Source organism: Carcharhinus amblyrhynchos, unplaced genomic scaffold (assembly GCF_965287045.1).
Source record: "Carcharhinus amblyrhynchos unplaced genomic scaffold, sCarAmb.v2.hapA chromosome_571, whole genome shotgun sequence".
Taxonomy (NCBI): Eukaryota; Metazoa; Chordata; class Chondrichthyes; order Carcharhiniformes; family Carcharhinidae; genus Carcharhinus; species Carcharhinus amblyrhynchos.
Window position 1 is genome coordinate 55,177 of NW_027650311.1, and position 57,867 is coordinate 113,043.

A 57,867-nucleotide genomic window follows, 5' to 3' on the forward strand; every position below is an offset into this window, starting at 1 on the left:
GGGAACACAAAACTATTGTGACTGCCTCTGCATTCACCCCCTCCCCATCTATTCTGTAAATCTGTCTTTCAATCCTCTAATTTACCTGATTTCTGTTTCTTTACCTCTCTCAAATTACTCCCGTTTCTCACTGAATTCTTCCTCCAATCTCTCTCAATTCTCCCAATTTCTTCGATTTGATTCGATTCATTGTATTAACATATCTGTGAAAAGTATTGTTTCTTGTGAGACAGTCAAAGCATACCGTTCATAGAGTGCAAAAGGGAGAAGGAAAAGGAGGGAGTGCAGGATGTAGTGTTACTGTCATAGCGAGGGTGCAGAGAAAGGTCAACTTAATATATGGTCGGTATGTTCAGAAGTCTGATGTCAGCAGGAAGAAGCTGTTCTTGAGTTGGGGTTGGTACGGTGGCACAGTGGTTAGCACTGCTGCCTCACAGAGTCAGGGACCCCGGTTCGATTCCAGTCTACGGTCACCGTGTGGAAGTTTTGCACATTCTCCCCCGTGTCTGCATGGGTTTCTTCCGAGTGCTCCGGTTCCTCCACAGTCCAAAGATGTGCAGGTTAGGTGGATTGGCCATGCTAAATTGCCCCTTAGTGTCCAAAGATGTACAGGTTAGGTGGATTGGCCATGCTAAATTGCCCCTTAGTATCCAAAGATGTGCAGGTTAGATGGATTGGCCATGCTAAATTGCCCCTTAGTGTGCAAAGATGTACAGGTTAGGTGGATTGGCCATGCTAAATTGCCCCTTAGTGTCCAAAGATGTACAGGTTAGGTGATTGGCCATGCTAAATTGCCCCTTAGTATCCAAAGATGTGCAGGTTAGGTGGATTGGCCATGCTAAATTGTCCCTTAGTGTCCAAAGATGTGCAGGTTAGGTGGATTGGCCATGCTAAATTGCCCCTTAGTATCCCAAAGATGTGCAGGTTAGGTGGATTGGCCATGCTAAATTGCCCCTTAGTGTCCAAAGATGTGCAGGTTAGGTGGATTGGCCATGCTAAATTGCCCCTTAGTATCCAAAGATGTGCAGGTTAGGTGGATTGGCCATGCTAAATTGCCCCTTAGTCTCTATGACAGACCTGCGTGGAGTCTGCACGTTCTCTTCGTGTCTGCGTGGGTTTCCTCCGGGTGCTCCGGTTTCCTCCCACAGTCTGAAAGATGTGCGGGTTAGCTGGATTGGCCGTGCTAAATTGCCCCTTAGAGTTAGGGAGATTAAATTGTCCCCTAGTGCCCAAAGATGTGCAGGTTAGGTGGGTTGGCCGTGCTAAATGTCCCAAGTTATGGGCATAATAAAAAGTAATATTTATTTATTGTCACAAGTTAAGGCTTACATTAACACTGCAATGAAGTTACTGTGAAAATCCCCTATCGCCACACTCTTGTTCAGGTAACACTGAGGGAGAATTTAGCTCGGCCAATGCACCCTAACCAGTACGTCTTTCAGACTGTGGGAGGGAACCTGAGCACCTGGGGGAAACCCACGCAGACATGGGAGAACGTGCAGACTCCACACAACGGGATGGGCCTAGGCAAGATGCCCTTTTAGAGGGCCAGTGCAGATTTGATAGGCCGAATGGCCTCCATCTTGCAGTGTAGGGGATGTATGGAAGTTGTCTCTGCCTAAGTGGGGTAGCCCGAGGGGCTGAATGGGCCTCCTCCCCGTGCCCGAGGTTGACTGATGAGTTGCGTTGACGCTCCGTGCGCGACCTCAGAGGTCGGGGGGGGAGGGAGAGGCTCCCCTCCCGTCTTTGGGTAATGACTGGGGGAGATCTGCCTCGCTGCCTTTGGACAGAGAGGTTCCCATAATCCCTCCATCTCCAGGTCGCGGAGGGGAACGGCTGTGACAGACGCACGTCCGATCTCCCAGTGAAAGGCAGCAGATCCCTCGAGGGAGAGGGATCCCTTTCACCCACCCCCCACCCAAGGGTGCTGCTTGAACTTGTCCCCAGTTTGACATCTCGCACCATTTCCCTCAATAACCCACTCAGTGCTCCAGGCACTCGGAGTGCAGGCACCGCCACCTGGTGGACAATAACACACACACTCCCTCCCAAAGTCCGTCAATCCCTCCCGCCCACAGTTTGGGCCTCCTTATCTGAGGAAGGATATCCTTGTTACAGCGGGAATGCAGCAAAGGTTTACCAAGCTGACCCCTCCTCTAAACTCCAGTGAATATCATCCTAACCGACTGAGTCTCTCAAAGAATCATGCAATCCTACAACACAAAAGGAGGCCACTCAGCCCATCCAGGTTGTGCCGACCACATCCAACCCAAGCTCTATTCCCGTAACCTGACCCTTTAACTTTGCTAATCTCCCTAACTCTAAGGGGCAATTTAGCACGGCCAATCCACCTAACCTACACATCTTTGGACACTAAGGGGCAATTTAGCATGGCCAATCCACCTAACCTGCACATCTTTGGACACTAAGGGGCAATTTAGCATGGCCAATCCACCTAACCTGCACATCTTTGGACACTAAGGGGCAATTTAGCATGGCCAATCCCCCTAACCTGCACATCTTTGGACACTAAGGGGCAATTTACCATGACCAATCCACCTAACCTGCACATCTTTAGGCAATAAGAGGTGTTGACTCTCACAGGGGCTGGGTATCAGGTTGGAGGGTTTCAGCAGGGTTGAGGGGTATAGGAGAGCCTGTTTTGGAATTGAATATTCCCCCTCCCTGTTAACCAGTCCAGTGACACAGGCTGCTGTACTCGAGCGAACAAATCCTCCGTGACATTGCGAGCAAACTCACCAATACTCTCCCACGGAAATGTGTTCGGAATGTGGTTGGCATTTGGGGGCGGAATGGCGGCCCAGTGGTTAGCACTGTTTCGTCATAGCGCCTGGGTTCGATTCCGGACTCGGTCACTGTCTGTGTGGAGTCTGCACATTCTCCTCGTGTCTGCGTGGGTTTCCTCCAGGTGCTCCGGTTTCCTCCCACAGTCTGAAAGATGTGCGGGTTAGCTGGATTGGCCGTGCTAAATTGCCCCTTAGTGTTAGGGAGATTAGCAAGGTTAAAGGGTTGGGTTACGGGAATAGAGCCTGGGTTGGATGTGGTCGGCACAGCCTCGATGGGCTGAATGGCCTCCTTTTGTATTGGAGGATTGTATGATTCTTTGAGAGACTCAGTCAATTAGGATTATATTCACTGGACTTTGGAAGAGTGAGAGGGGAATCTCATAGAAACTTATAAAATTCTAACAGGATTAGACAGGGTAGATTCAGAAAGAATGTTCCCGATGGTGGGGGAGTCCAGAACTAGGGGTCAGAGTTTGAGGATAAGGGGGTAAACCTTTCAGGACTGAGGGTGAGGAGAAATTTCATCACCCAGAGGCCGGTGAATGTACTTCCCACAGAAAGCAGTTGAGGCCAAAACGTTGTGTGATTTCAAGAAGAAATTAGATATCGTTCTTGGGGCTAAAGGGATCGAGGGATATTGGGGAGGAAGAGGGGGGTCAGGATATTGAATTTGATGATCAGCCATGATTATAACGAATGGCAGAGCAGGCTCAAAGGGCCAAATGTAGGAGGATCTGATCTGGGAGGACCTGATGTGGGGGGACCTGATGTGGGAGGACCTGATCTGGGAGGAACTGATGTGGGGGGACCTGATGTGGGGGGGACCTGATGTGGGGGGACTTGATGTGGGGGGACCCGATGTGGGGGGACCTGATGTGGGACAGCCTGATGTAGGAGGATGTGAAGTAGGAGGAACTAATGTGACAGGATCTGATGTGGAGGAGTTGATGTGGGGAGGCCTGATCTGGGAGCACCTGATCTGGGAGAACCTGATGTAGGAGGACCTGATCTGAGAGGACCTGATCTGGGAGGACCTGATTTGGGAGGACCTGATGTAGGAGTTCCTGATCTGGGAGGAACTGATCTGAGAGGACTTGATTTGGAAGGACCTGATTTGGGAGGACCTGATCTGGGATGACCGGATGTGGGAGGATCTGATCTGGGAGGACCTGATCTGGGAGGACCTGATATGGGAGGACCTGATATGGGAGGACCTGATCTGGGAGGACCTGATCTGGGAGGACCTGACGTGGGAGGATCTGATGTGGGAGGACCTGGTTTGGCGGCCCAATGTGGACCAACATCCTCTTCAGTACATGGAACCTGTAATAAGCTAAGTTCTGCAATCTTGATCATGCTGTGGGATTGTCTCGGGAATGGTTCCCTTTTCCCTAAATCTCCACAACACAGTTCATTCACATCAGTTAATGATATCTTGCTGGAATCACCTGGAATCGAAAAGCATTGATTTCAGCATTTATTGATCAAGGGAATGTCTGGAAGATCATACATGGAGAATTATTCACACTTATTACTTATCATCTGACACCAGCTCACAGGAAATCAGAGTTCTATACAGTGCAGTGGCTTGGTCCATTGGGATGCTATACAATAACAGTGATTGGGAAAAAGGTTTGATCCATTGGGATTGTGTACAATAGGAGTGAACGGGAAGGGGTTTGGATCCATTGGGATTGTGTACAATGATAGTGAATGGGAAGAGGTTTGATCATTGGGATTGTGTACAATGGGAGTGAATTGGAAGAGGTTTGATCCATTGGGATTGTGTTCAATGGGAGTGAACGGGAAGGGGTTTGGATCCATTGGGATTGTGTTCAATGGGAGTGAACGGGAAGGGGTTTGGATCCATTGGGATTGTGTTCAATGGGAGTGAACGGGAAGGGGTTTGGATCCATTGGGATTGTGTACAATGGGAGTGAATTGGAAGAGGTTTGATCATTGGGATTGTGTACAATGGGAGTGAATTGGAAGAACATAAGAACATAAGAAATAGGAGCAGGAGTAGGCCATCTGGCCCTTCGAGCCTGCCCCGCCATTCAATAAGATCATGGCTGATCTGTCGTGGCTCAGTTCCACTTTCCCGCCCTCTCCCCATAACCCTTAATCCCCTCGCTTATCAAAAACCCATCAACCCGCTTCTTGAAAATACTTAGCGAGGCAGCCTCCACCACTTCAACGGGTAGAGAATTCCAGAGATTCACCACCCTTTGAGTGAAGAAGTTCCTCCTCAACTCCGTTCTAAAACGCCCCCCCTTTATCTTGAGGCTGTGCCCCCTAGTCCTACTGTCTTTTAGGTTTGATCATTGGGATTGTGTACAATGGGAGTGAAAGAGAAGGGGTTTGGGGCTATTGGAATTGTATACGATGAGAGTGAATGGGAAGAAGTTTGGATCCATTGGTTTATGTACAGTGGGAGTAAACAGGTAAAGGTTTGCTCAATTAGCATTGTGTTCAATGGGAGTGAATGGGAAGGGGATTGGATCCATTGGGATTGTGTTCAATGGGAGTCAATGGGAAGGGGTTTGGATCCATTGGGATTGTGTTCAATGGGAGTCAATGGGAAGGGGATTGGATCCATTGGGATTGTGTTCGATGGGAGTGAATGGGAAGGGGATTGGATCCATTGGGATTGTGTTCAATGGGAGTCAATGGGAAGGGGATTGGATCCATTGGGATTGTGTTCAATGGGAATCAATGGGAAGGGGATTGGATCCATTGGGATTGTGTTCGATGGGAGTGAATGGGAAGGGGATTGGATCCATTGGGATTGTGTTCAATGGGAGTCAATGGGAAGGGGTTTGGATCCATTGGGATTGTGCTCAATGAGAGTGGATGGGAAGGGGTTTGGGTCCATTGGGATTGTGTACAATGTGAGTCAATGGGAAGGGAATTGGATCCATTGGGATTGTGTTCAATGGGAGTCAATGGGAAGGGTGTTGGATCCATTGGGATTCTGTGAATGGAGGAAGGGTGTGGGACCCATCTCATTCACTAGCCCTGATTCAGTATAAAATATAACAGCGTAGTTAACATTCTGAAACTTTACACATTAGCAGCTAAGTTCAACGGACCCATACACTGTGGCGAATGTTCGTCATTCTGACAATCGTTACTGTCCACCATCTTTCCCGCATGTGTTCTTCCCTGGAGACCGTTTTTCTTGATGAAGCCAGTTCCTTAAGTTGACATCATAGCAACCCTTGGAAGGAAGATTCCATTGGTTTGGAAAGCAACTGAGAAGGCTGGAGGTAATGTTATACCCACTGACACCTCCCAAGACCAGCAGCAGCATGTCTCACACAAGGGGTCTCAACTATTGCTGTTATAGATGAGAGCACAGCAACTGGAGAGACAGCGATGCAGTGGTCATGTCACTAGACTAATGATCCAGAGACTGTGGGCTAACTCCCGGGGGGCACAGGTTCAAATCTCACCCCGGCAGCTGGTGGAATTTAAATTCAATGAATAAAATCTGGAATTGAAAGCTAGTCTCAGTAACGGTGATCGTAAAACTATCATCGATTGTCGTAAAAACCCATCTCATTCACAAATGCTGTTAAAGTTTATTTATTAGTGTCATAAGTAGGCTTACACTAACACTGCAATGAAATTCCTGCGAAAATCCCCTAGGCGCCACATGCCTGTTCGGTTACACTAAGGAAAAATTTAGCACGGCCAATACACCCTAACCAGCACGTCTTTCAGGCTGTGGGAGGAAACCAAAGCACCCGGAGGAAACCCCTGTAGACACAGGGAGAATGTGCAAAGTCCATACAGATGCTAAATTGCTCCTTAGTATCCAAAGATATGCAGGTTAGGTGGATTGGCCATGCTAAATTGTCCCTTAGTTTCCAAAGATGAGCAGGTTAGGTAGATTGGCCATGCTAAATTGCCCCTTAGTGTCCAAAGATGTGCAGGTTAGATAGATTGGCCATGCTAAATTGCCTCTTAGTGTCCAAAGATATGCAGGTTAGATAGATTGGCCATGCTAAATTGCCCCTTAGTGTCCAAAGATGTGCAGGTTAGGTAGATTGGCCATGCTAAATTGCCCCTTAGTGTCCAAAGATGTACAGGTTAGGTGGATTGGCCATGCTAAATTGCCCCTTAGTGTCCAAAGATGTACAGGTTAGGTGGATTGGCCATGCTGAATTGCCTCTTAGTGTCCAAAGATGTGCAGGTTAGGTAGATTGGCCATGCTAAATTGCCCCTTAGTGTCCAAAGATGTACAGGTTAGGTGGATTGGCCATGCTAAATTGCCCCTTAGTGTCCAAAGATGTACAGGTTAGGTGGATTGGCCATGCTGAATTGCCTCTTAGTGTCCAAAGATGTGCAGGTTAGGTAGATTGGCCATGCTAAATTGCCCCTTAGTGTCCAAAGATGTACAGGTTAGGTGGATTGGCCATGCTAAATTGCCCCTTAGTGTCCAAAGATGTACAGGTTAGGTGGATTGGCCATGCTAAATTGCCCCTTAGTGTCCAAAGATGTGCAGGTTAGGTGGATTGGCCATGCTAAATTGCCCCTTAGTATCCAAAGATGTGTAGGTTAGGTAGATTGGCCATGCTAAATTGCCCCTTAGTATCCAAAGATGTGTAGGTTAGGTGGATTGGCCATGCTAAAGTGCCCCTTAGTATCCAAAGATGTGTAGGTTAGGTGGATTGGACATGCTAAATTGCCCCTTAGTGTCCAAAGATGTGCAGGTTAGGTGGATTGGCCATGCTAAATTGCCCCTTAGTTTCAAAGATGTTTAGCTGGGGGTGGGCATGGGTAAATAAGTGGGGATTGGCCTGGGTAAGATGCTCTGCCGTAGAGTTGGTACACACCCGATGGGCCGAATGGCCTCGGTCTGCACTGGAGGGATTCTACACACCAGTGATACCATGGTCTGCTGGCTACCTAAAGCCCCAGCTGGACAATTCAATGAGGCCTTTCCTTTTTGACTGTTGTATTTGATGCGTGGCATCTCCCCACCAGCTCAGGGGACGTCCCAATCGAGAGTAGGGCTCGAGATGGTAAGCAAAGTGTCTCAGTTGTGAGGGAGCCAGTCCGAGAGAGCAGGGGTTGTTTGGGGGTGGTGGGGGGGGGGCAGAAGTTGGAGTTGGGGTGGGGGGGGACGGCGAAGGGTCAACACGGCCATCCCTACTTCGATTTTGGCAGGGAGATGGGGGGGGGGGGGGTGGGGGGTGGGTTCTCGGATCTCGATTTTGGGGTCTTCAGTCCTGGGCCTCGGGAGGCCGCTTCCGACACGAGGCCTCCGCTGGGAGCGAGGTGGGGGCGGGAGGAGGCCCTCAGTCCCCCCTGCCCGCTTCTTGCCTGTCGCGGGGTAAGCCCACCCCCTGCGCCCCAGCGTCGATCTGGGCCTCAGCTGCTTCCTGTCCGCTGTCCTTCTCCTCCTCCCCTGGGAAAGAGCCGCAAAAAAGGAAATGATGAGTGTTGTCGCCGCGGCAACGCCGCTCCGGGGGAAATCCGGGCCCAGCTCCCGATCCGTGTTGCCAGAGGGAGCGCCAGGGTGGGGGAGAACTTCTGACACCTTGCCCACCCCCCCCCGGGCTGCCTCGATTTTTGAAATCCCAACACCCCCACCCCCCCCAAACCCCGTCCCACCACTTTCTAATTCCCCCCCCCCCCAAAACCCTCCCACCTTTCTTCAGCCGGGGGTTGGGGGTGTGGTGAATCTCTGGAACTCTTTGCCGCAGAGAAGCTCGGGTCATTAAAGTGTCCCTAAGACAGAGATAGACAGGTTCTTGATTAATAAGGGGGGGGCGGGGGGTCAGGGGTCATGGGGGAAAAGGCAGGAGAATGGGGACGGGGAACCATGGTGGAGCAGACTCGATGGGCCGAATGGCCTCCTTCTGCTCCCTCCCCCAAGCTCCCGCTTCCGCCCGGATCCTTCTCCCCTGCCCCTGGGTGGTGGTGGTGGGTGTTGGGTGTGTGGGGGGGGGGGGGGGGGGGGGGGGGTGGGGGGGGGGGGGGTTAAGGCGCTCCCCGATCGCAGAGAAGAATTCTCACCGGAGGTTTCGCCGAGCTCCGGGTTGCTCTTGCTGGGACTGCCCGGCTCGGTGCCGGCCTCGAAGAAAGCGTCCACGTTTTGGCAGCTGCCGGGGGCCTCGGGGGGCCAACGCAGCTCTCCGCTCTCCACCTCCCCCGCGTCCGTCAGCTCCACCACAATGGAAGGCAGGCGGCCCTTAAACCTCCGGCAGCGCTCGTCAGCGCCATCCAGAGGATCTGGGAAGATCTGCGTTGGGGGACGGGGAGAGAGAGACAGAGAGAGAGGGCACCCTCAGACAACTCTTATAGATCAGCACAACGTAGCTGGATATCTGACTGACGGAATCGTACAGTTTTTATAGTCTACTCGTTCATCGCAAGTAGGCTTACATTAACACTGCAATGAAGTTACTGTTAAAAATCCCCTAGTCCCCACACTCCGGCCGTAACTCTTTCCTTTGGCCCGTGGTCATGCTCACTTTTATTTATTTATTAGCATCATAAGAGGTTTACAGCACGGAAACAGGCCCTTCGGCCCAACTTGTCCATGCCATCCCTTTCTTTAAACCCCTAAACTAATCCCAATTGCCCCCATTTGGCCCCTATCCCCCTATACCCATCTCACCCACTAAAAGACAAAATTTGTATCCACCTCTGGCAGCTCGTTCCAGACACTCACCACCCTCTGTGTGAAAAAATTGCCCCTCTGGACACTTACATCTCTCCCCTCTCACCTTTAACCTACGCCCTCTAGTTTTAGAATCCCCCTACCTTTGGGGAAAAGATATTGACTATCTCTCTGATCTGTGCCCCTCATTATTTTATAGACCTCTATAAGATCACCCCTCAGCCTCCTACACCCCAGAGAAAAAAGTCCCAGTCTATCCAGCCTCTCCTTATAACTCAATCCATCAAGTCCCGATAGCATCCTAGTAAATCTTTTCTGCACTCTTTCTAGTTTAATAATATCCTTTCTATAATAGGGTGACCAGGAACTGTACACAGTATTAGCACCAAACTTTACCTGCATGTCCCCCCAAGTTTTCTACAAACCTGCTGAGACCATCGGAGAATGTCATTCCCCAAAACTCGCCTGCCCCCTGGAATGGGAGGGCAGACGTGCCGGTAAAATTCCAGCCTTAGTGTCACAAGTAGGCTTACATTAACACTGCAATGAAGTTACTGTGAAAATCCCCTAGTCGCCACACTCCTGTTCGGGTAACGCCAAGGGAGAATTTAGCACGGCCAATCCACCCTAACCCGCACATCTTTCGGACTGTGGGAGGAAACCGGAACACCCGGAGGAAACCCACGCAGACACGAGGAGAACATGCAGACTCCGAACAGACAGTGACTTGAGACCGGGAATCGAACTCGCGTCCCTGGCACTGTGAGGCAGCACTGTGCCACCGTGTGCCTCGTACAACCAAAAGCGAGATCACGGAGGCACAGTGGTTAGCACTGCTGCCTCACAGCGCCACGGACCTGAGTTCAATTCCCAGCTTGGGTCACTGTCTGTGTGGAGTCTGCACATTCTCCCTGTGCCTACATGGGTTTCCTCTAGTCTCTTCCCACAGTCGAAAGATGTGAGGGTTAGGTGGATTGGCCATGCTAAATTGCTCCTTAGTGTCCAAAAATGTGCAGGTTAGGTGGATTGGCCAGGTTAAATTGCCCCTTAGTGCCTGGGGATGTGTAGATTAGAGGGATTAATGGGGTAAATTTGTAGGGTTACTGGGGTAGAGTAGGATTGCTGTCGGTGCAGACTCGATGGGCCGAATGGTCTCCTTCTGCAGGGATTCAATGATCATTCAGTCAACTACACCCATACAGGCCCTCAGAACAAGTGAGAGTGCATTGCCTCGGTCGTAGAGAACGTGAATGTCTCTGAAAAGAGCGCCACCTTGTGTTTATTTGTCTTGAATTCTTTTGGACAAATCCAAGAATGCCAAATTTCAAACAAACGCAACAATTTATACTGCAGGATAACAGGTTGGCAAGTTAACTCCGATTGGCCAAAGAGATTGAGCAGAGCTAGCTAGACCAATCCCGAATGCGCCAATAGCTATGCCAGTGAGCCAATGGTTCCCATGGCGACACCTCAGCCAATCAAAGGCGACTTTGCCAACCGATCAACACCATTTGCTCCATAGTCGCAACTGCTTGAAATTTGGCATTCTTGTGTTTGTCCTGATGGGGGCGAGTCGAGAGGATTAGAGGAGGTGACATTAGCGTGGTTGTGGTGTCGATACACCAGCAATCCCGGGGTTCAGGCTAACGCTTTGTAGTTCAAATTCAATCAATAAAATCTGGGATTGAAAGCTAGTCTCAGTAACGGTGACCATGAAACAATTGTCAATTGTCATAAAAACCCATCTGGTTCACTGATGCCCCTTTCGATAAGGAAACTTGCCTTCCTGACCTGTAACTCAACTAATTCTGTTCCATTAAAGCCTCCGCCCATTTTTCCCTCATCTCAATTTTCCATCGAACACTCTATTCCCCTCTCCCCCATATCTTTGTCTTGTTTTCCCTTCACTCTAACCACACTCATCACCTCAACCACTCCCTACGGGAGCGAGTCCCACATTCCCCCCATTCCCTGGGTGAAGAGGTTTCTCCCGAATTCTGAATTGAATTTCTTGGGGACTATCTCTGAGTGACAGCCTCGAGTTTACATTTTTCCATTCTTTCTGTAACAACTCCAACAAAACCGCCCAGAACTTTAAGGATGTTGAATACATTGGCTGGAATTTTACCGGCATGCTGATCCCAAGGCTCGGAGAAAGGCATTGTCTGTGGCCCTCAGACGAGATTGTACGAATGTTGGGTGGACGTGCTGGAAAATTCCGCCATTATTTCCCACTTTGGCCTTTTTGAAAGAGACTCAATTCACAGATCCCTACCTGGTGTAGAGAGGGCAGCGGAATTTTCCATTCCCTGTCACCTGGTGAGGTCTTCAAGTCCCAAAGTGGGGGAGAAATATCCCGCCAGAATCTCTGACAGTGCAGCAAGTCCTCAGTACTGCCTGAGAATGTGTGACCTAGTCGCCTTTTGTGGTAGAAAGACTCACCTAGAGAACACAGATTCCACCGCTTGCTGCGTTGGAAATGCAAGTTCCCGATGTAGGGGAACCTGGACCGCTCCTCTCCCATCCCCCAACCCTCTCCCCGTCTTCCACAGGTTTACCTCCTTCCAGAGTCCATGATCTGGAGAGGGAGGAACCCTGGAAGAGTTTCTCATTCTCTGCCTGACGCAAGTCCCATCGCCCTGGCAATGATATCAATCCATGGACAGACCTGCTTTTGGAGAATCCCCACAGTGTTGAAAGAGGCCATTCGGCCCATCAGGACTGCATGTACTCCCCAACACAGCATCTTATCCAGGACCTCCCCTCCACCCTATCCCTGTAACCCCACGCATTTGCCAATGCCGATCCATCTAATCTGTACATCTTTGGACACTAAGGGGCAATTTAGCATGGCCAATTCACCTAACCTGCACATCTTTGGACACCAAGGGGCAATTTAGCATGGCCAATCCACCTAACCCGCACATCTTTGGACACCAAGGGGCAATTTAGCATGGCCAATCCACCCAACCTGCACATCTTTGGACACTAAGGGGCAATTTAGCATGGCCAATCCACCTAACCTGCACATCTTTGGACACTAAGGAGCAATTTAGCATGGCCAATCCACCCAACCTGCACATCTTTGGACACTAAGGGGCAATTTAGCATGGCCAATCCACCTAACCCGCACATCTTTGGACACCAAGGGGCAATTTAGCATGGCCAATCCACCTAACCCGCACATCTTTGGACACTAAGGGGCAATTTAGCATGGCCAATCCCCCTAACCTGCACATCTTTGGACACTAAGGAGCAATTTAGCATGGCCAATCCACCTAACCTGCACATCTTTGGACACCAAGGAGCAACTTAGCATGGCCAATCCACCTAACCTGCACATCTTTGGACACTAAGGGGCAACTTAGCATGGCCAATCCACCTAACCTGCACATCTTTGGACACTAAGGGGCAATTTAGCATGGCCAATCCACCTAACCGTCACACCTTTGGAATGTGGAAGGAAACCGGAGCACCTGGAGGAAACTCAAGCAGAAACGGGGAGAATGTGCAGACTCTGCACAGACAGTGACCCGAGGCTGGAATCGAACCTGGGTCCCTGGCGCTGTGAGGCGGTAGTGCTAACCAACCGTACCACCTTTAAGTCAACCCCTGAGAGACGGCACAGTCAAGGCGGTCCACTGAACCTGAGGGGTTTTTTTGGTGCTGTTTCCCGGGGCCAGATTTAGCCTCACTGTTTTGTCTTGCAGATGTCAGCAACACCCAGGGAGTTATTTTAACGTCTGTATAAATAACCATCGCCTGCATTAGTCACTGCTGGCTATCGCGGGTAATCAGATTCTGGAGTGTGATTAGCGTCATTGACAAGAGCAACAGACACAAGCTAAATCCCTCCGAGCGTTTATTAATGTCACTGCAAGCCGAGCCTGGGAACTCCATTGTTCTGCACAGAGACCTGCCGTTGTGTAGGGCCAGTAAAGCAGTAAAATGTCCCAAGGGCATCGCACCAGAGTCTTATCAAACTAAACACCGTCACTCCACCTCCACATTCTGTGCCCCCACACCCCTCTCCACTTCACCTGATAAACCAGCAGTGCTCCATCACCTTGAGATTTCAACTCAACCCGTTGGACTATAACCCGGTGTGGTGTAACCTCTCATCTTGTCCACCTCAGTCCAACCCCGTCATCCCCACATCAAACTAAACACAATCGCCAATCATAGAATCATAGAATCCCTACAGGGCAATATAGCATGGCCTAGCTACCTAACCTGCACATCTTTGGGCACTAAGGGCAATTTAGCATGGCCAATCCACCCAACCTGCACATCTTTGGACACTAAGGGGCAATTTAGCATGGCCAATCCACCCAACCTGCACATCTTTGGACACTAAGGGGCAATTTAGCATGGCCAATCCACCTAACCTGTACATCTTTGGACACTAAGGGGCAATTTAGCATGGCCAATCTACCTAACCTGCACATCTTTGGGCACTAAGAGGCAACTTAGCATGGCCAATCCACCTAACCTGTACATCTTTGGACACTAAGGGGCAATTTAGCATGGCCAATCCACCTACCCTGCACATCTTTGGATTCTAAAGGGACAATTTAGCATGGCCAATCTACCTAACCTACACATCTTTGGATTCTAAAGGGCAACTTAGCATGGCCAATCCACCTAACCTGTACATCTTTGGACACTAAGGGACAATTTAGCATGGCCAATCCACCTACCCTGCACATCTTTGGATTCTAAAGGGCAATTTAGCATGGCCAATCCACCTAACCTGTACATCTTTGGACACTAAGGGGCAATTTAGCATGGCCAATCCACCTAACCTACACATCTTTGGACACTAAGGGGCAATTTAGCATGGCCAATCCACCTAACCTGCACATCTTTGGACACTAAGGGGCAATTTAGCATGGCCAATCCACCTAACCTGCCCATCTTTGGACACTAAGGGACAATTTAGCATGGCCAATCCACCTAACCTGCACATCTTTGGACACTAAGGGGCAATTTAGCATGGCCAATCCACCTAACCTGCCCATCTTTGGACACTAAGGGGCAATTTAGCATGGCCAATCCACCTAACCTGCCCATCTTTGGACACTAAGGGACAATTTAGCGTGGCCAATCCATCTACCCTGCCTTGCCAGCTATGCTCCGATCCTATGAAGGAATAAAAACAAGCATGTGCGAAGGAGGCACCAGCATTTAAACTCTGCTGTTGCCAAAAAGGAACTATGTGTGAAAGACTGAGATTTCTTTAGCCTGAGCTGCAGTTAAATTCAGTCAGTCAGGGATTTGGAGTGAGGGCCTCAGGCCCTTGGGCTAATGAGGGATCAATGAGCCTCACGTTCTCCTCCTTTTTGGATTCATTCGTGGGACACGGGCGTCGCTGGCTGGCCAGCATTTATTGCCCATCCCTACTTGCCCCTTGAGAAGGTGGTGCTGAGCTGCCTTCTTGAATCGCTGCAGTCCACGTGCTGTGGGTTGATCCGTTAGGGAGGGAATTCCAGGATTTTGACCCAGTGACTGCGAAGGAACGGCCGATATATTTCCAAGTCAGGATGGTGAGTGGGTTGGAGGAGAACGTGTAGATGGTGATGCCCCCATGTATCTGCTGCCCTCGTCCTTCTAGATGGAAGTGGTGGTGGGTTTGGAAGGTGCTGTCTAAGGAAATTTGGTGAGTTGCATCTTGTAGGTGGTACACACGGCTGCTACTGAGTGTCGGTGGTGGAGGGAATGAATGTTTGTCGATAAGGTGCCAACCGAGTGGGGCTGCTTTGTCCTGGATGGTGTCGAGCTTCTTGAGTGTTGTTGTAGCCGCACCCATCCAGGCAACTGGGGAGTATTCCATCACACTCCTGACTTGTGTCCTTGTAGATGGTGGACACTACAGTGGATGTGGGTTCGATCCCCCGCTTGGGTGACAAACTGCGTGGAGTTTGTACATTCTCCCCGTGTTTGTATGTTCTTTAGCCTGAGTTCTTTAGTGGGCTGGCACGGTAGCACAGTGGGTTAGCACTGCTGCTTCACAGCTCCAGGGTCCTGTGTTCGATTCCCAGCTCGGGTCACTGTCTGTGTGTGGAGTTTGCACATTCTCCTCGTGTCTGCGTGGGTTTCCTCTGGGTGCTCTGGTTTCCTCCCACAGTCCAAAGATGTGCGGGTTAGGTTGATTGGCTGTGCTAATAAATTGCCCCTCAGTGTCCAGGGATGTGTAGGTTAGAGGGATTAGTGGGTATAATATGTAGGGATATCGGGGTTAGGGCCTGGGTGGGATTGTGTTCGGTGCAGACTCGATGGGCCGAAGGGCCTCTTTCTGCACTGTCGGGTTCTATGATTCTATGTTCTCCCCGGGTGCTCTGGTTTCCTCTCTCAGTCCAAAGATGTGTGGGTTAGGTTGGTTGGCCACACTAAATTGACCCTAGTGTCTGGGAGACGAGCAGGTTAAACGTGTGGGGTTACAGGGATAGGCCCTGGGTGGGATTGTAGTGGGCTGAATGGCCTCATTTTACACTGTAGGGATTCTACATTTCAGTGACAGGCTTTGAGGAGTGAGGAGTTGAGTTACTCACTGCAGAATTCCTAGCCTCTGACCTGATGTAGCAGTGGGTACGTTAATGTGGAAAATCCAGTTGAGTTTCTGGTCAATCTCGGGACCCTCCAGGATGTTGCCAGTGGGGGGGGTTCAGTGATGGTGACGCCAGGAGACTGGCCAACCAACTGCTGCTGTGGGCCTCGAAACGAGAATGGCATTATTTCAAGGGAATAACCATTCCCTGGGCTTCCAGAACAATATTTACCCCTGACTAACATTTTGTTAAAAAACACACCACCCGCTCTGCATGAGAGGGTAACGGGGTCTGGATTTGTATCTGATAAAGCACCTCTGCACCTCCCTCAGTACTAATGGTGCGTGGCTTTCCCCTGGGTGGGGAGGGAGAATGATGTGGAGATGCCTGCGTTGGCAACATAACATAAGAAATAGGAGCAGGAGTCGGCCATCTAGCCCTTTGAGCCTGCCCCACCATTCAATAAGATCATGGCTGATCTGAAGTGGATCAGTTCCACTTTCCCGCCCTCTCCCCTTAATTCCCTTGTCTATCAGAAGCCTATCTACCCGTGACTTAAATATATTTAGCGAGGCAGCCTCCACCACTTCAACGGGCAGAGAATTCCAGAGATTCACCACCCTTTGAGTGAAGAAGTTCCTCCTCAACTCCGTTCTAAACTGCCCCCCCTTATCTTGAGGCTGTGCCCTCTAGTCCTGCTGTCCTTTCTAAGCCGGAAGAATCTCTCTACCTCTACCCTATCCATCCCTTTCATTATCTTATACGTCTCTATAAGATCCACCCCCCCTCAGCCTTCTAAACTCCAATGAGTACAGACCCAGTCTATTTAGTCTCTCCTCATAAGCCAACCCCCTCATGTCTGGTATCAGCCTGGTGAACCCGGGGTAAACACTGTAAGAAGTCTCTCACAACACTAGGTTAAAGTCCAAAAGGTTTATTTGGCAGCAAAAGCCACTAGTTTTTGGGGCTTTGACCCTTTGTCAGGTGAGTGGGGAGTTCTGATCACAAACTGGGCGTATAAAGGCACACGCACAGTTTACAGAATACTGATCAGAATGCGAGTCTTTACAGCTAATCAAGTCTTAAAGGTGCAGACAATGTGAGTGGAGAGAGCATTGAGCATAGGCTAAAGAGATGTGTATTGTCTCCGGGGGGAGTAGAATGGAGGGAGTGAGGAAGAAGTATGCACAGAAAGATGTCCACTGTGGCCTACCTGGATGGGAAGGGGCCTCACACCTTCCTTCAAGCTAACTTTCTCCATGGCCGCTCCTCCAGCAGATGGTTAAGTGCCTGCGGGAAGCAAGAGAGAGTGGCAAAGCCCCTTCAACAACGCTCCATATCGCACCGACAAGATTCGAGTTTGTCACGGAACAGGCTCGAAGGGCCAAATGGCCTACTCCTGCTTCTATTTTCGACAGTTCCACGTTGCCAAACACTTCATTCCAAAACCCAACATGGTACGCAGGGGGGAGAGGAAATCACCCACTTTTACCCGGTCTGGCCTACCCAGGTGACTCCAGTCCCACACCAATGGGAGGTTGACTCTCGACTCCCTTCCAAAGTAGCCTCGTGAGCCCCCTCGGCTGTCACAGAGGTTTACAGCACAAAAGAAAAGGCCCTTCGGCCCATCGCCATCAAAGACGAACCATTCCAAGCCCATTTCCCGGCACTTGGTCTATATCTTTGCAATGCCTCGGCATCGCAGGCGCACATCTCAACTCTTCTTAAATGTTGTGAGTGTTCCCGCTTCTCCCGCCCTTTCAGACAGCGAGTTCCGGACTCTGGGTGAAAGGGTTTGACCTCACATCCCTTTGCCCTTTGACCTTAAATCAATGCCCCCCGATCCCTCCACCGAGGGGAAAAGTGTTCCACTTCTAAAATCTTCCATCTTGTTTCCCTCCCTCCCTCCACCCCACCAGGGGCGCAATCCTACGCTCTGTACCATTCACACATTTCGACGGACGCTATTAGCACCATTCCTAGCTCTTATCATCGCCATTTGACTTCTTTTCCATGCCATTCCCATCAATTACAGCCCCTCCCAACCCCCTCCCCCCCCAACCCTCACAGCATTAATCTTGTTCTATTTTCCTTGTCTTCAGCTGGTTTCATCTTGACCCACAGCTCCGTTCGCGCTCCGCAGTTGCTGCCAGACCTGCTGAGATTTTCCAGCACTCTCTGTTCGTGTTGAGGAAGTCCCTTCCTGTCTACGCCTCTCATAGGAACACGGGAATGAGGAGCAGAAGTAGGCAACTCAACCCTGCTCCGCCATTCAATCATAGGCACCCCACAGCGCAGAAAGAGGCCATTCGGCCCATCGAGTCTGCACCGACGACCATCCCACCCATTCCCTATCCCACTATCCCGACACATTTACCCGCTAATCCCTCTAACCTACGCATCTCAGGACACTAAGGGGCAATTTTAGCACGGCCAATCAACCTAACCCGCACATCTTTCAGACTGTGGGAGGAAACCAGAGCACCTGGAGGAAACCCATGCAGATATGGGGAGAATGTGCAAACTCTACACAGACAGTGAGCCGAGCTGGGAATCGAACCCGGGACCCTGGCGCGATGAAGCAGCAGTGTTAACCTCTGTTGCCTCCCAAGACACAGCGAAAAGTATTGTTTCTTGCGCGGTATGCAGACAAAGCATACCGTTCATAGAGAAGGAAAGGAGAGAGTGCAGAATGTAGTGTTACCGTCACAGCTGGGGTGTAGAGAAAAATCTACTTAATGTAGGCCAGACCGGGGTAAGGACGGCAGATTTCCTTCCCTAATGGGAACCAGCTGGGTTTTTCCGACAATGGGTCATCAATAGATTCTTAATTCCAGATATTTTTTATTGAATTCAAATTCCACCATCTGCTGTGGCGGGATTCGAACCCGGGTCCCCCAGAACATTAGTTAAGTTTCTGAATTAATAGTCTAGCGATAATAGCACGAGGCTCCCCTAATCCTTTAATAGCCTTTTAATATGTCTTTTTCTCACAATTCTATTAATGTTCCCCCCTTCAGTTTCCTCTGCTCCAAAGCAAACAAGTTCCGGTCTTCCCAATCCCTCTTCCAAGCTAAAACTCTCCAACCCAAGCGACATCCCAGCAAACCTCCTCTGCAACCCCCTGTCCTAGAAGGAGGTCCTCGGAGGGCAACTGAGGGTGAGCAGTAAGTTGCGGGCCTGCCACTGATATCACATCCCAAGGATGGATAGTAAGACAAGGGTGTACTGTGCCAAAATGCTGGAAAATCTCAGCGGGTCTGACAGCGCCTGTAAGGAGAGAAAAGAGCTGACGTTTCGCGTCCAGATGACCCTTTGTCAAAGCTTGAAGGCACAGAAAGTGGGAGATATTTATATGCTAGGGTGAGGGAATAGAAATGAGTCATAGCCACAGAAACCAGGGGAAAGGCTGCTAATGGCAGCTCATCGAGAGAATAGAGGGTGCAAATTCCAGCCCCAGGCCACTGTCTGTGTGGAGTCTGCACGTCCTTCCCGTGTCTGCTAACAACCTAGCATGGCCAATCCCCCTAACCCGCATATCTTTGGACACTAAGGGGCAATTTAGCATGGCCAATCCACCTAACCTGCACATCTTTGGACACTAAGGGGCAATTTACCATGGCCAATCCGCCTAACCTGCACATCTTTGGACACTAAGGGACAATTTAGCATGGCCAATCCACCTAACCTACACATCTTTGGACTCTAAGGGGCAATTTAGCATGGCCAATCCACCTAACCAGCACATGTTTGGACACGAAGGGGCAATTTAGCATGGCCAATCCACCTAACCAGCACATCTTTGGACACGAAGGGGCAATTTAGCATGGCCAATCCACCTAACCTGCACATCTTTGGGCACTAATGGGCAATTTAGCATGGCCAATCCACCTAACCTGCACATCTTTGGGCACTAAGGGGCAATTTAGCATGGCCAATCCACCTAACCCGCACATCTTTGGACACTAAGGGGCAATTTAACATGGCCAATCCCCCTAACCAGTACATCTTTGGACACTAAGGGACAATTTAGCATGGCCAATCCACCTAACCAGCACATCTTTGGACACTAAGGGACAATTTAACATAGCCAATCCACCTAACCAGTACATCTTTGGACACTAAGGGACAATTTAGCATGGCCAATCCACCTAACCTGCACATCTTTGGACACTAAGGGACAATTTAACATGGCCAATCCACCTAACCAGTACATCTTTGGACACTAAGGGACAATTTAACATGGCCAATCCACCTAACCTACACATCTCTGGACACTGGTGATGCAGTGGGATTGGCCATGGGAAATGCGCGGGGTTAACGAGGATAGGGGAAGAGGGCCTGGTTGAGAGTCAGCTCAGACTCGATGGGCCGAATGGCCTCTCCTGCGCTGGAGGGATTCTCCGATTCTATGATTCTAGGGTACGCTAAAATAGGAAGGGGAGAAAGTTCACCAACAGCAGAGAGAAAGCAAGAAGGGGTGGAGAGAGGATAAAAAAAAGGTTTAGGGGAAAGGATGGAATGAATCGCACTGTACATGAAATGAAATAAGGAGATTACAAGAGTTTCTCTGTTTGGAGATGGATTGAAGATTAGGATCGTACCAGGCTAGAGGAACACATCGTACCTTAGTCCATGTCCTGTACACAGGTGTTGACTCCTGTCTCTCGCTCCTCCCTTGCCTCTGGCTAATGTCTCTGTCTGCTTTCGGAAGGAAGTCGTTCTCACCCCAGGGGATCGCAGATTATTTAGCGTGACGGATATTCGCTGGAGCAAGGAGCGATCCCCTCGCAGGCTAATGACCAGAGGACAGCTGAAGCACCCCTCCCACACAGCCAGACACTGAGTGGTTTGCTAAGCTGAAGGGCAGCTCTCTCCACACAGCTCTCTCTCACCCCTGGCTCTCACTCTCTTCGCATCCTGCCCACTCCCTCCCTCCCTCTCTCTCTCTGTCCCGTCTCTGCCTCCTGCCTGGTCTCTCTCCAAATCTGCTTGCCTCTCTATTTCTGTCTTCTCTGCTTCGTTCTGCGTGTCTCTTGTCTTTCCTCCTCTCTCTATGTCTGCTTTTCTCTACTTCCCTCTCCCTTCAACGATGCAGAAATCTGTTCGTCCAATCTCAGTTTGTTAGTTTCCCGATGTATATTCCTGTCTCTTGACTTGTTATTACTATATCTCTACCTCTGCATGTCTCTCTCTTTCTATCTGTGTGTGTGTGTGTGTGTGTGTGTGTGTGTGTGTGTGTGTGTGTGTGTGTGTGTGTCTCTCTAAGTCTCTATCACTCTCTCCCCGTCTCTCCCTATCTCAGTATCTTGCTTTTCTCTCTATTTCTATCGCTCTGTCTGTGTCCCTCTCTGTCTATCTGGCTCTGTCTATCTTAGTGTCTCTCTGTCTTTCCCTACCTCTCTTATTTTTGTCTCTATTTCTGTGCCTCTAGCTTTCTGTTGGTGTCCACTCTATTTTTGTCTCTATCTCTGCGTCTGCCTCTCAGTGCCTGTCTCTATCCTTGTGTCTGATCTCTCTCTATCTCCCTGACAATGGGTAAGGTGTGCTAAATGTCTCTGGGTGAGCTGCCTAACCTTGCTGAGGTTTCAAAGGGATTAATGCCTCCTTCAATTAGTGTCTGGCTCGAAGAGCTACCATCTGGGTCTCACGTCATCGGTAATCCAGCAAGGAATTAAGACGTTAGAACATAGAAAAACTACAGTACAAACAGGCCCTTCGGCCCACAAGCTGAGCCAATGATATCCCTACCTACTAGGCTTACCTATAACCCTCAATCCTATCAAGTCCCATGTACTCATCCAGAAGTCTCTTGAAAGACCCTATTGAGTTTGCCTCCACCACCACCAATGGCAGCCGATTCTACTCACCCCCTGAGTGAAAAACTTACCCCTGACGTCTCCCCTGTACCTGCTCCCCAGCACCTCAAACCTGTGTCCTCTCATAGCGACCATTCCAGCCCTGGGAGAAAGAACAAAAGAACAAAGAACAACACAGCACGGGAAACAGGCCCGTCGGCCCAATGAGCCCACGCCGCCATTTTAACATTGTGAGTGCCCTCCTCGACCCATGACCTCTGTCTACGCCTACTGGGGAAGATTGAGGGGAAGACTAATTTAGGGACAATTTGTTACACCAATCAGCCTAAGAGCGCGTTTTTGGGGGTGTGGGAGGAAACCGGAGCACCCGGAGAAAACCCACGCAAGCACGGGGAGAATGCGCAAACTCCCACGGACACCGGCCCAAATCCATGTATCTGCACAGCAAACAGTGATAGTCACTGAGCTGTCGTGTTGCCTGTCAGTTGGTCCAGTTTAAGCGTACACTAACGACGTGAAGCACTAGGCAACTCTCGAAGCAACATCCAAGAGCAGCCCTCGCACGACCCACCGTGTGTATGCCCCTCGTTGGACAAAATCCTCTGAGAATCCACCATATCAATACCTCTCAGCATCTTATACACCTCTATCAGGTCACCTCTCATTCTTCGTCTCTCCAGGGAGAAAAGACCGAGCTCCCTCAACCTATCCTCATAAGGCATGCCTCCCAATCCAGGGCAACATCCTGGTAAATCTCCTCTGTACCCTTTCCATCCTTGGAAAAAGCCTCTGGGAATCCTATACGTTGCCACTGTCTTAGCAGAAATGGGAAAAAGAGGCAGAGAGAAAGAGACAAAGACTTTGGAAATCAATGCACTCAGGCAAGATTTCGGCAAGGCGAGTTTTGTAGGTGCCCTGCTATTAAGAAGCATGAAGCTGGTTCGAACAACAGATGTGAGTGAGGATATAGCCTGTCTTAGGATGAATTTGGAGTTACTGGTACCACGAGGGTGTAGAAATCCCACAGTCATGATCCACCATAGAATCCTGGCAGTGCAGAAGGAGGCCACTCGGCCCATCAAGTTAGCACTGACTCTCCGGTACAGCACCTTACCCCTATCCCTGTAAACCCCACCTAATTACTCCACTTATCCTCCTATTGTATCTGTGTAGCGCGCAAGAAACAATACTTTTCATTGTATGCTAATACGTGTGATAGTAATAAATCAAATCACTGTGAGCAGGAGTAACTGTGACGTCAGCGAGTCTTTCTGATTTGTTTTATTTTGTCACGCGTGTTAACATACAGTGAAAAGTATTGTTTCTTGCATGCTGTACAGACAGAAGTATACCGTTCATAGAGAAGGAAAGGCGAGAGTGCAGAATGTAGTGTTATAGTCATAGCTAGGGTGTAGAGAAAGATCAACTTAATGCGAGGTAGGTCCATTCAAAAGTCTGACAGCAGCAGGGATGAAGCTGTTCTTGAGTCGGTTGGTACGTGACCTCAGACTTTTATCTTTCTCCCGACGGAAGAAGGTGGAAGAGAGATTTACTCTGCATCTAACTCCGTGCTATACCTGTCCTGGGAGTGTTTGATGGGGGATAGTGTAGAGGGAGCTTTACTCTGTATCTAACCCCATGCTGTACCTGTCCTGGGAGTGTTTGATGGGGACAGTGTAGAGGGAGCTTTACTCTGTATCTAACCCCGTGCTGTACCTGTCCTGGGAGTGTTTGATGGGGACAGTGTAGAGGGAGCTTTACTCTGTATCTAACCCCATGCTGTACCTGTCCTGGGAGTGTTTGATGGGGACAGTGTAGAGGGAGCTTTACTCTGTATCTAAACCCATGCTGTACCTGTCCTGGGAGTGTTTGATGGGGACAGTGTAGAGGGAGCTTTACTCTGTATCTAACCCTGTGCTGTCCCTGTCCTGGGAGTGTTTGATGGGGGACAGTGTAGAGGGAGCTTTACTCTGTATCTAACCCTGTGCTGTCCCTGTCCTGGGAGTGTTTGATGGGGGACAGTGTAGAGGGAGCTTTACTCTGTATCTAACCCCGTGCTGTCCCTGTCCTGGGAGTGTTTGATGGGGGACAGTGTAGACGGAGCTTTACTCTGTATCTAACCCCGTGCTGTACCTGTCCTGGGAGTGTTTGATGGGAGACAGTGTAGCGGGAGCTTTAGTGTGTATTTAACACCCTGCTGAATTATTATTGTTATTATTTATTACTGTCACAAGTAGGCTTATGTTAACACCGCAATGAAGTTACTGCGAAAATCCCCAAGTCGCCACACTCCGGGTACACCGGGAGAGAATTTGGCACGGCCAATCCACCCTAACCAGCTGTGGGAGGAAACCGGAGCACCCAGAGGAAACCCACGCAGACACGGGGAGAACATGCAGACTCCACACAGGCAGTGACAAACCCCGTACTGTTCGTCTCCTGTGCCGTCCCATCTGTGACGACGCCAGTCGCTGGCGGGAGGGTAAAATCTGGCGAGTGAGCGGAACGAGGACGAAGATTGGAAATGACCGCCTAGAAAAACTCGCCCCGCCAAATATCCATTGTACAACGATAATCCTTGCTTTAAGAGGAACGTTCATTGTGGGCAGGTTTTAAAACAGGCAAACACCCCCCTTCGGTCAGACAGTAACAGAGGGCAGTGGAAGGCCAGAGACAGAGAGAGAGAGGTACGAGGGATCGTTGACAGCCAGGTTACACGCGGGTCGGTGCGAAGAGATCTGGCTTTGAGGGGGGGGTTGACCTGAAGGCGGAAAATGTCGGCCTCTCTCCGACTGCACGAGTTGGACTCCCTGGTCCTGTCGGGGGGGCTGATCGGGGTGGAAGGGCTGCTGGACCTTCTCGTCAGCGCGTTCGAGGAGCTGAGCCGCTCGTCCCTGGCGGGTGAGGGCGGCATCCGAGATTTTTTGGCCTGGGGTAAGTGACGTTTTGGGGGTATGGGGGGGGGGGGGGGGTGTCGCGGACGGCGGGGAGGGGTGGGGAGAGAAAGCCCCTAGCACATGTTTGCTGAAACTGTCAGTGAGTGGGTGACCCCCCCCCCCCACCAGCTCCCTCGCAAAACTACCCCCCCACCCCCACCCCACCCCCCCCCCCCCCCAATCTCCCTGCTAAATCAGGCCCATCCTGAGGTCAAGGCCCCCCCTCCCAGAATCGGGTGTTCAGTGCCGCGCTGAGGGGGTGCTGCGCTGTCTGCGGCGCTGACTTGTACATTGGGAGGTTCTGGTGGATCGAGCCCATTCGGCCCATCGAGTCTGTGCCCACCACAGCCCCACCCAGGCCCCCACCCAGCTTCTCCCCTGCTGCCGTCAGACTTTTGAATGGACCTACCTCGCATTAAGTCGATCTTTCTCTACACCCTCGCTGTGACGGTAACACCACATTCTGCTCCCTCTCCCTTCCTTCTCTATGAACGGTATGCTTTCATAGTTCCATAGAAGGTTAAATCTATAGAATCCCTACAGTGCAGAAGGAAGCCATTCGGCCCATCGAGCCAACCATATTCTGACCCTATTCCCACATCTCCACACATTTACCCAGCTAATCCCATAACACTGGGGGCAATTTAGCACGGCCAATCCACCTAACCCGCACACCGTGGGGGGAAATCGGAGGAAACCCACGCAGAAACTGGGAGAACGTGCAAACTCCACACAGAAAGTGACCCCCAGAATTGAACCTGGGTCCCTGGCGCTGTGAGGCAGCAGTGCTAACCCACTGTGGCACCATGCTGTCCCTCGTCTATGTGGCATGCAAGAAACAATACTTTACACTGCATCCCGATACGTGTGATAATAATAAATCAAATCAAATCAAACCTGTTTTCAATTGCCACATTCAAAGTCATTTGCTTAAGGGGTGGCACGGTGGCACAGTGGTTAACACTGCTGTCTCACAGTGCCAGGAACCCAGGTTCGGTTCAGAGTATAAAAGCTGGCGTCTAATGTCGCAGTTCTTTAGAACGTTGGTTCGCCCGCATTTGGAGTACCGCGTCCTGTTCTGGTCGCAGTGGGTCGTGCGAGGGCTGCTCTTGGATGTTTCGAGAGTTGCCCAGCGCTTCACGTCGTTAGTGTACGCTTAAACTGGACCAACTGACGAGCAACACGACAGCTCAGTGACTGTTTGCTGTGCAGATACATGGATTTGGGCCAGTCTCTGTGGGAGTTTGCGCATTCTCCCCGTGCTTGCGTGGGTTTTCTCCGGGTGCTCTGGTCTCCTCCCACACCCCCAAAAATGTGCTCTTAGGCTGATTGGTGTAACAAATTATCCCTAAGTTAGTCTTCTCTCAATCTTCCCCAGTAGGCGTAGACAAAGGTCATAGGTAGAGGAGGGCGGCGCAGGCTCGTTGGGCCGAAGGGACTGTTTCCCATGCTGTGTTGTTCTTTGTTCTTTGTTGACTCCCGGCTTGGGTCATTGTCTGCACATTCTCCCCATGTCTGCCTGGGTTTACTCCGGGTGCTCCAGTTTCTTCCCACAGTCCAAAAGATGAGCTGGTTAGGGTGAATTGGCTAAATTCTCCCTAGGTACACCCAAACGGGCGCTAGAATGTGGCGACTGGGGGATTTTCACAGTAACTTCATTGCAGTGTTAATGTACGCCTACTTGTGACAAATAAATAAACTTTAATTTGTCGAACCTACCAATATTTTTTCACAGCTGAATATCATACAGCATTAATATTATTAAAAGCAATGATTAATTCTTGGTAGAATCAGATAAACGAGCATTTTGACCTCCCAGTAGAAGATGAGAATATGTTTTATTTTACACCGATTATAATGTGTGTAACAAATTTGCCGCAACCATCACCCTCCCTCTCAATACAGACCTCACATCAATATTAATTAAACAGGGTCAATTCTCACAGAAAGCTTTCAAATAAAACATTTTTTCTCTTATTTGGGATGAAGGTGAGTTGTGCCAAGTGGCCGTCACCTACTGTTCCAGTTGTGTGACAGTGGGTCATAGACTCATAGAGGTTTACAGCATGGAAACAGGCCCTTCGGCCCAACATATCCATGCTGCCCCTTTCTTTTAACCACTAAGCTAATCCCAATTGCCCACGTTTGGCCCATATCCCTCTACACCCATCGTACCCACGTAACTGTCTAAACGCTTTTTAAAAGGCAAAATTGTACCCATCTCTACTACTACCTCTGGCAGCTCATTCCAGACACTCACCATCCTCTGTGTGAAAAAATTGCCCCTCTGGACCCTTTTGTATCTCTCCCCTCTCACCTTAAACCTATACCCTCTAGTTTTAGACTCCCCTACCTTTGGGAAAAGAAATTGACTATCTCACTGATCTATGCCCCTCATTATTTTATAGGCCTCTATAAGATCACCCCTCAGCCTCCTACACTCCAGAGAAAAAAGTCCCAGTCTATCCAGCCTCTCCTTATAACTCAAACCATCAAGTCACGGTAGCATCCCAGTAAATCTTTTCCACTCTCTTTCTAGTTTAATAATATCCTTTCTATAATAGGGTGACCAGAACTGTACACAGTATTTCAAGTGTGGCCTTACCAATGTCTTGTACAACTTCAACAAGATGTCCCAACTCCTGCTCTGACCAATGAAACCAAGAATGCCGAATGTCTTCTTCACCACCTGCGACTCCACTTTCAAGGAGCTATGAACCTGTACCCCTAAATCTCTTTGTTCTGTAACTCTCCCCAACGCCCTACCATTAACTGAGTAAGTCCTGCCCTGGTTTGATGTCCCAAAATGCATCACCTCGTATTTATCTAAATTAAACTCCATCCGCCATTCATCAGCCCACTGGCCCAATTGATCAAGACCCCACTGCAATGTGAGTGGAGTGAAGGGTTCTTCTCTTGTGTGGTCTAGGTTGTGACACTGGGAATTGGCAATTAGCTGACCAGAGGAGCTTTGGGTGTGAGAATCCCACTTGTGAGGCCCTCTGATCTAGATCATAGAATCCCTACAGTGGAAAAAGAGGCCATTCGGCCCATCAAGTCTGCACCAACTTGCCAACAGTGTATCTTACCCAGGCCTTATCCTAGTAACCCCACGGACTCACCTCACTAATCCCCTCTATTTTTCTCCCTAATTTAGCATGGTCAATCCACCTAACCTACACATCTTTGGACACTAAGGGGCAATTTAGCATGGCCAATCCACCTAACCTACACATTTTTGGACACTAAGAGACAATTTAGCATGGCCAATCCCCCTAACCTACACATCTTTGGACACTAAGGGGCAATTTAGCATGGCCAATCCACCTAACCTGAACATCTTTGGACACTAAGGGGCAATTTAGCATGGCCAATCCACCTAACCTGCACATCTTTGGAAACTAAGGGGCAATTTAGCATGGCCAATCCACCTAACCTACACATCTTTGGACACTAAGGGGCAATTTAGCATGGCCAATCCACCTAACCTACACATTTTTGGACACTAAGAGACAATTTAGCATGGCCAATCCCCCTAACCTACACATCTTTGGACACTAAGGGGCAATTTAGCATGGCCAATCCACCTAACTTACACATCTTTGGACACTAAGGGGCAATTTAGCATGGCCAATCCACCTAACCTACACATTTTTGGACACTAAGGGACAATTTAGCATGGCCAATCCACCTAACCTGCAAATCATTGGACACTAAGGGACAATTTAGCATGGCCAATCCACCTAACCTGCACATTTTTGGACACTAAGGGGCAATTTAGCATGGCCAATCCACCTAACATGCACATCTTTGGACACTAAGGGGCAATTTAGCACGGCCAATCCACCTAACATGCACATCTTTGGACACTAAGGGGCAATTTAGCATGGCCAATCCACCTAACATGCACATCTTTGGACACTAAGGGGCAATTTAGCATGGCCAATCCACCTAACCTACACATCTTTGGACACTAAGGGGCAATTTAGCATGGCCAATCCACCTAACCTGCACATCTTTGGAAACTAAGGGGCAATTTAGCGTGGCCAATCCACCTAATCTGCAAATCATTGGACACTAAGGGGCAATTTAGCATGGCTAACCTACCTCACCTGAGGAAACCCACGCAGACACGGGGAGAACATGCGGACTCCACACAGACAGTGACCTGAGGCTGGAATTGAACCCGGGCCCCTGTAACCACCGTGCCACCCTGGCCCTCAACTGCCTTCTAAGGGTGACTCGGGATGGGCAATAAATGCCGGCCCAGCCAGCGGCGCCCATGTCCCACGAATGAATATGTAGAAAGAAAAGCACTGAGAATGCTGGGTTTTGGAGGGACGGGCTTTAAACCCAGGGAACGAACCTTGGCCCCTCTCACTGCCCGACTGGAACCTTGCCAAGCGCTCCAGATGCCAGGATAAGCGCTCAGTGTCATGAAGGGAGAATGACTTCACCCAGCCTCGAGCAGTTGGCCTTGCCAATCAGCACACACTCCCATTGTGGAACAACAATACAGTTTGATCCAAAAAGAACAGGGTCTGTCCAGCCTTATTGCTCCGTGTTCCCCCCCTCTCCACAGCTCCCCCAGCCAACTATGACCCGCCACCCCACGCTAGACCCACCCACCCCCCACTCCATCCAAAGGCCCTTATCATCCAATTTCTCCCCCCAACGCTCGACTCCCTCTCACCGCCACTCCATCCACAAACCTGGATCACCTCCGTGTTCAGCACCCATCCGCGTAAGCCCACATATATCCCCTGCTAACTCCCCCTGACACTATGGACCATAAGATAGTGGAGCAGAGTTAGGCCACTCGGCCCATCGGGTATGTTGCTATGTTTCTCAATCCCATTCTCCCATCTTTTTCCCACAATCTTATAGACACGTATAAGATAATGAAGGGGATGGATAGGGTAGAGGTAGAGAGACTCTTCCCGCTTAGAAAGGACAGCAGGACTAGAGGGCACAGCCTCAAGATAAGGGGCAGTTTAGATCGGAGTTGAGGAGGAACTTCTTCACTCAAAGGGTGGTGAATCTCTGGAATTCTCTGCCCGTTGAAGTGGTGGAGGCTGCCTCGCTAAATATATTTAAGTCACGGGTAGATAGGTTTCTGATAGACAGGGGAATTAAGGGGAGAAAGTGGGAAAGTGGAACTGAGCCACGACAGATCAGCCATGATCTTATTGAATGGCGGGGCAGGCTCGAAGGGCTAGATGGCCTACTCCTGCTCCTATTTCTTATGTTCTTATCTTTGACCCCCTTACCAATCAAGAACCGATCTATCTCTGTCTTCAAGACACTCAATGACCCTACCTCCTCTGTGGCAATGAATTCCACAGATTCCCCACTCTCTGGCTGAAGAAATTCCTCTTCATAGGATCCTTACAGTACAGAAAGAGGCCATTCGGCCCATCGAGCCTGCACCGACCACCATCCCACCCAGCCCCTACCCCCATATATTTTACCCACTAATCCCTCTAACCTACGCTTCTCAGGACACTAAGGGGCAATTTTTAGCACGGCCAATCCACCTAACCCGCACATTTTCGGACTGTGGGAGGAAACCGGAGCACCCGGAGGAAACCCACGCAGACACGGGGAGAATGTGCAAACTCCACCCGAGCCGGGAATTGAACCCAGGTCCCTGGAGCTGTGAAGCAGCAGTGCTAACCACTGTGCTACCGTGCCACCCCTGTTTTCCCTTTTCTCTGAGGCTGTGCCCCGGATCCCAGTCTCTCCGACTCCTGGAAACATCTTCTCCACATCCACTCTGTCCAAGTATTTCCATATTCTTTAAGATTTGAGATCCCTGCCCCTTCTAAACTTCTAAACTCCATTGAGTACAGATGGCAGAGTGTTATCGCTGGACTATTAAACCAGAAACTCAGCTAACGTTCTGGGAACTCGGGTTCGAATCCCGCCACAGCAGATGGTGGAATTTGAATTCAATTTTTAAAAAATCCGGAATTAAGAATTTACTGATGACCCATTGTCGGAAAAACCCATCTGGTTCCCGTTAGGGAAGGAAATCTGCCGTCCTTACCCCAGTCTGGCCTACATGTGACTCCAGAGCCACAGCAATGGGGGTGCCTCTTAATTATCCTTGGGCAACCAGGAATGGGCAATAAATGCTGGCCCAGCCAAGGGGGGGGCTAGAGTGAGCCAGATAAGGTTGATGCTAGTTTTATGGTCACCTTGGGGACAGCACGGTGGCACAGTGGTTAGCACTGCTGCCTCACAGTGCCAGGGACCCGGGTTCGATTCCCGGCTTGGGTCACTGTCTGTGTGGGGTTTGCACATTCTTCCCGTATCTGCGTGGGTTTCCTCCGGGGGTCTGGTTTCCTCCGAAAGATGCGCTTGTGTAGGGCGCATTGGCCATGCTAAATTCTCCCTCAGTGTACCCAAACAGTGCGGCAACTAGAGGATTTTCACCGTAGCTTCATTGCGGTGTTAATGTAAGCCTCCTTGTGACTAATAAATCAACTTTGGGCACAGGTTATAATTGGACATGAGTTTTATTTGTTCATGTGTGAATGGGGGTCGCTGGCTGGCCTGCATTTATTGCCCATTCCTTGAACTAAGTGTTGGGGGTCTTAGCAGGGTCTTTGGGTGAGGTAATGGGGATCGGGCCAGGGTGGGGTTGTTGTTGTTGCAGGCTGGATGGGCCAAATGGCCTCCTCCTGTACTGTAGGGATTCGAGATATGATTCTATGCGAAATCCTCCCTCAGTGTAACCCGAACAGGCACCAGAGTGTGGGCGACTAGGGGATTTTCACGGTAACTTCATTGCGGTGTTAATGTAAGCCTATTTGTAATAAATAAACTTTATAGCCCACAAATAAATAGTTTCTTTTTTACAAAAAGCACCGCAATTGTGCGCACAGTAAGATCCCACAGAACGAGCAGATCATCTGTCGATCGCGGGGTACAATATCGTCCTGGGGGTCCCGGGTGGAGTTCCCCTCCCTTACCCCCCCCAGGCTCATCTTCAGAGCTGTGCCCACATGGGTTGGAACCTGGCACCTCTGGCAGTGCAGCACTCCCTCAGGACTGTTCCGGGGCAGTTTCAGGTTCGCTTTCATCTGGACTGGACCTCCAATCCGGAACTTTCCCTCGCGCAGAGGTGAGTGAGACCAGCCCGAGAGGGGGGCTGGGGGAGGGGGTCCACGGGACAGGCGAGTGGGGAAACGGGCCCGATGGAAGGCCTGGTTTGCCGAAACGGGCCTGAACTCGGCGGGCAAAGCGCCCCGAGTCGGTCGGCCGAGGGTCCCCTCCCTCGACCTTCCCTCGAGCCTCATGGGAACCGGGCCCCCGCTGACCGAGGACAGAGAGGCGAGCGCCGGAGCGGGACGGAGAATTGAACTGACCGGCGGGGGGGGTAGCCCGGGTTCACGTGGACGGACTGAACGGAGGCATCCGGCAAAGAGACTCGGCACAGCTGATCCGGGCAGAGAGCGCCGGTGGGCTATTCAACTGTGTGTGGCATCACAGTCGAGTCCAAACTGGTCCTGGCTGACAGAACCGTTCCCCCCATTCGCTCTATCACAGTGAAAACCCTTTGTAATTTTGAATTCTATTATTAACCCCTGCCGATCCCAGCTAGTTTAACCGGAAGTGGCTCTTTTCCAGCCCCGATCTTCACGGGTGACGGCTCAGGAGGTCTCGACAGGCTGCGAGGGGACAGAGAGCCGGTGACCTTATCTCTTTACAATCGATGGACTGAGTACAGGAGTGTTTGCCTCCCCCAAAACACCCGCTCCCTATGCTGGGATTTGTGGGATCTTGCTGTGCGTGTGTCAGCTGCCTCATTGCCAGTGTTACAATAATGGCTTCACTTTTTACGAATACCCGATTACCCGCAGGCTGCTTTGGTTCGTCCCCGAAAGGATTTGTTTATTTTTCCTCCCTGCTGCCCTCCATCCCTTCCCTCCATCCCTCCATCCCTTCCCTCCATCCCTCCATCCCTTCCCTCCATCCCTCCATCCCTTCCCTCCATCCCTTCCCTCCATCCCTCCATCCCTTCCCTCCATCCCTCCATCCCTTCCCCCCTGTCCATTTCCCCCCTCCTTCGTTCCCTCCCCCCTCGCCCCTCCCTCTGTCTGTTCCCTCCCTCCCTTCTTTCTTTCCCTCCCCCATGTCCCTTATCTCCCTCCCTCCTCCTGTCTGTTCCATCCCTCCCTCGTTCCCTCACTCTCTCCCTCTCACCCTTCCATCCCTCCTTCCATCCTATCCTCTCCCCTTCTCTCCCTCCCTCTGTCCCTTCCTGCCATCCCTCCCTCACTGCCTATGTCGCCCCCCCGTCCCTTCCATCTCCCTCCCTCTGTCTGTTCCCTCCCTCTGTCCCTCTTCTCCCTCCCTACCCTCCCTTCCTTCCCTCGCTCCCTCTGTCCCTCCCTCTGTTCATTGCCTCCCTCCCTCCCTCCCTCCCATCTTCCGTTCCCTCCCTCCCTCCCTTACTCCACCTTCCCTCCCTCCCTCTGTCCCTCCCCCTCCCTTTGTCCCTTCTCTCCCTCCCTCTCTCCCACCCTCCGTCCCTCTGTCCCAAGCCTCCTTCCCTCCCTCCTCCCCTCTGCCCCTTCCCTCCCTCCCTCTGTCCTTCCTTACCTCCCTCCTCCCTCCCTTTGTCCCTTCCCTCCCTCCCTCCCTCCCTGCGGAGCAGTGTTACCCCGCAGTGGGAGTGCTGCCTTGCCGGAGGGAGGCTGTCCAGCTCAGGGAGGGGTGCTCACGGCCTGTTCTTTCTCTGTGTCCCCAGCCCATCCAGTGGTAGTGAAGGTGAAGGCCATGCAGCTGAACAGGGCTGACTTTGAGGTGTTGAAAGTCATTGGCAGAGGGGCGTTCAGTGAGGTAGGTGACAAGCTTTGTATTTAATATAACAGAGCGTCACGCTGGGCCAGTGAGGCCGGACACCTGCTCTCTGAATGTCAGACGGATTAGCGATCGGCTCCCAGAGGATCTTCCCACAGCTGAGAGCACACACAGAGACTCCCTTTTTTCCAAACTTGGGAAGTCAGAATCATGGAACAGACACGACAAAACTGTAGATCATAGAAACCCTTCGGCCCATCGAGTCTGCACTGACCACAATCCCACCCAGCCCTACCCCCATATATTATACCCACTAATCCCTCTAACCTACGCTTCTCAGGGACACTAAGGGGCAATTTCTTAGCATGACCAATCAACCTAACCCGCACATCTTTGGACTGTGGGAGGAAACTGGAGCACCCAGAGGAAACCCACGCAGACACGGGGAGAATGTGCAAACTCCACACACAGACAGTGACCCGAGCCGGGAATCGAACCCAGGACCCTGGAGCTGTGAAGCAGCAGTGCTAACCTACTGTGCCACCCTTTCCCAATCCTTTCCCAGATCACCATCCTTTCCCGATATATCCCAGCTTGGTGTGGCTCCTGCTCCGACCACAGATAGAGGTGGAGAGATAGAACTCCCCCCGCAAGACTCCCCCCCAAACCACGCACACACCTATCCCCAAGGCTGTGCCCAAGACTGCAAGAGACTACAAAAGTCGTGGGTGTAGCCCAATCCATCACACAAACCAGCCTCCCATCCATTGACTCTGTCTACACTTCCCGCTGCCTCGGGAAAAGCAGCCGGCATAATTAAGGACCTCACACACCCCGGACATTCTCTCTCCCATCGGGAAAAGGATACAAAAGTCTGAGGTCACATCCCAACCGACTCAAGAACAGCTTCTTCCCTGCTGCTGTCAGACTTTTGAATGGACCTACCTCGCATTGAGTTGATCTTTCTCTACACCCTAGCTATGACTGTAACGCTACATTCTGCACCCTCTCCTTTCCTTCTCTATGAACGGTATGCTTTGTCTGTATAGCGTGCAAGAAACAATACTTTTCACTGTATGTTAATACATGTGACAATAATAAATCAACTCACAGTCTCTGTCAGGGGTGGGGCAGGTGGTGGTTGGAGATGGGGGTGCCAGGTTTGCCACATGTTTCTATCGCTGTTGAAGTGGGCAGCACAGTGGCACAGTGGTTAGCGCTGCTGCCTCACAGTGCTAGGGACCCCGGTTCGATTCCCGGCTTGGGTCGCTGTCTGTGCAGAGTCTGCACATTGTCCCCGTGTCTGCGTGGGTTTCCTCCGGGTGCTCCGGTTTCCTCCCACAGTCCGAAAGATGTACTGGTTGGGGTGCATTGACCCAAACACGCACCGGAGTCTGGCGACTAGGGGAATTTCACAGTAACTTCATTGTAGTGTTAATGTTTTGATTTGATTTATTATTGTCACATGTATTGGGATTCAGTGAAAAGTATTGTTTTCTTGCGCGCCATGCGGACAAAGCATACCATTCATAGAGTACATAGGCGACAAGGAAAGGAGAAGGTGCAGTATATATGTGTTAAGTTTGTTTGTGTCATAAGTAGGCTTACATTAACACCGCAATGAAGTTACTGTGACAATCCCTTTGTCACCACACTACTGTTCGGGTACACCGAGGGAGAATTTAGCACAGCCAGTGCACCCTAACCAGCACGTCTTTCGGACTGTGGGAGGAAACCGGAGCACCCGGAGGAAACCCATGCAGACACGGGGAGAATGTGCAGCCTCCACACAGACAGTGACCCGAGCCGGGAATCGAACCCAGGCCCCTGGCACCGTGAGGCAGCAGTGCTCACCCACTGTGCCACTGTGTCACAGTTATAGCTGGAGTATAGAGAAAGATCAGCTTAATGCGAGGTAGGTCCATTCAAAAGTCTGACAGCAGCAGGGAAGAAGCTGTCCTTGAGTCGGTCGGTAAGTGACCTCAGACTTTTGTATCTTTTTCCCGACGGAAGAAGGTGGAAGAGAGAATGTCCGGGTAAGAATGTCTGTGACGTGAATGAATAAATAATAAAAGCTCAGGTTCAGCTTGTTCTGGCCAATGAAACCCAAAGAATTGTCTTCCCGGAAGCTTTCCCTTCTCTTCGGAGGATCTTGAGCTCGGGATTCCCAGGTGTTGGTGGACTTTTGTCCTTTTATAAAGAGATTTTGATGGCGCCCTGGGAACATTCCCTCCATCGTCCTGGGGAGCTGACACTCAGTCCAAGACCCTTCCCCTCCATCTCACCCCATCAGCTAATCCTTCCATTCCTGCATCCCTCCTGTACCGATTCAACATCTCTGCTCTTCACCTCATCTATCTGGGGTGGCGAGGTGGTTAGCACCGCTGCCTCACAGCGCCAGAGACCCGGGTTCGATTCCCGGCTCGGGTCACTGTCTGTGTGGAGTCTGCACATTCTCCCCGTGTCTGCGTGGGTTTCCTCCGGGTGCTCCGGTTTCCTCCCACAGTCCAAAAATGTGTAGGTTAGGTGGATTGACGAAGCTAAATTGCCCCTGGGTGTCCAAATGACTAGTTGGATTGGCCGTGCTAAATTCTTCCTCAGTGTACCTGAACAGGTGCCAGAGTGTGGTGACTAGGAGCTTTTCCCAGTAACTTCATTGCAGTGTTAATGTAAGCCGACTTGTGACTAATAAATAAACAAACTTTAAGAATGTGCAGGTTAGGTGGATTGGCCATACTAGATTTCTCCTTGGTGTCGGGGGATTAGCAGGGTAAATTTCTGAGGTTACAGGAATGGGGCCTGGGTGGGATTGCTTTCGGTGCAGACTCGATGGGCCGAATGGCCTCCTTCTGCACTGTAGGGATTCTATGATCTGCCTGACCCGTAGGATATGAAACTTAGCGAGAGGAAATGACCCAACCGACCCATTCACCCGCACACTCACAATGGACTCCTTCCCCTTTCCCTCGAACCCCCTTTCCTCCAAACCTTCTCCCTCGCCCCCTCATCTGCCATCCCACCTGCCTCACTCCCATATCCAACCCCCCTCCCTCCGTTCCTCCACCCCCTCCTCCACTTATAGAGTCAGAGGGATAGAAAGCATGGAAACAGGCCCTTCGGCCCAACTCATCGGTGCTGTTCACGTTTCCGAAACTGAAGTGGTCCCATTTGCCTGTGTTTGGCCCATATCCCTCCAAACCTTTCCCACCCGTGTACCTGTCCAAATGTCTTTTAAGTGTTGTCATTGTACCCCCCTCTACCACCTCATCCAGCAGCTCACTCCATGCTCGCAACACCCTCCGTTTGGAAAAGTTCCCCTCTCACCTTAAACCGTCGGTGATGGTGGAGGCGAACTCGCTGGGGTCTTTTAAGAGACTTCTGGATGAGTACATGGGATTTAACGGGATTGAGAGTTATAGACAGGCCTAGTAGGTAGGGATATGATCGGCGCAACTTGTAGGCCGAGGGGCCTGTTTGTGCTGTAGTGTTCTATGTTCTATGCCCTCTGGTTTTGGACTCCCCCCCCCTACTCTGGGGAAAAGACCTTGCCTATTCGCCTTACCTGTGCCTCTCATGATTTTATAGACCTCTATAAGGTCACCCCTCATCCTCCTGCGCTCCAGGGAAAAAAATCTCTCCAGCCTCTCCTCACAATTCAGATCTTCCAGTCCCGGTGAGATCCTTGTAGGCTATTTTGCGTTGGCTCCTCTGGAATCTTCAACCCCTGGACTCTTGGTGAGATATTCCGGGTTCCGTGCCAAGGATGTTCACCGAGTTTTCCGCCTGATCTGCGGCCTGGATGCCTCAATCGGGGAGGGGGATTGGGACCACGCATCTCGGTGCCGGAAGGGGGAGGAGGGAGGTAAACGGGAATGACTTCCCGCGGACGGAGAGTTGTAAAGCGACCTGCGTTGCCTTTTCCAGATCGCGGTGGTGAGACTGAGACACACGGACCGTGTGTTCGCCATGAAGAGGATGAACAAGCGGGACTTGTTGATCCGAGAGGAGGTAAGAGGTTTCGGGGACCCCCCCCGCCCGTTGCGGGGGACCTCAGTCAGGCCAGGAAGGTACCCACTAGAGGGCAGGAGTAGGCCATTCAGCCCCTCGAGCCCCGCTCTTCCATTCGATAAGATCGTGGCTTGTCGGAACTCTGCTTCCCCGCTGAACATTAACACTGCGATGAAGTTACTGGGAAAACCCCCTAATCGCCACACTCTGGCGCCTGTTCGGGTACATTGAGGGAGAATTTAGCACGGCCAATCCAACTAATCATTTGGACACCAAGGGGCAATTTAGCATTGTCAATCCACCCAACCTACACATTTTTGGACTGCGGGAGGAAACTGTACTGGGCTTTGTAAAGTTCTCCATTTCCTCATGAGGACTTTGAAAGGCTTTACTGAATGAACTGTTCATTAATAAGACATAACATATAGGGCAGGACCTGAAGCATGGCTTGTCCTAAAACCGTAGGGTCCCTCCCGAGGTCAACAGACCTTCCTAAGGATGGCACGGTGGCACAGTGGGTAGCACTGCTGCCCCACGGCGCCAGAGACCCGGGTTCAGTTCCAGCCTCGGCTCACTGTCTGATCACTCATTGTGAGCGGTGAAGTCTCGATGGGCTGAGTGGCCTCCTTCTGCACTGTAGGGATTCTTTGCCACAGCGGGTTGTGGAGGCCAAGGTCATTGAGTGTCTATAAGACAGAGACAGACAGGTTCTTGATTAATAAGGGGGTCAGGGATTATGGGGAAAAGGCAGGAGAATGAGGATGAGAAAAATATCAGCCATGATTGAATGGTGGAGGAGATGGACAGAATGGCCTAATTCTGCTCTTGTATCAGAGAATCATAGAATCCGTACAGTACAGAAAGAGGCCATTCGGCCCATCGAGTCTGCACCCACCACAATCCCACCCAGGTCCTACCCCGTATCCCTACACATTTACCCACTAATCCCTCTAACCTACGCATCTCAGGACACTAAGGGGCAATTTTAGCCAATCAACCTAACCCGCACATCTTCGGACTGTGGGAGGAAACCGGAGCACCCGGAGGAAACCCACGCAGACACGGGGAGAATGTGCAGTCTCCGCACAGGCAGCGAGCCGGGAATCGAACCCAGGTCCCTGGAGCTGTGAAGCAGCAGTGCTAACCCACTGTGCCACCCCCATATATCTTATGATCTTATGCTGCCAACCACCCACACGGGACCAATGATTTGGGCTGGAATTGGGCCCACACCCATGGTGTAAGCCACCGGTGTCCCCGCCCACCCCCCCACTGCTGCCGTCCAGGCCGTGAGGCTCCTCCCGTATTTTTGTGTTGAACCTTTGACCGAGGAATGATTTGTCGCCAATTATTTCGCCAGGCTGCCCGTTTCCGTGAGGAGAGGGAGGTTCTCGTGAACTGCACCAGCCCCTGGATCACCAAACTTCACTTTGCCTTTCAGGGTGAGAGTCACCTGGTAAGATTGTTCAGGCGCCTTAACAGCAGCTGATAAAGAGTGGTGGATTTCAGGGAAAGAATCTCCCCCCTGTACTATCAAACCCAAACCACCCACACCAATCCCCTCGCCAGTCCTTCCTAACTGAGTCCCTCTCGTCCCAGTTTCTGTATGTCTGGGTCACCTGTCCTGGTCCCCCCCCCCACCCCATGCCGACTCTATAGTTAAGAAAGCCCCACCAACGCCTCTACTTTCTCAGAAGACTAAGGAAATTTGGCATGTCCGCTACAACTCTCACCAACTTTTACAGATGCTCCATAGAAAGCATTCTTTCTGGTTGGATCACAGCTTGGTCTGGGCTCCTGCTCTGCCCAAGACTGCAAGGAACTACAAAAGGTCATGAATGTAGCCCAATCCATCACACAAACCAGCCTCCCATCCATTGACTCTGTCTACACTTCCTGCTGCCTCGGCAAAGCAGCCAGGACCCCGGACATTCTCTCTTCCACCTTCTTCCTTTGGGAAAAAGATACAAAAATCTGAGGTCACGTACCAACCGACTCAAGAACAGCTTCTTCCCTGCTGCTGTCAGACTTTTGAATGGACCTACCTCACATTAAGTTGATCTTTCTCTACACCCTAGCTATGACTGTAACACTACATTCTGCACTCTCTCCTTTCCTTCTCCCCTATGTACTCTATGAAGTTAAAGGTTAAAATTTATTTATTAGTCACAAATAAGGCTTACATTAACACTGCAATGAAGTTACTGTGAAATTCCCCTAGTCGCCACACTCCGGTGCCTGTTTGGATCAATGCACCCTAACCAGCACGTCTGTCAGAGTGTGGGAGGAAACCGGAACACCCGGAGGAAACCCACGCAGACACAGAGAGAATGTGCAGACTCCACATGAGCAGTGACCCAAGCCGGGAATTGAACGCGGGTCCCTGGCGCTGTGAGGCAGCCGTGCCAACCACTATGCCGAATGGTATCCTTTGTCTGTATAGCATGCAAGAAACAATACTTCTCGCTGAATCCCACTACTTGTGACTATAATAAATCAAATTAAATCAAACCAAATCAATCAAATCAAATCAATCAGATCAATCAAATCAAATCAATCAAATCAAACCAAATCAATCCGATCAATCAAATCAAATCAATCAGATCAATCAAATCAAATCAATCAAATCAAACCAAATCAATCCAATCAATCAAATCAAATCAATCAGATCAATCAAATCAAATCAAACCAAATCAATCAAATCAAATCAATCCAATCAAATCAAACCAAATCAATGAAATCAAATCAAACAAATCAATTAGATCAATCAAATCAAATCAAATCAATTAAATCAAATCAAATCAATCAAATCAAAGAAAATCGAATTGAATCAGTGAATATGTTTGAAGGATTATTTTTAACATCTCTCCTCTTTCTCAGTACCTCATTATGGATTACTACGCTGGAGGAGATTTCCTGACCTTGATGAGTAGGTTTGGGGATCGTTTTCCAGAAGATATGGCCCAGTTCTACCTTGCGGAACTGGCATTGGCGATCAGCTCTATCCATGAACTTGGCTTCATCCACAGGTCAGTACCGCCTGCCCCTCATCACGCTCCCTTTTAACAATAATTCTCCCACAGGATGTGGGTGTCGCTGGCTGGGCCAGCATTTATTACCCATCCCTAATATTCCATGAACCTAGTGTCTCACTGGGCCATTTGAGTCTTGGAATCATAGAATCCCTACAATGCAGAAGGAGCCCATTCGGCCCATCGAGTCAGCATGGATCATAATAACCACCCAGGCCCAATTCCCGTAACCCCACATATTCACCCTGCTAGTCCCCCTGACACAAAGGGGCAATTTAGCATGGCCAGTCCACCTACCCCACACACCTTTGCACATCTTTGAATGGCTCTGTGGCACAGTGGTTAGCGCTGCTGCCTCACAGCGCCAGGGATCTGGGTTCAATTCCGGCCTTGGGTCACTGTCTGTGCGGAGTTTGCACATTCTCCCCATATCTGCGTGGGTTTCCTCCCACAGTCCCAAGACGTGCTGGTTAGGGTGCATTGGCCGTGCTAAATTCTCCCTCAGTGTTACCCGAACAGGAGTGTGGCGACTGGGGGATTTTCACAGTAACTTCATTGCAGTGTTAATACTTGCAACACTAGCAAAATAAACTTTTTAAAACTTCATGGACTGGGATTCTGTTCGAGGCAACACCTTCAAGGCCCCATAATAAAAGAGAATGGATCTAAAGCTCTGGTTGCCATGTGAACTGTATTTTGGTTCTCTTTAGGGATGTGAAACCTGATAATATCCTCCTGGATGTGACTGGCCACGTCAAGTTGGCCGACTTTGGTTCCTGCCTCCGGTTGGGTGTCGAGGGCCACGTGAGTACCAGCTGGCGCGTTTGACAGAGCGACCGAGTAGGCCCAACTAGGCCAAAGGCTTGAGGCCCAGGAAGGACAAAGTGTCACTGCGGGATGTCCCAAATCCCTCCCCTCCAGTTATCAGCCCTGGCCCTGACCAGTGGCAGGTTTTGTCAGGGGAATCCCGGTTCCAATCCCACTCCAGGGCCGAGCTCAAGAATGACGCACCCAGTGCGGAACTGAGGGAGTGCTGCATCGCCTGAGGCGCCAACTTTCAAATGCTACCACCAGCAGCCTGCTCGGGTGGTTGCGAAAGACCCCACGGCACGGCTTTGAGGAATCATAGAATCCCTACAGTGCAGAAAGAGGCCCTTCGGCCCATCGAGTCTGCGCCGACCACAATCCCACCCAGGCCCCACCCCCCCATATCCCTACATAATTATCCACTAATCCCTCTAACCTACACATCCCCAGACACTAAGGGGCAATTTAGCATAGCTAATCAATCTAACCCGCACATCTTTGGACTGTGGGAGGAAACCGGAGTACCCGGAGGAAACCCACGCAGACACGAGGAGAATGCGCAAACTCCACCCAGACAGTGACCCGAGCCGGGAATCGAACCCAGGTCCCTGGAGCTGTGAAGCAGCAGTGCTAACCCACTGTGCCACCGTGCCGCCCCACGCAAAGGAATTGTGCCCACCAGAGGCCGAGTGATCTGATCTCTAGGCAATCAATCCAGACACTCAGTTAATGTCCTGGGGGGACCCGGGTTCGAATCCCGCCACGGCAGATGATGGAATTTGAATTCAATAAAAAATATCTGGAATTAGGAGCCTTTCATAGAATCCCTACATTTCGTAGAAACTTATAAAATTCCGCCCCACCTCAGTTTTAAAACTACCGCCTCTCAACCCATACCTCTTGCTCTAGATTCCCTGTTCTAGACCATCTTCCCTTCAAGAAAAAAGTGATAAAAGTCGGAGGACACGTACCAACCAACTCAAGAACAGCTTGAACCTGGGTCCCTGAAAACCACTCTGCCACCCAATTACACTATCAATTCCTTTTAGAATTTCAGATACCTCGATCAGATCCCCCCTAATTCTTCTAAACTCCAGCGAGTATAAGCCCAACCTGTTTACAAGGCAGGAGGCCCTACCAAGCGACGCACCAAGGGCGCCCCCTTCTGTCCCGGATGACCCCGCTCCGTGACGAGGGTGGTCAACCCTTGATGGACGAATTGTCATCATGTGACTTTCCCGTCGCCAACCGCTTCTCCCCCCCCCCAACTCTCCCCCACCCCCAGTCCCAGCCATTGGCTGCTTGACCTGTCCATCATGTTGAGGCACCGCCCTCCCACAGCGGGCAAACGAGCAGTCATCTGATTGGATGATGGTCCGCTAGGACAACTTGTTCGCTGCCGTTCTCTGACACGAAAACGGCTGAAGGAGCGTCCGTAGAGAAGGAGGTAAAACTTGATGGACAGACGCACCATAGAAAGTATTCTTTCTGGTTGTATCACAGCTTGGTCTGGGCTCCTGCTCTGCCCAAGACCGCAAGGAACTACAAAGGGTCATGAACGTAGCCCAATCCATCACTCAAACCAGCCTCCCATCCATTGACTCTGTCTACACTTCCCGCTGCCTCGGGAAAAGCAGCCAGCATAATCAAGGACCCCCCGCACCCCGGACATTCTCTCTTCCACCTTCTTCCGTCAGGAAAAAGATACAGAAGTCTGAGATCACGTACCAACCAACTCAAGAACAGCTTCTTCCCTGCTGCTGTTAAACTTTTGAATGGACCTACCTCACACTAAGTTGATCTTTCTCTACACTCTACCTATGGCTGAAACACTACATTCTGCACTCTCCCCTTTCTTTCTCTATGAATGGTATGCTTTGTCTCTTTAATGCGCAAGAAACACTTTTCACTGTGTACTAATACATGTGATAATACTAATGCTTAGGTGCCGGACTGTGGCGACTCGGGCAATTTCATTGCACTGTTAATGTAAGCCTTACTTGTGACTAATAAGTAAACTTTAAACTTTAAGTTAGCAGATTTTCTCGGGGTGCTTTTTCTTGCAGTTGGTTTGTCCCTAATTCCAGTTGGTCCTGGGTCATCCTGGAGGTGTAACCATATCCGTGACCCCCCCCACCTTCTCTGTCATTTCCTTCCAGGTCCAGTCCGCAGTGGCAGTGGGGACGCCAGATTACATCTCCCCTGAGATCCTGCGAGCGGTCGAGGATCCCTCGGTGACGTACGGCCCAGAGAGCGACTGGTGGGCGTTTGGGATCTGCGCTTACGAGATGCTCTTTGGCCAGACCCCCTTCTACGCCGACACCCTGGCGGAAACGTACGGGAAAATTATCCATTACAGGGTCAGTGACCGGCGGAGAGAGACTCGGACTACAAAACCGGGCCCCAGGGGGACAGAGGTTTATCACTGGAGACATGGGTGTGGTTGAACTAGGGCAGCACGGGTGGCGCAGTGGGTTAGCACGGCTTCCTCACAGCACCAGGGACCCGGGTTTGATTCCCGGCTCGGGTCACTGCCTGTGTGGAGTTTGCACATTCTCCCCGTGTCTGCGTGGGTTTCCTCCGGGTGCTCCAGTTTCCTCCCACAGTCCAAAAATGTGTAGCTTAGGGTGGATTGGCCATGCTAAATTGCCCCATAGTGTCCAAAGATGTCCAGGTTCGATGGATTGGCCATGCTAAATTGCCCCTTAATGGCCAAAGCTGTGCAGGTTAGGTGGATTGGCCATGCTAAATTGCCCCTTAGTGTCCAAAGATGTGCAGATTAGGTGGATTGACCATGCTAAATTGCCCCTTAGTGTCCAAAGATGTGCAGATTAGGTGGATTGACCATGCTAAATTGCCCCTTAGTGTCCAAAGATGTGCAGGTTAGGTGGATTGGCCATGCTAAATTGCGCCTTAGTGTCCAAAGATGTGCAGATTAGGTGGATTGACCATGCTAAATTGCCCCTTAGTGTCCAAAGATGTGCAGGTTAGGTGGATTGGCCATGCTAAATTGCGCCTTAGTGTCCAAAGATGTGCAGGTTAGGTGGATTGGCCATGCTAAATTGCGCCTTAGTGTCCAAAGATGTGCAGATTAGGTGGATTGACCATGCTAAATTGCCCCTTAGTGTCCAAAGATGTGCAGGTTAGGTGGATTGGCCATGCTAAATTGCGCCTTAGTGTCCAAAGATGTGCAGATTAGGTGGATTGACCATGCTAAATTGCCCCTTAGTGTCCCAGGATGCATAGATTAGGGGATTAGCAGGATAAATATGTGGAGTTATGGGGATAGGGCCTGAGTGGGATTGTTGTTGGTGTAGACTCGATGGGCCAAATGGCCTCCCTCTGCCCTGTTGGGATTCTCTGATCTCTGAGAGTTTCATATTAAAGGAGTGTTTTAACTGCACGTTTTTTTTACATTAAAGGGGGTGAGTTTTGTGTTTGTGAGTTTTAGTGTAGAGGGAGCTGGGGCCAGTCCGATTTCAGGAGTCAATCCTTCTCCTCCCGTTCCTCAGGAGAGCCTCGGTTTCCCCGACTCAGCTCCCGACGTGACAGGCGAGGCGAGGAGTCTCATCCGGAGCCTGCTGTGCGGGAGGGAGGAGAGACTGGGAAGGAACGGAGTGGAGGACTTTCGGACGCACCCGTTCTTCACAGGCATCGAGTGGGACAGCCTCGATCGGTGCGAGGCCCCCTTCCTGCCGGTCATCACCGGTCAAGCGGACACCTCAAACTTCGACGTGGACGATGAAACCTTCAGCGACCCTGTGTGTATTCCGGCAAGTTCTCCCCGCTCTCCTGACTACCCCCTTGTCTTGTCTTTCATTCAAGGTTAATGTTTTATTCATTGACGGGACACAAACCTCGCTGTCTGGGCCAGTATTTATTGTCCATCCCAAGAGGCAGCTTTTTAAAGTTAATTTATTTGTCCCAAATTACGCCGCAATGAAGTTACTGTGAAATTTCCCCCGAGTCGTCACACCCCGGAGCCCATTCGGGCCGACGCACCCTAACCAGCGCGTCTTTCGGACTGTGGGAGGAAACCGGAGCACCCGGAGGAAACCCACACAGACACGGGGAGAATGTGCAAACTCCGCACAGACAGTGGCCCGAGGCCGGGAATCGAACCCGGGTCCTTAGCGCTGTCAGGCAGCAGTGCTAACCACTGTGCCACCGTGCATTGCCGTGGCTCTGGAGTTACTATGTAGGACAGACCAGCTAAGGATGGCAGATTTCCTGCCCTAAGATCACAGAAACCCTACAGTATAGGAGGAGGCCATTTGGCCCATTGAGTCTCCACAACATTCCCACCAAGGCCCTATCCCACATATTTATCCTGCTTACCAACAACCCCCCCCCAAACATAGACATCCTGGGACACTAAGGGCCAATTTAGCACAGCCAATCCACCTAACCTGTACATCTTTGGACTCTAAGGGCCAATTTAGCATGGCCAATCCACCTAACCTGCACATCTTTGGACACTAAGGGACAATTTAGCATGGCCAATCCACCTAACCTGCGCATCTTTGGACACTAAGGGGCAATTTAGCATGGCCAATCCACCTAACCTGCGCATCTTTGGACACTAAGGGCCAATTTAGCGTGGCCAATCCACCTAACCTGCACATCTTTGGACACTAAGGGACAATTTAGCATGGCCAATCCACCTAACCTGCACATCTTTGGACACTAAGGGGCAATTTAGCGTGGCCAATCCACCTAACCTGCGCATCTTTGGACACTAAGGGCCAATTTAGCATGGCCAATCCACCTAACCTGCACATCTTTGGACACTAAGGGGCAATTTAGCATGGCCAATCCACCTAACCTGCACATCTTTGGGCGCTAAGGGACAATTTAGCATGGCCAATCCACCTAACCCGCACATCTTTGGGCTATGGGAGGAACATGGAGCACCTGGAGGAAACTCATGTAGACATGGGGACACACAAACATTAGTGAACCAGATGGGTTTTTCTGGGAATTGGCAGTGGTTTTTTTACTTTTTTATTCATTCGTGGGACATGGGCGTTGCTGGCTGGGCCAGCATTTATTGCCCATCCCGAGTTGCCCCTTGAGAAGGTGGTGGTGAGCCGCCATCTTGAATCGCTGTGGTCCACGTTCTGTGGGTTGACCCACAATGCCGTGGGGGAGGGAATTCCAGGATTTTGACCCAGTGACTGCGAAGGAATGGCCGATATATTTCCAAGTCAGGATGGTGAGCGGTTTGAGGGGAACTTACAGGTGTTGCTGTTCCCCCACATTCCACTGCCCTTGTCCTTCTAGGCCTTGGGTCACTGTCTGTGTGGAGTCTGCACGTTCTCCCCGTGTCTGCATGGGTTTCCTCCGGGTGCTCCCGTTTCCTCCCACACTTCAAAGATGTGCAGGTTAGGTGGATTGGCCATGCTAAATTGCCCCTTATTGTCAGGAGATTAGCTAGGGTAAATGCATGGGATTATGGGGATAGGGCTCGGTTGGAACTGTTGTCGGTGCAGATTCAATGGGCTGAGTGGCCTCCTTCTGCCCTGTAGGGATCCTATAATCCCCATTCCCATCCCAGGAATTAGTGGAGTCAACCTTTTCTGAGGCAGTGGAAGAAATGCAGCTGCCAATTTATGCACAGCAAGATCCCACTATGATACTCTGAGGGAAAAATGTTGACTCGGACACCAGGAAGGATTCCCCCCCACCCCTCCCCAGCACCCCCAGCACCACTGAGAGTGCTGCACTCCCTCAGCGGGGCTGGGGCTCAAACCCAATGAGCACAACTCCAGAACGGGTTCGAATCCCGCCACGGCAGATGGTGGAATCTGAATTCAACAAAAAATATCTGGGATTAAGAATCTACTGATGACTCATGGTCGGAAAAACCCATCTGGTTCCCTTTTAGGGAAGGAAATCTGCCCTCCTTACCCCGGTCTGGCCTACATGTGACTCCAGAGCCGCAGGGGTCGATTCTCAACTGTACCCTCTGAAGAGGCCGAGTGAGGCACTCAGTTCAAGGGGCAATTAGGGATGGGCAATAAATGCTGGCCTGGCCAACGACACCCATGTCCCACAAGGGCCAGCATTCCTCAGGCGTCAATGGTGTTCCCACGAGAAATAATGCTTTCAATTGGACGAGGAAACTTCCCGTTACGTCAGGAATTACGAGTCTCCGGGTCTTTGCCTATTTTGGGTATCAGAGTTAGTTTCCTCCTCAGAACCTTACCCCCAAGAACAGCGTCAGATTCCTCTTAAGATGCGCGGGAGGTTAAATTGTTCCCAGGTCCCATTTATATGGAAATCGGCCTCCACATACCCCCCCCCCACCCCGATCATTCATCACCCACTATCTCCATCTGTCCCTCTCTACCCTCATGGGTCTATCGATCTTCCACATCTTTGATTTATTACTGTCACACGTATCGGGATACAGTGAAAAGTCTTGTTTCTTGCGCGCTAGCATACCATTCATAGAGAAGGAAAGGAGAGGGTGCAGAATGTAGAGTTACAGTCATAGCTAGGGTGTAGAGAAAGATCAACTTAATGCGAGGTAAGTCCATTCAAAAGTCTGACAGCAGCAGGGAAGAAGCTGTTCTTGAGTCGGTCGGTACATGACCTCAGATTTTTGTATCTTTTTCCCAATGGAAGAGAGAATGTCCGGGGTGTGTGGGGTCCTTAATTATGCCGGCTGCTTTTCCAAGGCAGCGGGAAGTGTAGACAGAGTCAATGGATGGGAGGCTGGTTTGAGTGATGGATTGGGCGACATTCACCACCTTTTGTAGTTCCTTGCGTTCTTGGGCAGAGCAGGAGCCCAGACCAAGCTGTGATACAACCAGAAATAATGATTTCTATGGTGTATCTGTAAATGTTGGTCAGAGTTGTAGCGGACATGCCAAATTTCCTTAGTCTTCTGAGAAAGTAGAGGCGTTGGTGGGGCTTTCTTAACTATAGTGTCAGCATGGGGGGGACCAGGACAGGTTGTTGGTGATCTGGACACCTAGTAACTTGAAGTTCTTCCCTCTCTTTGGATAAAAGACTTTTATCTTTCCACGATTCCCGATTGGATTTATTCATGCCTCTTTCGGATTTATAACCCTTTGTTCTGGTCTTGCCCACAACCCTCTCGATGTCCACCCTTAACATACTTGTTCTCTTTCTTTGTTTGTTCCTGCTCCCCACCCCACCCGGCCACTCCCTCCTACTCCCCCACCCCACACCAAGGAAGACTCACGACCAATTTTCCACGGTGCTCTTCCCGGGAACCACCTACCGTTCGCAGGGTTTGCGTTCTCCTCCACCAGGTAAGAGATTTCCCTGCTTCGGTTTTTGGTGGGCGTCTGAGCAATTGTTCCAGTGCCGGATCGGCAGCCCTGGGCCCACGGCTCCCGGTGGCACCAAGGGCAGTCTGGATTCTGTCTAGAGTTAGTCATTGTCCTGGTGTTCGGGACCCCGTCAATGTTGAACGTGAACCTACCCCCCCCTTCCAAACCCAGAAGGGCAACTTTCAACAGTTCTCACTGATGTTTATTTTCAAGTTGGTACAATGTGAGGAAAGATATCAAACCAGCGAGGAAAGGCTAAGCCTTGTTGTAATCCATGGTAAAAGAGTCAATATGTGGGCAGCACGGTGGCCCAGTGGTTAGCACTGCTGCTTCACAGCACCAGGGGCCTGGGTTCGATTCCCTGCTCGGGTCACTGTCTGTGTGGAGTCTGCACATTCTCCCTGTGTCTGCATGGGTTTCCTCTGATTTCTCCGGTTTCCTCCCACAGTCCAAAGATGTGTGGGTGAGGTGGATTGGCCATGTTAAGTTGCCCCTTAGTGTTGGGGGGATTAGCAGGGTAAGTGTGTGGGGTTATGGGGATAGGGGCTGGGTGGGATTGTGGTCGGCGCAAACTCAGTGGGCCGAATGGCCTTCTTCTGTAGGGATTCTATGATATTTTATGATAATTATCGACATTAATGACCACACACACACTCACTCAATCATACACACACACACACTCACACCCACACACTCACACTCACAATCACACACACACACACTCACAATCACACACACACACACTCACACTCACAATCACACACACACACACACTCACAATCACACACACACAATCACACACATACACATACACACACACACACACTCACAATCACACACACACATACACACACACACACACTCACAATCACACACACTCACAATCACACACATACACACACACATACACACACACACACTCACAATCACACACACACATGCGCTGACACACACACACACACACACACACATACACACACACTCACAATCACACACACTCACAATCACACACATACACACACACACATACACACACACTCACACTCACAATCACACACACACACACACACACATACACACACACTCACAATCACACACACACACATACACACACACACACACTCACAATCACACACACACACACTCACAATCACACACACACACACAGTAGGATTTTCCAGCTACACACACCCAGACTGGAAAATCCTGCCCGAGGCCAATGAATCTTTAACAATCCACCAAAATTTCTGTTGCTCCCGTTACGATTCCCGCAGCAGGTGGGACTAGAAGATCTCACCCACAGTCGCTCATGAAATTAATCCTATTTCCGTCTATCGAGGTTTCAGAACTCAGAGAGATGTCCCTTGTGCGAAAATGCCATCACCACCCAGTACAGCACAGGAACAGGCCCTTCGGCCCACAGGGTTGAACTGAACATCACGCCAAATTAAACTAATCCCTTCTGTCTGCCCTTGGTCCATATCCCTCTGTGCCTCGCATATTCATGTGCTTATCTAAAAGCCCCTTAAACACCCCTATTGTACCTGCCTCCACCACCACCCCTGGCAGCGTGTTCCAGACCCCTACCACTCTCTACGTTAAAAACAACTTGCCCTTCACATCTCATAGAATCCCCACAGTGCAGAAGAAGGCCATTCAGCCCATCCAGTCAGCACTGACAACAACCCCATCCAACCCTCATCCTTGTAATCCCACACATTTACCCCACTAATCCCTCTAATCTTCACATCCTGGGACACTAAGGGACAATTTAACATGGCCAATCCACCTAACCTGTACATCTTTGGACACTAAGGGACAATTTAGCATGGCCAATCCACCTAACCTGTACATCTTTGGACACTAAGGGGCAATTTAGCATGGCCAATCCACCTAACCTGCACATCTTTGGACACTAAGGGACAATTTAGCATGGCCAATCCACCCTAACCTGCACATCTTTGGACACTAAGGGACAATTTAGCATGGCCAATCCACCTAACCTGTACATCTTTGGACACTAAGGGACAATTTAGCATGGCCAATCCACCTAACCTGCACATCTTTGGACACTAAGGGACAATTTAGCATGGCCAATCCACCTAACCTGCACATCTTTGGACACTAAGGGACAATTTAGCATGGCCAATCCACCTAACCTGTACATCTTTGGACACTAAGGGACAATTTAGCATGGCCAATCCACCTAACCTGTACATCTTTGGACACTAAGGGGCAATTTAGCATGGCCAATCCACCTAACCTACACATCTTTGGACACTAAGGGACAATTTAGCATGGCCAATCCAGCTAACCTGCACATCTTTGGACACTAAGGGACAATTTAGCATGGCCAATCCACCTAACCTGAACATCTTTGGACACTAAGGGGCAATTTAGCATGGCCAATCCACCTAACCTGTACATCTTTGGACACTAAGGGCAATTTAGCATGGCCAATCCACCTAACCTGTACATCTTTGGACACTAAGGGGCAATTTAGCATGGCCAATCCACCTAACCTGCACACCTTTGGAGTGTGGGAGGAAACCAGAGCACCTGGAGGAAACCCACGCAGACACAGGGAGAACGTGCAGACTCCGTACAGTCGTCCGAGGCCGGAATTGAACCTGGGTCTCTGGCGCTGTGAGGCAGCAGTGCCAACCACTGCGCCACTGTGCCGCCCTCCTTTGAATTTCCCCCCTCTCACCTTAAGTGCATTCCCCTGGTATTAGACATTTTGACTCTGGGAAAAAGATTCTGACTGTCAACCCTATCTACGCCTCTCATCATTTTATAGACTCCCATCAGGTCTCCTCTCAGCCTCTGTCACTCCAGAGAAAACAGCCCAAACTAGCCCAGCCTCTCCTTGTAGCTCAGGATAACTCTGCGAGTTATAACCATAGAAAGTTTACAGCTCAGAAACAGGTCCTTCTTGTCTGTGCTGAACCATTTTTTGCCCAGTCCCACTGACCTGCACTTGGACCATATCCCTCCACACCCCTCTCATCCATGAACCCGTCCAAGATTTTCTTAAATGTTAAAAGTGACCCCGCATTTATCCGGCAGCTCATTCCACACTCCCACCACTCTCTGCTTGAAGAACTCCCCCGTTTCCCCCTTCACCCTTAACCCATGCCCTCTGGTTTTTTTTCTCCCCTAACCTCAGTGGAAAAAGCCTGCTGGAATTCACTCTATCTATACCCATCAAAATCTTATACACCTCTATCAAATCTCCCCTCATTCTTCTACGCTCCAGGGAATAAAGTCCTAACCTATTCAATCTCTCTCTGTAACTCAGCTTCTCAAGTTCCAACAACATCCTTGTGAACCTTCTCTGCACTCTTTCAACCTTATTAATATCCTCCCTGTAACTAGGTGACCAAAACTGTACACAATGCTCTAAATTCAGCCTCACCAATGCCTTATATAACCTTACCATAACACTCCCAACTTTTATACTCGATACTCCGAGTTATAAAAGCCGATGTAATTACCATCCGCGAGTTAAGTTTGGAGATTCCGCTGTCCACGTCAGGGGAGTTTCCTTGGTGAGGCCACACCTAGAGTATTGTGGGCAGTTTTGATCTCCTTACCTGAGGAAGGATGTTCTTGCTCTCGAGGCAGTGTAGCGAAGGTTTGCCTGATCCCGGGGACTGATGTACGAGGAGAGATTGACTCGGTTAGCATTGTTTTCGCTGGAGTTCAGACGAACGAGGGGGGGAACCTCATAGAGACTTATAAAATTCTAACGGGACCGGACAGGGTAGATGCAGGGAGGATATTCCCGATGGTGGGGGAGGGGGGAGTTCAGAACCAGTCTGAGGATTTGGGTGGGCACGATGGTGATGAACGGCGGGGCAGGCTCAAAGGGCCAAGCGGCCTCCCACTGCTCCTACCTTCTCTGCTTCAAAGTTCCCCCTGAGGCGGAATAATACGAGCCCGAACCCTCTCTCCTCAGACAGACGGAGGCCGTGAGAGAGCTGAACGCCAAGGACACAAGGACACAAGGCGGGAGACAGCCTCCAGGATCGAACATGGAGGTGAGCTGGTGGGGACGGACATCTAGAGCACTGCCCCTTTAAACCCCGGCTTGGGGGTAGGCCCAGACCCGTCACCTGGCAACCCATTGTGCCCAATCATGTTTCACTGTGAGGCTGCTAGTTCGCCATTTTGGTTCTAAGTTCTGGGCGGACTTGGAACTGGTCCAGGTCCGACTTTTAGACCCGTTCTCAGGCTCCCCCCACACACCCAACCCCCCACCCACCCCCCCAACCCCCCCCCGCCCCCCCCACCCCCCCCCCCCCGCCCCCCACACACCCCCCCAACACCCCCCACCACCCCCCCAACACCCCCACCCCCCCCCACACACCCCCCCAACACCCCCACACACCCCCCCAACACCCCCACACACCCCCCAACACCCCCCACACACCCCCCAACACCCCCCACACACCCCCCAACACCCCCACACACCCCCCAAATACCCACACACACCCCCCAACACCCCCACACACCCCCCAACACCCCCCACACACCCCCCAACACCCCCACACACCCCCCCAACACCCCCACACACCCCCCAACACCCCACACACCCCCCCAATACCCCACACACCCCCCAACACCCCCCACACACCCCCCAACACCCCCCCAACACCCCCCAACACCCCCCACACACCCCCACACCCCCCCAACACCCCCACACACCCCCCAACACCCCCCACACCCCCCCAACACCCCCACACACCCCCCCAATACCCCCACACACCCCCAACACCCCCACACACCCCCCCAACACCCCCACACACACCCCCACACACCCCCCCAACACCCCCACACGCCCCCCACACACACCCCCAACACCCCCACACGCCCCCCACACACCCCCCAACACCCCCACACACCCCCCCAACACCCCCACACGCCCCCCACACCCCCCCCAACACCCCCACACACCCCCCAACACCCCCACACCCCCCAACACCCCCCACACACCCCCCCACACCCCCACACACCCCCCAACACCCCCACACACCCCCCCAATACCCCCACACACCCCCCAACACCCCCACACACCCCCCAACACCCCCCCAACACCCCCCAACACCCCCCACACACCCCCCAACACCCCCCACACACCCCCCAACACCCCCACACACCCCCCAATACCCCCACACACCCCCAACACCCCCCACACACCCCCCAACACCCCCCACACACCCCCCAACACCCCCCACACACCCCCCAACACCCCCCCAACACCCCCACACACCCCCCCAACACCGCCACACACCCCCCCAACACCCCCCACACACACCCCCAACACCCCCCACACACCCCCAACACCCCCCCACACACCCCCAACACCCCCCACACACACCCCCAACACCCCCCACACACACCCCCAACACCCCCCACACACCCCCCCCAACACCCCCGCAACACCCCCCACACACCCCCCCCAACACCCCCACACCCCCCCAACACCCCCCACACACCCCCACACACCCCCCCCAACACCCCCACACACCCCCCCAACACCCCCACACACCCCCCCACACACCCCACACCCCCCCCCCAACACCCCCACACACCCCCCCAACACCCACACACGCCCCCACACACCCCCCCCAACACCCCCACACACCCCCCCCAACACCCCCACACACCCCCCAACACCCCACACACGCCCCCCACACACCCCCCAACACCCCCCACACACCCCCCACACACCCCCACACCCCCCCCTCACACCCCCACACACACCCCCCACACGCCCCCCACACCCCCCCCAACACCCCCCACACACCCCCCCAACACCCCCACACACCCCCCCAACACCCCCCACACACCCCCCACACACCCCCCCCACACACCCCCCCCAACACCCCCACACACCCCCCCACACACCCCCCAACACCCCCCCAACACCCCCACACACACCCCCCACACACCCCCCCAACACCCCCCCGACACCCCCACACGCCCCCCACACCCCCCCACACACCCCCCCGACACCCCCCCGACACCCCCACACACCCCCACACGCCCCCCACACACCCCCACACACCCCCACACACGCCCCCCACACACGCCCCCCACACACCCCCCCCACACACCCCCCCAACACCCCCCCAACACCCCCACACACACCCCCCACACACCCCCCCCACACACCCCCCCCACACACGCCCCCCACACACCCCCCCACACACCCCCCCAACACCCCCCAACACCCCCACACACACCCCCCACACACCCCCCCACACACCCCCCCAACACCCCCACACACCCCCACACACCCCCCAACACCCCCACATGCCCCCCACACCCCCCCCACACACCCCCCCGACACCCCCACACACCCCCCACACACCCCCCCAACACCCCCCCGACACCCCCACACGCCCCCCACACCCCCCCACACACCCCCCGACACCCCCACACCCCCCCCACACACCCCCCGACACCCCCACACGCCCCCCACACCCCCCCACACACCCCCCCGACACCCCCACACGCCCCCCACACACCCCCCCGACACCCCCACACGCCCCCCACACCCCCCCCACACACCCCCCCGACACCCCCACACGCCCCCCACACACCCCCCCCAACACCCCCCGACACCCCCACACGCCCCCCACACCCCCCCGACACCCCCACACACCCCCCACACACCCCCCCCAACACCCCCCCGACACCCCCACACGCCCCCCACACGCCCCCCCGACACCCCCACACGCACTCTGCCTGAAAAATATCAGTGATTCCGAATCGCGCCGCAAAGCCTGAGGGTGGGCCTTAACGCGCACCCCCCCCCCCGATATCATCCGATCGGAGCCTCCAACTGCGCCCCCGGGCCGGATAATGCCTCCCCGCACCCCCCACCCCACCCAACCCGGCCCCCATAAACATTGCCCCCACCCCCCACAACATTACTGACCACCTTATCCCCCCCCCACCCCAACCCCACTGCCACCCAGACCGATCGGGCTCCCCTGACACCCCCTTCCCCCCCCCTCACTGATCACAGACAGAGTGACAGCGGACCCCCCCCCCCTCACTGATCTCGTGTGAGTGAGAGTGTGTGCTATCAACATTATTTTATTTATTAGCGTCACAAATAGGCTTACATTAACACTGCAATGAAGTTACAGTGAAAATCCCCTATCGCCACACTCCAGCGCCTGTTTGGGTCAATCCACCTTAACCAGCTCATCTTTCGGACTGTGGGAGGAAACCGGAGCACCCAGGGGAAACCCACGCAGACACGGGGAGAATGTGCAGACTCCACACAGACAGTGACCCGAGCCGGGAATCGAACCCGGGTCCCTGGCACCGTGAGGCAGCAGTGCTAACCACCGTGCAGCTGGATAGTTTCCCCCGCCCCAAACCCCCCCCACTCCCCACCCCTTTCCCCTCTCCTACCCTCACCCGCACTGCACCCCTCTCCCCCCCTACCACCCCCCCACTCCCCACCCCCCCTTCCTGCAAATGTTTGCCTGGGGTAGCACAGCGGTTAGCACCGCTACCTCACAGCACCAGGGACCCAGGTTCAATTCCCAGCTCGGGTCACTGTCTGGGCAGAGTCTGCACATTCTCCCCGAGTCTGCGTGGGTTTCCTCCGGGTGCTCCGGTTTCCTCCCACAGTCCGAAAGACGCGCGGGTTAGGGTGCATTGGCAGTGCTAAATTCTCCCTCGGTGTTACCCGAACAGGTGCCGGAGTGTGGCGACTAGGGGGATTTTCACAGTAACTTCATTGCGGTGTTAATGTAAGCCTGACTTGTGACACCGATGAGTAAGTAATAAATACTCATCCCCAATTGGTTGGCGGTAAGTTGTTGTTGTGATGGGGTTGCAGCGCCACCTGCAGCATGACCAGTGTAATTGCAACCCTGCTCTGAGACTCAGTTGTGTCAGTGCTTGGGGGTTGGGGGGGGGTGAAGGGGGGGTTTGGTGTTTTGGGGGTGGGGCAATCGGGGGGGGGGGGGGCTGAAAATGACCATTCCAGCTCTCCCAACTCCAGAGTTGGTGTCCGTGGAGAGTTTGCAGAGAGGCAGCGAGGTTGGACGCAGTCGATGGAGGTGGGTGGGATGGTTGAAGCTGCCTGTGTATCCCCCCCCCCTCCCCACCCCCACCCAACAGGGCCACGGCTAACACTGTCTCCTCCTCACAGGGGGGTCCAATGCAGCGACTGCCCGGTGCCCCCGAAACGGACACAGACACCTCCTTCGAGACACAGTCAGCGAATCAGGGGCCAGGGACAGTCGAGGATGAGCTCCTAAAAGCGAAGCTTGCTAACGTCACCACGGAAAGGTAGGAGAGCTTTGTGCCCTGCTATGACAGGGCAGACAGTAAATCAATGTGCCCTCCTATTATAATACTTACAGTAATTTTCAGTTTTTTTTCTCCTAATACAGTATATACGGTAATTCCACTTGTCCTGTTATAGAATATTCAGCCACAATAGAGATTCTCCTATTGTGTTATTTACAGTAACTGCTCTCTTATTGTGGTATCACGTTACACCTTTTTGTGTGCAACTTACACATTCCTATTAATTAGAGGATGTACGGTACCCTAAACCAGTATATACCAAGACCCAAATACCCGAATGTGGTGTTTACTCGACCTCTAATACCCAAATGTGGTGTATACTTGCTCTCTAATATCCGAATGTGGTGTATACTCGACCTCTAATACCCGAATGTGGTGTATACTCGACCTCTAATACCCAAATGTGGTGTATACTCGACCTCTAATACCCGAATGTGGTGTATACTCGACCTCTAATATCCGAATGTGGTGTATACTCAACCTCTAATACCCGAATGTGGTGTATACTCGACCTCTAATACCTGAATGTGGTGTATACTCGACCTCTAATATCCAAATGTGGTGTATACTCACTCTCTAATATCCGAATGTGGTGTATACTCGACCTCTAATACCCGAATGTGGTGTATACTCGGCCTCTAATATCCGAATGTGGTGTATACTCGATCTCTCATACCCGAATGTGGTGTATACTCGACCTCTAATATCTGAATGTGGTGTATACTTGATCTCTAATACCCGAATGTGGTGTATACTCGACCTCTAATACCCGAATGTGGTGTATACTCGACCTCTAATACCCGAATGTGGTGTATACT

At 51.6% G+C, this 57,867-nt stretch overlaps 2 protein-coding genes across 2 annotated transcripts; one reads left to right on the forward strand and one right to left on the reverse strand.

The window, feature by feature from the left end:
• Positions 1-8,003: 8,003 nt before the first annotated feature.
• Positions 8,004-21,531, reverse strand: LOC145339617 (uncharacterized). The gene is made up of 4 exons (XM_080184114.1): positions 20,617-21,531; positions 17,203-17,279; positions 8,835-9,060; positions 8,004-8,223 (listed from the first exon to the last, which is right to left on the reverse strand). The coding sequence occupies exons 2-4, from the start codon at positions 17,248-17,250 to the stop codon at positions 8,114-8,116; spliced, it is 384 nt and encodes a 127-aa protein (XP_080040240.1). The 5' UTR covers positions 17,251-17,279; positions 20,617-21,531; the 3' UTR covers positions 8,004-8,113.
• Positions 21,532-24,582: 3,051 nt separating this feature from the next.
• LOC145339619 (myotonin-protein kinase-like) lies at positions 24,583-57,028 on the forward strand (the record flags this gene model as incomplete). Its single annotated transcript, XM_080184119.1, has 11 exons — positions 24,583-24,742; positions 33,503-33,594; positions 37,480-37,563; positions 38,924-39,019; positions 40,444-40,592; positions 41,306-41,399; positions 43,562-43,762; positions 44,915-45,163; positions 48,606-48,685; positions 52,668-52,749; positions 56,889-57,028. Coding segments are annotated over exons 1-11 (1,427 nt in total), but the record flags the coding sequence as incomplete, so codon positions are not given.
• Between the last annotated feature and the right edge of the window lie 839 nt (positions 57,029-57,867).

Bases quoted from the DNA above. Each gene is read 5' to 3' on its own strand.
- LOC145339617 (XM_080184114.1), bottom strand. From the start codon at position 17,250: ATGGAGAAAGTTAGCTTGAAGGAAGGTGTGAGGCCCCTTCCCATCCAG. The intron at 9,061-17,202 runs GTAGGCCACAGT...CCCCCAACGCAG, and splicing joins TGAGGCCCCTTCCCATCCAG to ATCTTCCCAGATCCTCTGGA. The intron at 8,224-8,834 runs GTGAGAATTCTT...GCTCTTTCCCAG, and splicing joins GGAGCTCGGCGAAACCTCCG to GGGAGGAGGAGAAGGACAGC.